At 48.5% G+C, this 70,594-nt stretch overlaps 2 protein-coding genes across 3 annotated transcripts; both read left to right on the top strand.

Moving 5' to 3' along the window:
- The first annotated feature begins 871 nt into the window (after nucleotides 1-871).
- Nucleotides 872-26,629, top strand: LEMD1 (LEM domain containing 1). Of its 2 annotated transcripts, XM_047840873.1 has the most exons (6): nucleotides 872-935; nucleotides 2,337-2,452; nucleotides 3,068-3,187; nucleotides 5,454-5,524; nucleotides 24,856-24,932; nucleotides 26,069-26,629. In XM_047840873.1, exons 2-6 carry the CDS (start codon nucleotides 2,371-2,373, stop codon nucleotides 26,265-26,267), a joined length of 549 nt encoding a protein of 182 aa, XP_047696829.1. In that variant the 5' UTR covers nucleotides 872-935; nucleotides 2,337-2,370; the 3' UTR covers nucleotides 26,268-26,629. The 2 variants fall into 2 exon arrangements, with proteins under 2 accessions (XP_047696829.1, XP_047696830.1); XM_047840874.1 differs by lacking the exon at nucleotides 3,068-3,187.
- A 32,628-nt stretch (nucleotides 26,630-59,257) lies between these two features.
- KLHDC8A (kelch domain containing 8A) lies at nucleotides 59,258-65,174 on the top strand. The gene is made up of 5 exons (XM_047840880.1): nucleotides 59,258-59,633; nucleotides 62,401-62,565; nucleotides 62,817-63,032; nucleotides 63,634-63,735; nucleotides 64,190-65,174. The coding sequence occupies exons 1-5, from the start codon at nucleotides 59,258-59,260 to the stop codon at nucleotides 64,381-64,383; spliced, it is 1,053 nt and encodes a 350-aa protein (XP_047696836.1). The 3' UTR covers nucleotides 64,384-65,174.
- Nucleotides 65,175-70,594: the final 5,420 nt, after the last annotated feature.

The following is a 70,594-nucleotide window of genomic DNA, read 5'->3' as shown; positions in this document are numbered from 1 at the left end:
ATGGGATGGGGCCTCCTGAGCAAGGGACTCGGTGTGGAAACTTTGCGGACATGGCTCACGAATAATTAGAACAATGAGAAACATTTAGACAGGGCTTACTATGTGCTAAGCATTTCTTGTGTATTGTACACTCCTTGACGTCCAGTAACAACCTTGTAAGGTGGGTCTGTTGTCATCCCCATTACAGAGGCGGCAAAGGAGATATAATGAGGTTAGTAACTTATCTCACTTGATGTCACCCCGCTGGTAAGAGGCAAAGCCGGGATTTGACTCCGGACAGGCTGGTTCGCTGTCCGTGTAACCCTTTCAGGTGACTCCCTCCCATCCCTGGGATTTAATTAAGACAGTGTGTTTTCCCGTACTTACATTTCATCTTACATAATTGTTTTTAAAGTCTCCGAGGTCTTTTTAAAAAGACTCAAGCTAATGGTCTGAAGGATCTCCTCATTCTTAAATGAGGGATTCTTTGACAAGTTAATATAGCTTCTCCCACTTTCTCAGTTTCCCTAGAGTACATGACCAAATCACCCATCTACTACTGTCGATCTTTTGATGATGACCTTGGCACCTGAGTTTATCTGATATTTCCTTTATCTTCCCAGTTTCCTGGCACTGTTTGGTGCCGTAGTATCTCTTTCCCTTCACTTCCTGTACATAATGATAACTTCTCTGCATCTCTTGACATTTCATCGTGGCAGGCTGCCCATAAAATCAACCAGTGCCTCCTTCTGTCTGAACTTAGGTTAAATTAATCATCTGACTTCCACATCAGTCTGTTGCTATGGGGTTGACTGATGTCACACTGTCTGTATTATGATCACCATGATATCTAACAGGCAAAAAGGGGTTGGTTGCTAGTAGAAACCCTTGGGTGAAACTCACCCGGCTTTAGTAACCAACCCAACTGCATAGACTTTAGACAACCATGTAAAGGGGTAAGTGAATTAATCATCCAGTGGATTCCATTTGAATATTTTTCTTCCATATGTGTGTTCCCTCTAGGCAATTGTCTAGTGTCACTTGAAATTGATGAGGGTTCTTTTGGAGGTTATTTTGGGGAAGTTGGTGAAACAACAGACAGCTGTTCTTGGGAACAAGTGTCACAGGATCTGCCTAAGCTAGCTTCTAGTAAAAAAAAAAAAAGTCTGGGGCACATTGTTGTTTTCCTTTCTATATTAGGTTGTTTACTGGTAGCCAAAATTTTTAATTCAGCTTCCCCAACACATAGAAAAGAAAACTCCCTTTTACGAAGCACCTACTGTGGTGCCAGAATGTGACTCTGGTCAAAAGTATAGTTTTAAAGTGGAAAACTGGAAAGCTAGGCATTCTCAGACAACCCTGATGTACATGACAATTCACAGCTTCTTCTAGCTTGTATACAATGTTCTTCCTAATTGGACATTGATTGATCACCAATAAAGGCAAAGTCATTACTTAAAATTGGTCCAGATCCTCTTGTGCTGAGTAATTGTCTTGAGTCATTTTCACTGCAATATTAAAAAGCATGGAAACATGATAGAAGTGAGGTACAATAAACAAGCTCCTAAATTATAAATCTCTGTTAAAAGGTTTGACAGACGTATCTTTTTCAGGATTTTGTTAAGTAGGTGGAGGGGTCCTTCGGGGCGGGGGGGGGGGGGATGAAGGGATCAAGTGAATAAACGTGATTGAACTTGAGGCTAGCGTAGGTCTGGAAAGCCAATCGAGACTTGGGTAAACCTATATAAATCAATTTATGTGCCAGAGAATGAATAGCTGACTTTTTCCAAATGCCAATTCAGCAATTACCAAGTCTGTTGACGGTTAATTAAAAACTACCATCTCGTTACGTTCAGAGTTAAATTACAAGTGTGAAAACTACTACTGTTAGCAGGAACTGAATGCTCTGGACTCTCTGTACTCTCATCAAAAGGAGGGCAGGGATAAATAACTTTTATTTAACTCACTAAAAAAATCTCTCTCAGCTCTTTCGTATTTAATTAACTTCTTATCTTCTCAGAGCGTGAGTCTTACTCAGAGTTCCTAAGTAGGAATGGAAACATTTGTTCGTCTGCTCATTTTGTGCAGAAGACTTCTCTCACATGAGTTGAGTAGCAAAGTTAGAAATAATTGAACCCCAAAGGCATTGGGGAAAGTGACACCTACCCAAAGCTTAGCATTGAGGCAATTGAACCCAAGAGAGATTTATGGCGGAAAACAGTGATTTTTTTGCTTTCTTGCCTCTGTGCCTCCAAGCCTGGAGACATCGGGTTGAAGCACTTTTGTGGACTTTTGGTAAAGTTTTCGTGCTTATTTGGAAGTTGTCTTCATGAATTTAATGTTTTCCTCTTTCAAAGATTCCACTGTCTGAGAGACCAAACATCTATCACCATGGTGGATGTGAAGTGTCTGAGTGACTATGAATTACAGAACAAACTTAATAAGCTTGGATATTCACCTGGCCCGATATTACGTACGTATGCAGCAAATATTAGAGACTAGTCGTTTATCACTTACACACTACCTCCAGAGATTTAAAATCATTTACAATGGAAGGAACATATGCAATAAAAGCCCTCAGAATGGAAATACAAAACAAATTTTTGTACACAAAAAACTATAAACAGGGAAGAGGTGATACATACGTCCTGATGCTACATATGGATCACTAAATAGGGAGCCAGAGAAAAAGAATTGTTTTTTTCCAACAAGGAAAAACAAGTTACTCTTGATGATATCACCCTGTTGGGTGGGGTTTTGTTTGTTTGTTTGTTTGATTTCTAGTATGTGCGCCATGTTAGCTATTTATTTATTGTTCATATTCCCCATAGATAGGATGTACGGTTTTGTCAGTCTTACTGTCGGATGTGTCCAATGCCTGCCTCTGTGGCTAATCCACAGAGGCCCCACCTTAAGTGTTTGTGGAAGGAAAGGAGAGCAGCTGTGGGGTCGACCCGATTGTAAAAGCCATGATTCACCAACAACGTAAGGGACAAGAATACGCGCCTTCTCTGTGAAAGACCTTGAACGCAGTGAGATCGTATACACAAACAGAACAACTGACTGTGTTCTCTGCATTCTTCTTCAGCTTCCACCAGAAAAGCGTATGAAAAAAAGTTGGTGCAACTCTTGGTCTCACCTCCCAGTGTATCACCTGTGATGAATGGACCCAGAGAGCTGGACAGAGCTCAGGATGATGACGCTAAAGGTACCATCGGAAGCTGCGCTGTTAGAGAGCAACTGTGTACTTATTCGAACCTTGTCTGGTATGATCTATGCAGCAGGGTGGCCTGTGAAATATCCATATGGCCCGTTTTCACACGGAGCCTGGAGACTAGGCCCCTGGGCTGCCAAAGGAACCCAATACTCCATTGTCCATGCCAGTGACCCCACAGGTGGAAAGCCGGAGGGGAGGCACTGTCCTCTTATTAACTAGAACCAAATCTGGGTTTGATTTTTTTTTTTAATTTTTTTTTAACGTTTATTTATTTTTGAGACAGAGAGAGACAGAGCATGAACAGGGGAGGGGCAGAGAGAGAGGGAGACACAGAATTGGAAGCAGGCTCCAGGCTCTGAGCCATCAGCCCAGAGCCCGATGCGGGGCTCGAACTCACAGACCGCGAGATCGTGACCTGAGCCGAAGTCGGACGCTTAACCGACTGAGCCACCCAGGCGCCACGTGGGTTTGATTTCTAAAATCAGAAGTTCCTGCAGGTAGTTTTCCCGTCTCCTTTGAGGTCTCAACCTCTGCTTTGCCTCAATCAATACATTTGGCAATGATTTTGTTCGGATTAAATGATTTCAAATGCATTCAGAAAGATGAAGCCAACTGTACCTTCCTGAATTCCTATGCCTACTGCCTTCCTGACTTCGTAGGCGCTGACCACAGCTGGTCTCTTCCGGGCCCCAGGGGAGGTGGAGAGCTGTGGTCTCTGGGATCCCGGGGCTCCCATTCCAGTGGCCCCTGCCCCATGTGCAGCATTCTTCTGTAGGGGCGTCTGGCTTGAAATCGTAGGGGGTGGGCTTGAAGACTCCTACGATCAACTCCAAGGCTGTTTCATTCGATAAAGAGTTATTAGGAGTCCTCTATGAGCCACAGTCAAATAATAGAACTACCATGTACTGAAGGCCACCAATGCATCTCTGTTCTAATGCACAATATCTCATTCAACCCCCATGCTTCTAGCTGAAGTCCAGAGAGGCCAAGTGACCGGCCCAACATCAAATAGCTAGGAGGCAGCCCCAGAGCGGGCCGTGAAGAGCAAGGTGTGGCCTCAGGCCAAGCTCACCTGGTTCCCAGCACGCAGCCCTCTACCGAGGGGCATTTACGCCCAGGCGAGGAGAAAACAGGCCCCTCGGTTTGTAAGCTTTGCCATTGCTTCGTAGACTGTGTCCACCTGCTGTTAGCCGACTGCAGGCGATCTGGTCAGAGGTGGGAGCTCTGGTTCAGTCCTACCCTTGTAATGCAATTCTGTTGTGTCAGTGGATGGTGATTAGGTCAAGTACGAAATGACTGCTTCTCCGGGTCAGGTCTGAATCAGACATTTGAATTCCCTCACTGGAGGAGCCTCGTAGACCCTGGTGCCATTCAAATGAAGGGGATGATGCAGAACTGCTAAGTCCCCGGGGAGATTCCGTCTTGGGCATTTCACAGAAACACCTAATCCCCGGGCAGGGTTGCTGAGGGGAGTGTGCGGCAGGGGGCAGTGATGACCTGAGGCTAAGCATTAGGTTATCCAAACAACCTGGGTCGGTTTGATTTTCCTCGTTGCCCCTCATTGTTTTGGCCCCCAGTGGGCATAGCTTTAACGACTGCACCTCTTTTCAAGCTTCCCAAATATTTTTGAGTTGGAGAGCTCATTTAAAATCCCCTCCAACGGCTCTGCTGAACGTGCAGTGGCCCACGATTGCTCCAGGTTTATCAAAATGCTCCTCCACGGGCTGAAGCCAAGGGTTGATGAACAACCAACCACCTTTCCTTCCCCTGGCAGTTTCCCTGATTTTGAAGCCTTTTAGCAAAGATTTGGCCTTCCCTCCTGGGGAAGGGGGCGGGGGGCTTCTTTGGACACAGAAGGAGAAACTCCTCCTACCCTGTCTTGATATTCAGGGATGTATGAGGCTTGCAGCTGGTTTGAAGGGGCACTGACTAGACTGAAAAGAGCCGCCCAGACGAGCAGCCAGCTTGAACGCAGCAATGTGTTTTTCTCGGAGACATACACGTATGACAGCCTTCCTGTCAAGAGCCCCCGCCATGTCCCCGGGGGGGGGGGGGCGGGGGGGAAGCCTCAGCTCATCGCACAAAGGCCACCGCAGAGATGCTCTTTTCCCTCAGAAGGGCAAAGTGAATTTTCTTCCCCTCCCCAAATTCTTCTGCCCTACAGTTGAGAGAATTCACCCCGACGATTGGTGTTTATTTCCTTTGCTCGCTCGTATGTTCTCATGGCCCTGTTTTCCTTTTGTTTCCCGTGATCCAGAGCTTAAGACCACTATCATGTTGAAAGGAAATATCATTCTCTCATCAGAAAAACACAAGAGACCCAAAAAAGTATGTACAATTCTCATGCATGAATACTTTTACCCATATATTAAATTTAGGAACTAGCACTCTTCCCATGTATTAAGAAAGGAAATAGCAAGTCGCTACATTCTGTGACCGGGGTAGAATCCTCGTTTCAAGAGTCTCCTTTGAATGCAGGTTTCTGTTTTGTGAAACTATTTCCATGTTCTGGCTCAAGACCCTCCCCCCCCCCCCCCCCCCCCGCCCCCGAGCACGGTCCTCCAGCCCCTCCGTGAAATTAATAGCACTGCCTACCTCACAGGGTGGGTGTCAAGTGAAAAGCTGTGCAGGGAAAGCACTAAAACGAGGCACATAATTAGTTCATATAATGAACTCCAAGATGTCAACTCCAGGGACTTCGTTCTCAGTCCTCTGACCACGGTCCCTCTGTATTTAGAGACGCCTGCCTCCTTCAATTGTAACAACACCATGCTCGCCCAGTTCTTGGTTCTGTACCTCTGTGTCCATTCTGACTCGTCTTTTGGCCTCTAAATGAGATCGGTCTGCAGGCCCCCCTCCCCTCCTGCTCCGCATCATTTCCCTTGGCCTCCCATTCCCCTGAGGCGTAGGCCTGCCTAACCAGCCACTTCCTGGAAAGCCCCCTCCTCTTCCTTGTCCTTTCATCCCTCCCCTCTGTCCTGCATTCGAGCAACAAATTTTATAATCATGAACATTTCGTAGATTACATAAGTGTATTTACGCTTCTCCCCCGTGGCTATCTCTACTTCCCAGCTCCTCACGTGGGACATGGGGACCAAACTCATTTCTGTTGACTCCAAACCTGCATTTGTGGCCTCTGTTCACCTTCATGGTTTTACCACCTTCCCATCCAGGCTCAAAGCCTCAAGAGTCATCTTGGAACCCCCACTCCCCATGGCCCTTCATATATAAACACTTGCCAATCCTATGGATTTCAGTTATGAGTTTTAAAGATCCAGCCCCCAGGGGTGCCTGGCTGGCTCAGTAGGTAGAGCGCATGCGCGTGACTCTTGATCTCAGCATCTTGAGTTCAAGCCCCACGTTGGGCGTGGAGCCTACTGGAGGGGGGGAAAAAAAAGGAAAGAAAATCCATCCTTTCTTTCTGCTACAGCCTAACTTGTACCGTATTACTTTTTTTTTTTTTTTTTTTAATTTTATTTCAACAATTGTAATATCCACCTAAGTGTCCTGGGCCTCTGGTCTTTCCTGACTCTAGTTCAGATCTACAAGCAGAGACTGAATCATGCCTGGAAACAAGACGCAAACTTACCACACACGATAAAGGTCCCGTAACTTCATCTGATGCCTTATTAGCCCCCTCCCCACCCCCCACCCCCCGCCACCCCCGCCATTTTTGTTCTGGTTAAAATCCTGTGATGGTTTAAGGACGATCTCAAAGGCCATGCCTGGGCCTCCCCTTAAAATTGCCATTTATCCCCTTCAATAGCTGTCACAGGCTCTTGCACAAACTAGGAGCCCGAAGCTCACCTCATCAAGTCTGCCAGGGCAGCTCTAGTGACAAATAGGTTAGTTTGCAAATATGGTCTAGTAATTCTTCTAAAAAAATTTTTTAATGTTTTTAGTATTTTAATTTTTGAGAGGGGGGCAGAGTACGAGTGGGGGAGGGGCAGAGAGAGAGAGAGAGAGAGAGAGACAGAATCCGCAGCAGACTCCTCGCTCTGAGCTGTCAGCACAGAGCCCGACCCAGGGCTCGAACTCACAAACCATGAGATCGTGACCTGAGCCAAAGTCAGACACTCACCTGACGGAGCTACCCAGGCGCCCCTGGTCTCATATTTAAACTACTTGCTGCATTTCAACAAATGAAAAGGAAACCCCCAAGTAAATATTCTGGTAGTATGCCATAAACTTTAGCTTCTCATTTGAACATAACTCAAATTTGATGAAGTAATTTTGATATCTTATCAGGTTTTCTAAAAGAATTTTTAAAATCTTCCAAATGGTTCATCAAAGGAATCTTTTCCATTCAGAAAACCTCATTTCCACACACACACACACACACACACACACACACACACACAAACCCTTTGTAATAGTTCCGGCAAAGACATGGAGGGGGGAAAAACAACCAGAGTATTTAAAATGCATCGGATGGGACCAATGCCCTTCAGTCCTTGCTCTACAGAAACCTGAAATAAAACCACATCAATACTTTGAATTGGCAATAGAATTAAGCAGAAAGTCTGTGATGGCATGAAACATTTTGACCCTGGAGGATTTATATAAGCCACTTGGAGTCTCAGAAGGGCCTCAAGACATCTGTTCAATTTTAAATTCTAAAGCAAATGTAAATAAGCATTTAAATTTCCACATAAAAGGTGGTAAAAGTGTGTTTATTGAGATACTTGTCTAACACCATAGACTTTAATTACTGAAGAGCAGGGGTCTGTGCCTAACAGTCTTCTAAGTACCTGGAAACGTAGTATTTCCGCATTTCTTTGAAACACAAATGAACGCCTATTTTCGTCTCCCATCCTAGGCTTCCAGTGGCATACAAACCACTTTGAGATTCGGATTGTGTCAACTTCTGGAAGCTTTGTGATACTGTATGTGTGTCTTGTATCAAATCATGTATGCAGCCCACTGCTCTGGTGGTTAAGACCACTCAGAAAGTCAGACCAATGTTTCAAAAAAATTTTTTTAGTAAATAGTTTTGAGACAGAGCGTGCGAGCCGGGGAGGAGCAGAGAGAGACGGAGACCCAGAATCCGAAGCAGGCTCCAGGCTCCGAGCTGTCAGCACAGAGCCCGATGGGGGGCTCGAACTCATGGACTGTGAGGTCATGACATGAGCCCGTCGGACGCTCAACCTACTGAGCCACCCAGGCACCCCAGGCCAATAATTTTTTCCTAATTAAAAAAAAAAAAAATTTAATGTTTGTTTTTGAGAGAGAAAGAGAGAGAGAGAGAGAGAGAGAGAGAGCATTAGTGGGGGAGGGGCAGAGAGAGAGAGGGAGAGACACAGAATCTGAAGCAGGCTCCAGGCTCCAAGCTGTCAGCACAGAGCCCTACATGGGGCTCAAACTCAGGGACTGTGAGATCATGACCTGAGCCCAAGTGGGACGCTCACCTGACTGAGCCACCCAGGCGCCCCAGGGCAATATACATTTTTTTAACTGGGGACTTTTTTTGTCCGATGGATGCCAGGCACACCTTCCAGTGCTTCCAGTGGTAGAGCAGGCAATAGAGCCCGTGTGTGTGACACAGGCTCTAAGTCTCTTCTACCAAAGAGGGGCAAATGGGATTTGCGGTGTTAGGGAGGCAGAATAATCTACAATGTCACGTTGCATGAAGTGGCCTTTGAGTAAGGTGACCATGTCATTTACACCCCCAACAAGATGCTCTTGAGAAGGAAAGGGGACGCTTCCAGAAGGGACTTGGGAATACCAGCAGTCAAGCAGGACTGTCCTGGCGAACCGGGGCATATGGACGCCCTGGCTCAGGCACGGTTCCTTGGGTGAAGGTGTTGGCATGCGCAGACTAACTCGAGGACTGGATACCCAGAGGGCAGCTGACCCCGGGAGGTAGGCTTCCAGAGCTCCTGGCCCCTTTGGGCATCTCCTTGTTCCCTCCCAGACACAGCATGCTCTTTCCTGCTGGAACCCCAGTTCACTCAGTCCTCCCAGCCTGGAAGATTCTCTTCTCTCTTGTCACCTAGCCTACACATTCCACTAGGAGCTTCTAAAAATGTGTTCCCTCGGTCTGCGCCTCGCAAGCGGCCTTTTCAGTCAGCCCCAACTCCCACCCTCCTCCTAAGAGCTTTTGCTTCGCGTGTAAAACACTGAGGGTGAAAACCTATGTCTTTGAATCCTCTGCACTGAATTCAATGGCAGGCATACGGGAGGGAGGGAGAGGGAGTTACTCAGTCTTTGTTGGCTGAAGCGAAGGGAGCCTTTGTTGTGCACGGATGTTGGTGATCTCCCTCTCTCTGACCTCCTATTCTGTACCACCTCCTTTGTATCTTAGACATACCTTAATGTATTCTCCTGAGAGACAACGCTTAGCTCACAGTGAATTGATGACCACCCAGGGAATGGTTGCAAGAGAACTTCCACCCCTGAGTCTCAGCCTGTGAGTTAACAACTATTTATCTATACTGGGCGTTGTGCTAGACCTTTCTGAGGAAGAGAAGAGGTGTAACAGGAGCCACAGTCCCCGTCCCCAAGAAACTTAAAAATGAGCTCGGGAGACGAAAAGTGTGTGTATCCAAAATACGGACGCCAGAGCCAGACGGCCTGGGTTCAAATCCCAGCTCTGCCACCGACTTGGACAAGACACTTGACCTGTCAGTTTCCCCACCTACACATCAGGATCATTCATAATGGACTCAACCTTGCAGAGCATTGCGAGGATTAAGTTACAATATATAAACCAGAGTACTGATGGCACCCGAGAGGAGCTATGTAAGTACAATGAGAACCACTCTCATCAATACTATTTTTGAATATTTATTTATTTTGAGAGAGAGGGTGCAAGGAGGGGAGGAGCAGAGAGAGAGAGGGAGACAGAGACTCCCAAGCAGGCTCCAGGCTCCGGGCTGTCAGCACAGAGCCGCCGCGGGGCTCGAACTCACGAACTGCGAGGTCATGACCTGAGCCGAAGACGGACACTCAACTGACTGAGCCACGCAGGCGCCTCTCTTATCAACACTACTATGTACAAAGCATGATATTTAATTATCCACAAAACAAAGCAAAATACCTAATGAGAAATAATATAATGGCAAGCGAATCCTCAGTATTGAACTCCTAAGTGCTGCAGAATGATATATCGGAGTGCCTGCGGATATGTTCACATAATTAAATATACAGATAGAATTAAAGACTGCTCTCTGTAAATGCAGTGTGTTGAATGAGGCAGACCAACCTTTAAAAAAAAAAAAAGTCATATGTGCCCTCCTAGGCCGCTTCTTCACCTTATGCTAATCCTTCCCCTGCCTTTTGAAACATTGAAAAAGAATTTATTTTGAAATAACTTCAAACGTAGGGACAGTGGCGAGATTAATACAAGGTATAAAGAACTCCCATATTGCTTTCACCCAGATTGTCCAGGGTGTTAGCTTTACCACACTTGCTCCGTGTGTGCGCACGCGCGCTCCCTGCCATCGCGTCCTTGAACCGGTTGAGAGCAAACTGGAGACAGGAAGTCCCTCCACTAGCTCCCGGCCATGTCTCCGCCCACCCCCAAAGGACACTTTCCTACGTAACCACCACGTGATGCTCCATATAAGGACATTCACATTGATTCCATGCTACTGTCTAACCTTCAGACCCCATTCAAATTTCACCAATTGTCCCAAAAAATGCCCGTTTGCTTTCCGATCCATGAGCAATCCAAAAATGCACATGGCTTCTCTGCAGCCTCCTTCGGTCTGGATGAGCCGTGCCTCAATCTTTCCCTGTCATTCATGCCCTTGACTATTTTTAAAAAGTACAGGCCTTTCATTCTGTAGGGTGATTTTTCTGTCTGATTTTTCCTTTTGACTATTCATAGAGGCCTCGCTTTCTGGGCAGAAATTCCTCAGACATGATGCTGTGCTGTTCTCGGAGCATCACTCCGGGGAACATGTCACCCTGTTCCCCAGTGATGAGGGTAACCTTAATCACCTGGAAAAGTTGGTGTTTGTCAGGTTTCTCCAAAAGACCATCATTTTTCCCTTTGTAACGGAACCGTATTTTGTGGGGAAATATTCTGAAATGACGCCAACATAGTGTTCCTCATCAAACCTCATCCGTAGCCCTAGCAGCCATGATGACTGCCTGATTCAACTTCCATTACGACGATGGCCCATTAAAATTTTTTATTTCTAGGGGTGCCTGGCTGGCTCCCTTGGTAGGTCATGGGACTCTTGATCTTGGGGTCATGAGTTCAAGCCCCATATTGGGCAGAGAAATTACTTTAAAAAATTAAAAAGAAAAAGAAAAAGATTTTCTATTCCTTTGTTTTAATGTATATTTATTCTGGAAGAGAAAGAGAGAGAGAGAGAGAGAGAGAGAGAGAATGAATGACCAGGGGGAGAGGCAGAGAGAGAGAGAAGAGAAAGAAATCCCAAGCAGGTTCCCCACTGTCAGCCCAGAGCTCAACGTGGGGCATGATCTCATGAACTGTGACATCATGACCTGAGCCGAAATCAAGAGTCGGATGCTTAACTGATTGAGCCCCCCAGGCGCCCCAAAGATTTTCTATTTCTATCCTTCCTTCTATACTTATTAGTTGACATTCTACTGTAAGGAAGATCTCCCTTTCTCATTTATCCATTCATTCATATATATTAGTATGGACTCATTGATTCCTTTTTATTCAGTAGGTTGTAGTCGTTGATATCATTTTAATGCTCAAATTGTTCCAGATTTGGCTAGTGGGAGCCCCTTCAAAATGGATACTGTGCCCTTTTAACATGTCCTCATTATTCCTTGAGGGTTTTCTTAATCTCTGGCACAAGATGTTTCAGACCCTTCTTGTGCTTTTTCTGCCCAAGGAGCCTTGGTTCCTTTTACTGCAGGATGGTATTTGGAAACCAAAATCTAGGACTTTAGGGAGCTCATTGCTACTGGGGAGTCATTGCTTCCAGGCCCTCTCAGTGAATAGAGCTAAAAAATAAATGTATATATACGTACACATACACATACACATCTAAAACTATTTTCATCTCTCTCTCTCTGTATGTATATATATATGTATATATATGCATATATATACACACACACATACATATATATGTATATACGTATATATACACATATATATACACATATATATGTATATATATACACATATATGCGTATATGTGTGTGTGTGTATATATATATAATAAATTAAAAAGCCATGAGTTCATGTTGATCTCCAGTTCCAATCCAACATTTTAGTGTTCCTTATAACCTTTCCCCTTTCTATGACAGTGAGACGCCTGGCTTTCATTATCCTCAATATATCTACATTGAAAAAATGTATTTTAGAGAGAGAGAGGGAGAACACACCAGTGCAGGAGAGGGGCAGAGAGAGAGAGAGAGAGATAGAGAGAGAGAGAGAGAGAGAGAGAGAGAGAGAGAGAATCTCAAGCAGGCTCCATGCTCAGCATGGAGCTCAACTCAGGACTTGATCCCATGACCCTGGGATAGTGACCTGAGCTGAAATCAAGAGTTGGATGTTCAACCAACTGAGCCACCCAGGAGCCCCTAAATTTTTTTAAGTAGGCTTCCTGCCCAGCACAGAGCCCCATGTGGAGCTTGAACTCATGACCCTGAGATCATGACCTGAGCTGAGATCAAGAGTCAGGCACTTAACTGGCTGTGCCTCCCACGCGCCCCTATATCTACATTTTTGCTCAATTTTTAAATTTTTCTCAGTGTGACCAAATCTCCCGTCATAACAGCCACCACCAGTTCTGCATAACCCCCATCACCACTTCCTTGACCCCTAGACTGGCCAGCCATGTCTCTCTTCCTTGGACACAGGGCACAGGTCACACTAATGCCGCCATGCTCTCCCCTCTCCCGCCCCTCCCATTCTTCAACCACCGAGCACCTCAGTACCTCCCCTCTACATGCACAGCCCCCTGACCTCCATTTCTTTGGCCTCTGGACATGCTGACAGTCTGTGTCTATGTCCCCTCTGCCTTACCACCAGTGCAGAACACAGTGCAGAGGGGAAGAGAGGTTAAGGAAAGCTTCAGTCTCCTTTTGCTTCCTGTTCTGAGGTCTGTTTCCATATCTTTGTGCCAAGACTTCAATAGGATTTTTACTCTCTGTGTCTCCACTGCTATTATTGCTGATAAGATACTTTGTAAGCCTATAATTAGCCTGTGTATTGCCTACCCCAAATGCTGTAATCAGAAGGCCCAGTGTGCCAAGGGAATATGTATTAAAGGGAATATATATTAAGCGTGCAGTTGAGTTGCAGGTAAAGTTTTTAGGAGAGCTGACATTAAACATCGCTATAATAATTTCTTAGTTAATTGAAAAACATCCCTATTCCCATTAGTAGTTGTATATTCTAGCTGGGTCAAAGTGAAGAGTAAATTACACATTCTATAACTACTTAATAAGCCCTTTGTTCTTACCTGTAACGTATGCTAATGGGAACTAAATGCTGTCTTTACAAGGAATGTAATTTAACATTCTCCCTATAAAAATGCTAACCTCCTAGTAGATATGCTTAAATATGCTTAATGATCAATGTGTCTTTATCTTATTGATTCTATGCTGATTCTTTCTGTGTATGAGAACCCAGTTTTTGAGGATAAGAGCCCCAGGAAGAGATAGTGAAACCAAACTCTGGTTACAGGGCTTCTAGTATGATAACAAAGGTAAATTTATTTTCATCAAACTGAATTACGAGCGGTAGTGTTCCCTTTCTATAAGAAAATATGAATTTACTTAGAAAGTTCAGCTTTTCTTTTTCATTTCAGAATATAGCCTTACTGACTTTAGCTAATTTATAATTTGCTTTTGGGTATAGCTGTTTTAGGGAGAGGAGTTTCCTGTTGTACCTCCCGTAAGAGAACCCCAGATTATTTTAATCTCTTGGAACTTGTTAAGGTTTTGTAAGCACCAGGCACTATTTGTCACTGTTCATGAGCCCAGGCGTGATTTATTATAATTATTGATCATGGGATTTCCTATCTTGAAAGGCTTCTTGAAGGAGGCTACATGGCTCATCTTACAGATGAGGAAACAAGGCAGAGAGTGGATATGACTTGCCCAAGACCACAGAGACCACACGGAGAGGTAGCAGAGAAACTGGAAATAGAATTCCAGCCTCCTAATTTCTATTCTGTTGCCCTTTCTGTTGTATCAGGCTGCCAAAGGGGAGGAAAACCAACCGGGCACCTGAGTAGTGAAACAGCTCCCCCCAGTGTCTCTTCTCGCAGTGTCGCAGAAGGACTCCTGGACATCTGTTCACCCGTGGAAACAGAGGCTTACTTTCCGATGATTGCTTTGTAATGAGAGTCCCTATGAGGCATTTTTTGGTGACACTTTCATTCACACGTAAAAGCTGTGGTGCAGAAACCAGCACAGTTCAAATGGGTTGACACGTATGCAGACGGATTTGCCCAAGTGGACAGAAAAAAACCCTCACACCTGAAAATATTTTTGACATTTTATCCTGATATGTCTTATGCATCTAAAAGGGTAAAAAGAATTATGTAATGAGCAGCTAGATTCCCACTCCAGAGATTGAAAAAATAAGTCAATTCTGTTGAAGACTCCAAGACTCCAATATAGCCCTCCTTCCTCCCTCCCCCCCAAGGTAACCACTACCCTGAATTTTCTACTTTTCTTTCTTTTCCTTTTCTTTATAGTATCCACAAACTTTAGTGTCTCCTGATTTTACATTTTATTTACATGACATCATCACGTAAGTGTTTCTGAATAACTTCCCTTTGTCATTCAGCATTATGTCCTGGGCTTCTTGCAATGTGTAGCACTAGTTCATTCATTTTCACTGCTGTGTAGTTATTAAAAATATATATCGATCCACTCCTTATTTATTGGACATTTGGGTTGTTTCCAAGCTTTTCTAATACGAGCTGCTGCAAACATTGTGATACAGGATCCATTGTGTACACCCGCAAGAATTTTTTTCTAGTTGCATGACTACACCTAGGAATGGAATTGCTACAATAGTCCAGCACTCAGACCTCTTTAACTTTGGAGATCCTGTGAAATCACTCTACGAAGGGACTGCACCAGCTTACATTCCTACCAACAATATATTAAGAGATCCATCGTTTTCAGTCTTCTTTAAAATTTAGTATTGCCAGATGTAATGTTTGTCAAAGTAGTGGGTGTAAGATTGTATTTCACTAAAACTACAATTTGCTTATTGTTGTTAATAAGGGTGACCATCTTCCTACACGTTTGTTGCTCATTTGTGTTTTCTGATCTGTGAAATGCCTGTTCGTGTCTTTTGCCCATTTTTCTATTAGGTTATCTTTTTCTTGTTAATTTACAGGATCTCTTTATATATTTTGGATACTAGTCCTTTGGCAGTCATAATTATAGCACACATCTTCTAGTAATCTGGGCTTATCTTTTGTTTTTACAGCAGTTTGGGGTTCACAGCAAAATTGAGAGGAAAGTGCAGAGATTTCTCATCTACTCCCTGACCCTACACATGCATAGCTTCCCCCATTATAAACATCCTCCACCAGTGGGCTTATCTTTTCACTGTCTCCTTGGTGTCTTTTAAAAAAAGTAACAGAAAAGATAGTTTCAAACTTACAGGAAGTACAGAAAGTTTCTTTCTTTTTTTTTTTTAAGGTTTATTTATTTATTTTGAGAGAGAGAGCACACATGCACACTTAAGCAGGGGAGGGGCAGAGAGAGAAGCAGAGAGAATCCCAAGCAGGTTCCATGCTGTCAACGCAGAGCCCAATGGGGGCTTGATCCCACAAACTGTGAGATCATGACTTGAGCTAAGATCAACAGTTGGATGCTCAACTGACTGAGCCACCCAAGGATCCCAAGAAAGTTTTAACAAATAATTCTTCTTAAAAATGAATTAATTTATTTTTATTTTAGAGAGAGAGCACGCTCACAGGGGAGGTGGCAAAGGGAAAGAGAGAGAGAGAGAGAGAGAGAGAGAGAGAGAGAATCCCAAGCAGGGTCCATGCTCAGCACAGAGCCCAACTCGGGGCTCGATTTCACAACCCTGAGATCATGACCTGAGTCAGACACTCAACCCACTAAGCCACTCAGGTGTCTCTTCCTAACAAATAATTTTATATGGCCTTCACCCAGATTTACCAATTTTTAACATTTTACCATTTTTTAAATAATTTTATCTATCTTTTTCTTGGACTAAATTGTAAACATCATGATCTTTTACTCCCTCTCCAAAACTTCATTATGTATTTCCTTAGACTGAAGGATAAGGATATTCATACTACAGTGACAAGAATCATAAATTTTTCTATTAGGATTAAATTCACATAAAATTTACTATTTTAAAGTGCACAATCCACTGGCATTTAGAGCATTCATAATGCTATGAAACCACCACTATCTAGTTTCAAAACATTTCATCACCTCAAAATAAAACTCAGTCCTCATTAAGCAGTAACTCCCCAACTCCTTCCTGGCAACTACTAATCTGCTTTCTGTTTCAATGGATTTACTTCTGCTAGATGTTTCCTATAAATGGCACACTCAGGATATGATATTTTGTGGCTGGCCTCTTTCATTTAGCTTAAGGTTTTCAAGGCCCATCCACATTACAGCATGTATTTGTATTGACACTCGAGTGACTAATGTTCCATTATATGAATACACCACTGCTTATGTATTCATTCTTCTGTTGATGGACATTTGGATTGTTTCCACCCCATGCATATTGGGAGAAGTGATACTATCAAAATTCAAGGACAAGTCTTTGAATACCTGTTTTCGATTCCTTTAGATATACACCTAGGAGTGGAATTGCCGGGTCATAAGGTAGCTCTGTGTTTAACATTTTGAGTAATGGCTAAGCCATTTTCCGCAATAGCTGGGGCATGTTGCATTCCCGCTAATGTCTGAGGGCTTCAGTAGCACCGTATCCTTGCCAACACTTGTCGTTCTTCGCCACGTTGTTTTTAGAAGCCATCCTGGAGGACGTGAAATGGTACCTCAGTGTGGTTTTGATTTGCATCTTCCTAATGACTAACGATGTGGAGCATCTTTTCATGTGCTTATTGGCCATTTTTATATCTTCTTTGGAGAAATGTCTAGTGCGGCCCATTGTCCATTTTTTGACCGGGTTGCTTGTCTTTTTATTGTTGAGTTGTAAGCTTTCTTATATGTTCTGAATGCCAAGCTTTTATCAGATATGAGATTTGCAAATATTTTTTCTCATTCTGTGGGTTGCCTTTTCACTTTCTTTTTTTTTTTTTTTTTTAATTTTTTTTTTCAACGTTTATTTATTTTTGGGACAGAGAGAGACACAGCATGAACGGGGGAGGGGCAGAGAGAGAGGGAGACACAGAATCGGAAACAGGCTCCAGGCTCTGAGCCATCAGCCCAGAGCCTGACGCGGGGCTCGAACTCATGGACCGCGAGATCGTGACCTGGCTGAAGTCGGACGCTTAACCGACTGCGCCACCCAGGCGCCCCTCACTTTCTTGATGATATCTCTTGGTGCACAAAGGTCTTCAGAAGTTTGACTATGATGTGTATTTGGCACGGATTTTTTTTGTGTGTTTGTCCTGTGTGGAATTCACTCAGCTTCTTGAATCTGTCCATTTGTGTCTGTTGCCAAATTTGGGATATTTTCAGCCATTATTTCTTCAAATACCTTTTTCAGCCTGACCTCATGCTCCTCTCCTTTAAGGACTCTGATGACACAAATGTTGGATCTTCTATTGTAACCCCCCAAGATTGTATTTGTTTTTTGTTTTGTTTTGGTTTGGTTTGTTTGCTTGCTCTGTTTTCTCTCTGTGTTTTGTTTTGGGTGATTTATGCAGTTTTATCTTCAAGTAGATTGATTCTTTCCTGTGTCTTCTCAATTTTTCTGTCAAGCCAAGCCTATCTAGTGAGTTTTTTTTTAATTTTAGCTGTTGCATTTTTTTCACTTCTAAATTTACTCTTCTCTATATATTCTACTCTTATATTCTATTCTATATGCTGGCTCTTCTCTATATATTCTTCTTCCTTGTAAGTCGTTGATTTTTTGTTGTTGTTGTTTGCTACAAACCTTCTCATATTGTTCCTTGAAGCATTTTATGAAGGCTGCTTTAAAATCCTGGTCAGATAATTCCAATATTTGTGTCATCTCAGGGTTTTTTTTAATGTTTATTTATTTATTTTGAGAGAAGGAGAGAGAGAGAGGCAAAGAGAGAATCTCAAGCAGGCCCCACACTGTCAGTGCAGAGCCCAATGTGGGGATAGATCCCATGACCCTGGGATCATGACCTGAGCTGACATTGAGTCGGGTGCTTAACTGACTGAGCCACCCAGTCACCCTGAAAGGGGAGGTTATTACCTATTATTCCCAATTCATGCCATGCAGAGTCGCATGGGGAATTATGAAGGTCAAGCGGGGAAAGTATGGGCACCCAACTTTATTGTGGGTTTTGCAGGAAGAAATTGATCAGGCAAGGTAAGCATTTAGGACTGGCTAATTTGAATGATTTCAGTGGGCTCCAGGCTACAAAGGTGGTTCCTAGTTGGCCAGTATCTGGCCCTGGACTGAACCAGGGCAAAGGAAGTATTGGCTTAGTATGTGAAGGAAAAAGGAAGTGGTTGGGATTATGGGTTTTGGGTTGGTTGGCTTGCCCAGGAAAGGCTTGCTCACATGCATTAGCAAGGCTCTGATCACCTGATGACGTTAAAGCATCATAAGCCCCAGAAAACAAAAGCCATGAGAACAACACGGTCTCTATCCTGATCAATTTGTCTAGCCTGTGCTGATAGCAGAATGTTTCAATTACCTTCACAAGCCCCCAACCTCCTTGTTGTTTTATTTCTTTTATTTCTTTTTTTTAAGTTTGCTTTTTGAGAGACAGAGAGCTTTTGACAGAGAGGATGGGGGAGGGGCAGAAAGAGAGGGAGACAGAGAATCCCAAGCAGGCTCCGCACTGTCAGCACGGAGCCCGACGTGGGGCTCGGACCCACAAACCGTGAGACCATGACATGAGCTGAAATCAAGAGTCAGACACGACCAACTGAGCCAGCCAGGCGTCCCTCTTCGTGTTGTTTTGAAACAGGGTCTTTATTTTCCTTGTCCTTTTGTCCTTCCATGTAAATTTCAGAATAAGCTTACCAAGTTCCATGAAAAATTCAGATTGGAATTTTGACTGAAATTTTTACTGACTTTATAAATTTATTTGGAAAGAACTACACTTTACTCTGTTGAGTCTTCCTGTTCACATTCTTTACATTATGCAAACTTTCTTTAATGTTCTTTGGTAAGATTTTATAATTTTCTCACTGTAGGTCATGCTTATCTTTTGTTAGCTTTCGTAGATAGCTATATTGCATAAACGTTTAATTTTTGTTGCTATTGGGAATAGTATCTTTTAAAAAATTATGTTTTAAATGGCCTGTTGCTAGCATATAGAAATAGAATTGACTTTTGCATATTGATCTTTTAATAATGACTCATTACAATTACAATTTTTCTGTAGATTTTTTTTAGTCCAGTTTGTATACCTTTAATTTTTGTGTTTGTTTTACTATGCCGCCTAAGACCCCTTTATTACAGTGTTAAGTAAGAGTGATAATAAGAATTCTTTCTTTGGTTCTGATTTTTTTTTTTAATTTTTTTTTCAACGTTTATTTATTTTTTGGGACAGAGAGAGACAGAGCATGAACGGGGGAGGGGCAAAGAGAGAGGGAGACACAGAATCGGAAACAGGCTCCAGGCTCTGAGCCATCAGCCCAGAGCCCGACGCAGGGCTCGAACTCACGAACCGCGAGATCGTGACCTGGCTGAAGTCGGACGCCTAACCGACTGCGCCACCCAGGCGCCCCTCTTTGGTTCTGATTTTAAAGGAACTGTTTTTAGTATTTTACCTTTGAGTGTAGGTGTTGGAAGTCACTTTTTAAAAATAACTTATTTATTTTTTAATTTGCATCCAAGTTAGTTAGCATATAGTGCAATAATGATTTCAGTAGAATATGGTGATTCATCCCCTACATTTAATACCAGTGCTCATCCCAACAAGTATCCTCCTTAATGACCCTTCCCCATTTAGCCCACCCCCCCACACAACACCTCCAGCGACCCTCAGTTTGTTCTCTATATTTAAGAATCTCTTATGTGTTGCCCCCTCCCTGTTTTTATATTATTTTTCCTTCCCTTCCCTTATGGTCATCTGTTTTGTATCTTAAGTTCCTCATATGAGTGAAGTCATATGATATTTGTCTTTGACTGACTAATTTCGCTTAGCATAATACCCTCTAGTTCCATCCACACTGTTGCAAATGGCAAGATTTCATTCTTTTTGATTGCTGAGTAATACTCCATTGTGTGTGTGTGTGTGTGTGTGTGTGTGTGTGTGTATATATATATATACAACATCTTCTTTATCCACTCATCCACCGACGAACATTTGGGCTCTTTCCATACTTTGGCTATTGTCGATAGTGCTGCTATAAACATGGGGGTGCATGTGTCCCTTCGAAACAGCACACCTGTATCCCGTGGATGAATACCTAGTAGTGCACTTGCTGGGTCGTAGGGTGGAAGACACTTTTTATCAAGTTAAAGAAGTTCCCGTTCTATTTCTGATTTGCTAGAAGATTCCTTTTTTTTAAAATCAGGAATGGAGATGATCACAAGGTTTTTAACCCTTCTTTCATTAATGTGCTACAGATTATTTTAGAAGGCTTTTAATTAACTCAAAATCGTGACTTAGGTTAAAGGAACACAATGTTGAAAATGAGAGCTCTATTAAATCAAGGTTGACGTATAGACAATGAAGTAAGGGTCTAAAATTATTGTAGGATCTTTTATTAACGGAATCATGTTTAGTCAACAAAGGGATTTGAGGTTAACTCAATTTTCAAGAGCTCTATATCAAAAGGATTTTTTCTGCCCGTGAGTAGGGTCACAACTGACAGTTTGCCAAGTTGTTGATACAAATGTCTGGTTCTACAGATAGGCCGTTTTAGAAAAATCGCATCCATGAAAGAGAGCCGTTGGAAAGTGTAATACATTGCAGTTAGAAGATGTCACCTCCCCACCTCCAGGAGCGGCACTGCCGGCAGGAAGAAGTCCTGGAACAGTAAGAGAAAGGAGTGGAAAGGCACCCAGCACTCAGCCCGGCGCCCTCCTCTGCCTGCCTGTCACTGTAGGTGTCAGGCTAGCACATTTCTGGCCAGGTTCGGGTCTACCCTGGAAAATATACATCTCGCGGAAATGCAAACAAGCTTGTGTTTCCTTATGCACAAAAATGAATGGCTTCCGTCAAGGTAGATCATTTTTCAAAAACCAAATACATGTTGTGATGAGTAATGACTTAAAGAGATTGTTGATCATTGTTCTTCCAGTTCTGGATATTAGCCCCGCGTTTTGGAGTCACTATAATACAGTGTGACATAATATCTCATTCACAATCCACTTGCAGATTCAATGGATGTAATAAGTAGGCCAGAATGAGCACAAAATTAGCCTACCAAGAAAAATCTTCCTAAAAAACCAATTTATCTACAATATTTAAGAAGCGATCAGATGGCTACAAGCGTTACTTCCATGGGAAATTAATGAGTGATTTGATCACTTATTAACGAAAACATTTTAGGCATATGTTTTTGCTCTATTTTTAAGGATGAGTTTCCCCAATAGAAATATGACAAAAGAAAAACACAGGGCATCAGAGCCAGACTATCTGGGTTTAAGTATAGTTGTGCCTTTCACAAATTGTGTAACCTGGGCAAATAATTTCGCTCCATAAACCCGTGTTCTCATCTGTAACATGGTCACTACAGAGTTGTTAGGAAGATTACATGGACCGGGGCATGTCGAATGGCCAAGATAACAGACGAACAGAACATGGTATTTCTGATTCTTTTCTAGTAAAACAGCATTATCTACCTCTCTGGAGGACAGCAGGGTGATTCTGAGCAGGGACTCTGAGGCTACGCTTACCTGGGTTGACTCCTGGCTCCACTCTCTCACCAGCTGTGTGACCGAGGATTTAAACCCTCCAGGCCTCAGTTTTGTCACCTGCGAAATGGGCATAATGAAAACACCTTCTTCACAGGGTGGCATTGAGACTGAAATGAGTTTGTTGAGGTAAAATGCTTAGAGCGGTGCCCGGCACACAGAAACACTATGGAAGTGTTCGCTGGGATTATAATAAGACGCTCATCGTCGATTGTATTGGCACATCTCAGAGTTGCTTACCTCCTAATGACAGCTGTGATCGATAATATGCGGATGGGTGTCACTTTCTGAATCGAATGCCAGGACTGTAGCGAAGAGGGCACGCATTGCCTCGTGGCCCTCTTCTGTGAGCGCGCCGAAAGCAGCCAGCTTTGCAGTTTCTTGCTCTGGGCGAAGGGAGAAAGGAACATTACGTCCCCCATGGGGGCCACGCGCCCCCACTCAGCCATTGCTTTAATGAACACCAGTATTTTTCAGTTCCACTGTAAATGCTGTTTATAGTGAAAACCATATTTTAACGACATTAAAGGTTTTTTTTTTTTAATTTTTTTTAACGTTTATTTATTTTTGGGACAGAGAGAGACAGAGCATGAACGGGGGAGGGGCAGAGAGAGAGGGAGACACCGAATCGGAAACAGGCTCCAGGCTCTGAGCCATCAGCCCAGAGCCTGACGCGGGGCTCGAACTCACGGACCGAGAGATCGTGACCTGAGTTGAAGTCGGACGCTTAACCGACTGAGCCACCCAGGCGCCCCGGTTTTTTTTTTTTTTTAATGAAAAATGAATCATGCTACAGACACAAAAACTGATTTCATCGCTTCCATTTCCCTCTAATGTTTGTTTCGGTGTGTGTTTACCCAGTGGCCATTGTATACATACAATTTTATACTCTGTTTATTGGGATCAATAACCTTTTCCCCTGACTTTATAATTATTATTATCGACGGCTGCACAGTCAAGTTGAGAGGCCATAATTATTCCGTTTTTGAAAATCAAAATGCCCACGTGTTACATGCTGTCGGAGAACTCCACATGTGAGTGATAGTAAAGAAATTATAAAAGAAAAGGCAATCAAGACTTAAATGTCGTTATGGCAGGAGGGAAGAGGAGGGGACGAGCATTTGATTGCCTAAGAGCTGTGAAATCCTATAATTTGATTTTGCAAAAGACTTCTGCCCCAAATGTTTTCTTTAACAGATCTATTTTTACATTTAAGAGAATTAAAAAGAAGTCGCATGTGACGGGTACATAGAGGCTCATTATCCCATCGTCTCCTCTTGTATACGCTCAAAACTTTCTGTAATTAAAAAGGTTGAAAAAAAGAATGTGCTTATAAACGATTTTCCCTTCGCCCTTGGAAATAGTTTGAAGAGTCTTTTGGTGAGCAAAACGCCACTAGCCCCCGTGGCAACTTGGTGAGAATTTTCAAAGCCCCTTTTCCTCAACAGCCCCCCTCTTCCAGGCAGTTGTAGGGGTTTGCACACCTGCAGCGTCTACGCTGGGCACAGCGCTTCCTTGGATGTGACATCTCGCGCTACCCACAGCTTCCCACCATCCACAGAGGCCCCGCTTGGGTATCATTAAACCGCTGGTAAGAACATCATCTTCTAGAAGGTGAGGCAGGGAGCAGAGGCATGGGGTGCAGGCTGCGGCTGTTTCATCATCCGTGGCCTGGACTGGGAAGGGAGTGACCAGCCATAGGTGATGGTACGACAGGCCATGCCCTGCCCACCCCACCTTGGGCTGAGACCGTCGGACCTGCCGAAGACACCCCGCCTGGACACCCCGCCTGGAATTTCTGCAGAAATTCGAAGATGCTGAGGTCTGAATCATAATTGGGGAATGGACAGTCAAGGAGAACCAGACATATGAGGAAAACCAGCAACACGCAATTAATAATAATTACCATGATCATAATCATCGTTGCTAACATTTATTGGATGCTTACGCTGTGCCAGGGGAGCTTTGAATCATTTTGTATATATTAAGTCACTTAATCTTTACAAGTTGATTTCACAGGGAGGAAACAAAGGCATAGAGAGCTATAGCTGTTCACTTTGTTTGGAAAAATAACCACATGAAAGAAACTTCGGGGAAAATAAAAGAAAACGTGATTACCCCGACTTCTATCCCTCTCACCGAACATTATCATTTTCCGAGATCACTTTTTGTTCACAGTCAGCTTGCTTTTTATTTGTTTATTTTATTACTATTATTTTTTTAATTATCTCTACGCTTAACGTGGGAACCCATGACCCCGAGATCGAGTCACATGCTCTCCCGGCTGAGCCAGCCAGGTGCTGCCCCACCGACCTGTGTTTTAAAATAACTTTAGTCTTTTTATAAAACTGGTTGCATGCTCGTAAAAAAAGCTCCAAGCAATAAAAAAAAAAAGTCCAGATAAGAACAAAATAGAGAGTTGATATTTAAGATCAGAATGCTGCTTGCATCATGTGACCCTAGTTACTGGTGTGTCTATTGTTAAAGTGTGAGTCACTCGAGCAAAATATTACGCCGTGGAACTTGGATGTTTTTGCTAACTACTGAGGAAAGGCAAACTTAAAAGTTTGTGTTCTGAGGTAATGAATACCCGAGGTACCAAAACTTCTATCAGTTCTCAGATGATACGACTTTTTCTAGAATCAAAAAAGAAAGTCCTTTGTAGAAGACATTGGACACAGTAAATTCTTGTTGATTAGAGAACAACAATAAATTCTTGTTTTCTGTTCATTAGAGACCTGAGGCTTTCACCACGAGACCAAAAGCTCTAGATAGCTGCTGCCTGGCTTATAAGCATTCTGAGGGAATAAGGTAATGTTTTTCTTAGCATATTGTTGTCTTATATATAACTCCTGGAAAAAGTTTTGTTGTTCAGATTTTTGTGAAGGGCTTGAGGCTGAAAAGAATCTGTGGAGAAAGGACCTTGAAGGACCTTTCAAGGCTGAAGGGACCTTGTATACTGTCCAGTTCACTACGTATGTTTGGAGATAAGGAAAGAGGCCAGGGAGGTTGAGGAAGGTGACAAAAGTCAAACTGAACTGAGACCAGAATCCAAGTTTCTCGATCTGTAGTCTTTGGCGACATTTATTCCTCTTTGCGTCTTGAAAAAACGGGGCGAAAAAAAGAGGTAGGCAGTTGAAATAAAAGCCCCAAATGGGCCATTTTATTTGTTGGTCAGAGAGTAAAGTCTTCTGGAAAGTTCCCTAACTTCTAATAAAGTGAGGCAGATTTCCAGGATTAGACAAGTGGCTACATAAGACTCTCGCTGAAAGATTTCAGAGAGCACCATCTTGTCCTTTTAAACATGACATTAGGGGCGCCTGGGTGGTACAGTCGGTTAAGCGTCCGACTTCAGCCAGGTCACGATCTCGCGGTCCGTGAGTTTGAGCCCCGCGTCGGGCTCTGGGCTGATGGCTCAGAGCCTGGAGCCTGTTTCCGATTCTGTGTCTCCCTCTCTCTCGGCCCCTCCCCCGTTCATGCTCTGTCTCTCTCTGTCCCAAAAATAAATAAACGTTGAAAAAAAAAAAATTTAAACATGACATTAGCAGATTTCAAAAGCACATCCCATCTCGACTCTGAGAGGCAGTTCTTATTTATGCCAGAGGAGAGCGAAAGGAGAGGCCTGTGTCCTGAGGTGTCCCCTATCCACCTGTACCCGCTCCCAGTGGGGACCAAAGGATCTGTAAGTCCCTGAGTCAGGCCTTGGGCCAGCCCTGAAAGATGTTATGCAGGTGGGTGATAATAATAACTAATAAACGCCCTTTTGGATTTTAGCGAGCTCACATCCCTGTGATCCCTTGTTGAAATCTGCAGAGGTTTTAAATGAGTAGAGGGCTGCTCCCGAAAGCCCCACCATGGTTCTCCCTTGGGGCCCAAGGGCCAGATACTTTAAGGGGGTGCTCCAGTCCTAGCCATCCACAACCCTAAGCCCACTAATGTTTTCGCAGGCTTACCAGAAGAGCATCAAGCACCAGATTCAAAGAATGGAGAAGCCCCCGAGAGACAGACTACTGCACAGTGGACAACATTATTGAGTTCTGGAACGTAGAAATGTTTCCAGTGGCCTTGAGGCTTGCTGTGTTTGGCATCTTCATCATTGTGTTATTTGTCTACATAACGGTGGAAAGGAAGCCGTTCTTTGGTTAAGTGCTTTAGGAACAGAACAATGAGTGAGCACCTGAGCATCGGAAAGGAAAGACGTCTCCAAAGGGGGATGCCGGGCCCCATGGCCTGCTAGCCTTGCGCTATGGTGCCCTCACAGATCTGTACCCAGGCTCATCATTTCAAAGCTGAAGGGGTCTTATGTACTCTCTAGTTCACCACTTATGTTTCAAGAGAAGGAAACAGGCCAGGGAGGTTGAGGGAAGTGCGAAAAGTCACAATGAACGGAGACCAGAATCCAAGGCGGGAAGGGAGGAGGGAGAGAACCAGGCACTTGTGTGAAAAAGCGTAATGACAGGGACTTCCCCGATGATGGCCATCATTAAATGCTTCCACAGTTGGCACACTTCTAAAGAGGAAACTGTGCCTGGTGTTGTTGTTGTTGTTTAATGTTTTATTTATTTTTAAGACAGAGAGAGACAGAGCATGCGTGGGGAGGGGCAGAGAGAGAGGGAGACACAGAATCGGAAGCAGGCTCCAGGCTCTGAGCTGTCAGCGCAGGGCCCGATGCGGGGCTCGAACTCACGGACCGCGAGATCGTGACCTGAGCTGAAGTCGGACGCTTAACCGACTGAGCCACCCAGGCGCCCCTGGTGCTTTTCTTTTCAACTATGGTGATAAGCCATAGGTCCCACTTGATTCCAAAGGCCACAACAGGTAATTAACAAAAAAGGAAATGTGTCTGGTTTGGCAAACATCAAACGGTTTAGAACAAGATAGCTTTTCCGCCATTGGAACGTAGCAAGATTTGAAAAAAATTAATGCCCGATGAGGGAATGTTATGATCGTGGCCTCTGGGAGAAGGGCAGGGCTGGGTAGGTACCTGGCTCTTCTGTTTATTGGCTCTGTGACCCTGGGTGAGTTAGTTGTTGTCGGAGCTTTAGTTTTCTTTCTTTCTTTCTTTCTTTCTTTCTTTCTTTCTTTCTTTCAAGATTTTCAGACTATTTATTTTTTATTTTTTTTAACGCTCATTCTTTTTCGAGGGACAGAAAGAGACAGAGCACAAGCAGGGGTGGGGCAGAGAGAGAGGGAGACACAGAATCGGAAGCAGGCTCCTGGCTCTGAGCTGTCAGCACAGAACCTGATGCGGGGCTCAAACCCACAAAGCTGTGAGCTTTAGTTTCAACTTCTGAAGATAGGGATAGAATAGACCTCTTAGGGGGATGAAGAATGTGAAGAAATAATGCATATAAAGTACTTAGTGTGGTCCACAACTGATTGGCAGTAAGCCTTCAAGAAATGCTCAAGCAATGTTCACTTTGGGACAATATTTCTACTCCCTGGAGGAGCTAATTCTAGATACAGACAAGTCTTTTCCCTCCCTGTTTAAAAGTTTTTATTTAGGGGAGCCTGGGTGGCTCTGTCAGTTAGGCATCCAGCTTCTGCTCAGGTCATGATCTCATGGTTCATGGGTTCAAGCCCCGCATCGGGCTCTGTGCTGACAGCTCAGAGCCTGGAGCCTGCTTCTGATTCTCTGTTTCCCTGTCTCTCTGCCCCTCCCCCGCTCATGCTCTGTCTTTCTCTCTCTCTCAAAAATAAATAGACATTAAAAATTTTTTTTAAATTTAAATTCCCGTTAATATACAGTGCAATATTAGTTTCAGGAGTACAATACAGTGATTCAATATTTCCGTGCAACACCCAGTGCTCATCCCAAGTGCACTCCTTAATCCCCATCACCTATTTTACCCATCTCCCCACCCATCAGTTTGATTTCTATAGTTAAGAGTGAGAAGTACTTTTTTTTTTTTAAGTGAAGTCTACATGCACTGTGGGGCTCGAACTCATGACCCCGAGATTAAGAGTCACATGCTCTACTGACTGAGCCAGCCAGGTGTCCCTAGAGAAGTCTTAAGTACAAAGAAGTTGACTGTAGCAATTTTTATGGTAACCAAAATGTAGAACCAGCCCATATATCCAACAATAAGGGAATAGTCTGATAAATTGAAGTACATCCTCTTGATAGATAATTATATAATAATTAAAAATACTAACAATGAATTTATCACAACAGAATATGCTTATTTATAAAAATTTAATAACAACTTCATTGAGATATAATTTATATGCCATACAATTCACCTAAAGCGTACAATGATTTTTAATATATTCATATTTAGAATATTTTCACCGCTGCTAATTTACCTCTTTTTTTTTTTTTTTTAAGTAAACTCTATGCCCAACGTGGAGCTCAAACTCCTGATCCCAAGGTCAAGGGTTACATGCTCTACTGACTGAGCCAGTCAGATGTCCCACCTGTAATTTACTTAAAATTAAAGAAAAATTTTTTTAATTTGTTTTTTCTTTTTCTTTTCTTTTTTTTAAAGATTTTATTTATTTTTTTAAAGATTTTATTTATCTTTTATTTTTAAAAGATTGATTTATTTAAAAGATTTTAAAAGATAAGTAATTTTTACACCCTACGTGGGGCTTGAACACACAACCCCAGGATCAAGAGTCACACACTTCACTGACTGAGCCAGCCAGGCACCCCTAAACTTACTTTTTTTTCTGATGGGACACAAAAAAAGACACAGGTTTGTTATTACCGTGTTATCACAACTGTATAAAAAACATCAGAAGAAAATACTTGAAAGTGTTAATAGTACTTCAATGATAGGATTCTCCGACTCTGATTCCCTTTTCCTGATTCCTACTTTTCCACATATCTAAAGATTTCTATAAGCAGGCTAATGAGAGAGAATAAATTTGAATATTTAAAAATGGTACTACCGTCTACATTTCAACTGCAAGCAACATAAAACTCTGGTGAGGGGGCTTAAACAAGTAAGAATTTTATTTTTATCTCATAGAAAGAAATTTGGAGCTTAAGACATGTAGTATTGTTAAAAATAACCAAATGTAATACGATTCTGATTCAAATAAACCGACTGTAGAAAAAATTATGATCCCAAAAATCTGAGGGGTGCCTGGGTGGCTCAGCTTGGGTGGCTCAGTCGTTGAGCATCTGACTTTTGATTTCGGCTCAGGTCATGATCCCAGCGTCATGGGATGGAACCCAGAGTCAGGCTCCTTGCTGAGCAAGGAGTCTGCTTAAGATTCTCTCTCTCTCTCTCTCTCTCTCTCTCTCTCTCTCTGTCCCTCTGCCCCTCTCCCCAGCTCGTGTGCTCTCTCTACAAACAAAACAAACAAAAAAGCTTGAAACTAACTAGATATTCAGTGATACTAAAAGATGTGTGGGGCTGCCTGGCTGGCTCAGAACGTAGAGCATGTAACTCTTGATCTAAGGGTCATGAGTTTGAACCCCACACTGGGTATAGAGATTACTTAACAAGAGAGAGAGAGAAAGATTTGATCTTATTGAGCGGCAGCAGCTATTCTGTGACCATGAGATCAAAAGCATGAGAGGAAGCCTGAGAGAACCACAGGGGCGTTGGCCTGCCATCTTTGAACTTGTGAAAGTAGTCCTGCCGTTCCCGCCATTGCATTGGCATTGGAGGCAGAACGCAAGGGCTAACCACATAGCATCTGTGTTCTGTATTTCATCCAGAACAGTAAGGGAGGCCGGGACAGTGAGGATGTGAAGGTTTAGCGGTCTCTATATGAGACAGACAAGGGAGAAGAGAATTGGCTAGAAGAATAGAAGGGAGCAACCTACAGTGATGGTCACATGCGCTTAAAAAAGGACACTTCTTTTTGAATTTAATTTAATTTATTTATTTTGAGACAAAGAGCAAGAGTGTGCCTGCAGGGGAAGGGCAGAGAGAGAGAGGGAGAGAGGGAATTCCCAGCAGGCTCTGCACTATCAGCACGGAGCCCGACTCGGGGCTCGTTTCCAAGAACCGCAAGGTCATGACCTGGACCCAAATCAAGAATTGGACGCTTAGCTATCTAGGCGACCTAGATGCCCCCCAAAAGACACTTCTGTTCTTAATATAATTAAGCATTATAAAAACCAAATAAACATCTTCTAGAAAGGCTGCTTCAGTACTTTCTGGTTTTGCCAGTGTTTATAGCTCAGAATCCTGGAATCACTCACAGAGACAGCACAGGGCACCTGGTTAGTGCCCTACCGCTCAAGATGTGGGTCCCTGACCAGCAGCATTAGCATCTCAGGACCTACCCTCACCTACCAAGCTGGAACCTGCATTTTCACAGGATCCCAGGATTCCCATGCATATTAAGGTTTAAGAAGCACTCCTGCGGCCCATCCCCATCAGATGCTTATGTAGGAAGAATCCAAATTCAAACCTCAGTCGGGCTGATCCGAAGGGTCAGGCCAGAGGACCTGTGCTGCAGGTCCATTCGGAACCTATGCACTCTCAGGAATCGTTCCCCCTTTGGGAAAAATTCATCTAAAAGGAAGAGACGCAGGCACACAAGTTTAATTCCAGGAAATGTTTCACTACTCATTCATTCAGCAATTTATTCAGCACCTCGTGCATACTCTCAATAGAATGACAAATAACATCAATATAAAGAATTGTCCCTGTTCTCCAGGCATATGCGGTCTGGTAGGGATGCCAATGGCTATTATAGCGTTAAGGACAGGGTGCCTCGAGAGCACGTGAGAGGGCAACGTTCTCAGATGTTGGCAGTGGCCGTGGGTACCTCTCTGGAGAAATATCATCACCTCTCTGGAGAAATATCATCACCGAATCCCAGACGAGCGTAGGAGGCAGTCAAAAGAAGGGAGAGAAAAGTGGCTGAGGCTAAAGGAAAATGCCTTCAGGCCAGGGGGAGATTAGTATGTGAGAGACAGCAGGCAAGTTTGAGGAACCCCAAGGAAAATGAGGGGTGTGGTGAGAAATGGAGCCAGAGGGAATGCAGGATTCAAATCATGGAGGATCTTAGGGACCATACTGAGGAGTCTGCACTTTACTCCTGAGGCTAAAGCCAGACAACAGGAGGGCCTCTAAGAACTAACAATCCCTGCCTCCCTGATTGTCCAACCAGTTGGTTGGACCAACCCAGTTGGTTCCCAAGGCTTCCCTGCCTTCCCTTGAGAGCTAGGGACAGAGCGCTTCTTTAAGAGGCGGCCCAACCAAAGGAGCCGTTCGTCAAAACCCGTATGTTGGGCCCTGGCCCCACCAAGAGCAGGTGGCCCAGTGTTCGTGAGAGGCGGCACACTGTGACATGCGTTTCACCGCGTGTGCTTGAGCCGAGGGAGCAAATGTAGCAATGTTAATGGGAGCAAGGATGGCCGAGCAGACATCGGGAGACAACTGTGTGTGCTCATGGCGAGCTGACGTGGGGCACCTTCATGGGACGCCCAGGGAGAGAAGGAGTGACCATGGTTGCCCAGAGCAAATAGGGTGGGGGATGAAAGGAACCAGTTAAAACCACTGAAAAGGCACTTGGCCTGTTTTGTGAATATTTATGATGTGACCTGAGTAGTTCATGACCCTCTCTGGAAGGCTCACCTCCCCGTGGTAATCTGGGGAAAGTGCGTCTGGGGAGTGGGGCTGACTGTCCTCCCCGGACCAGGGTCCTCACTAGGAAACTGCCACCAAGCCATCAAGCCACCAAGTTGACTTCAGCAGAGGGCTGGAGCGGAGAAGGTCACTTTCCCTGTTGCTTCCCTGTCCCCACATTCTCCACGATGGAGAATTACACAAGCTGTGTGACAGGCTTTTCTGAAATTTCAGACATAACAAGGAAGCTAAGATGTGGGCAGGAGAGAACGGAGCCTCTCTGGGTGCCTTTCCCACCTACCTGCCCCCACCCCACCTCCAGCTCCACACAGATCCAGCAGAAGCCATGACATTGAGATGTTCCTGACCTTGGGCCTGCTCAGATTCCCAGGCAGGACTCCCTCCCCAGCTAGTCTCAGAAATGGGAAGGGGCTCTGTCTAGAGATCTATTCTCCTCTTATCGAGAGCAAACTCCCAGCCATCAGGATGTTGTTGTTTTCCAACCCTCACAGCTCGTCCGCCTTCCCTGCAAATCCTGGGGCCCCTTGGGTTGTATCTTCATCATCTCTGGATCTCTTCTCAAAGTGCCGGCTTCCCTGGATGCAGAATGAGCCCGCTTCCTTTTTAAGCCGTTTCCAACCCAAATAGGCACGTGAAACCACAAAACCCATACCCCAGATTTGGCCTCCTCCTTATCCCTGAGCGAAGCTCCTAAAATGAGCAAGCTGCTGCTAAAAGGCATTCCCAATCAACCTCATTATGCAGTGTTTACCCCCGTAACAGGCTGCCACTCCCAGAGCATCACAGTGCTCCTTCCTGTAAATGTCACGACCTACCTCCCAGGAAGGGGAGGCTCTCCCCGCCCATGGCGAGCTGTTGACGGAGCACTGGCCGGCGAAGCAGAATTCAGCTAATTGTATGTCACACGGGCGCTGGGTTGCAGGGCTGTGTTCTGCATATGGGGCAACAAGGCCCCTTCTATCACATGTGTGCTGTTAAAATCTCTACGCAGCCAACATCCAAGCTGGCAGATGGAAGAAATTCTTAAAGGCTCTATTTCTGGTTTTCGACAAAGAAACACTGTGCTACCACCTCTTAAAAATAATTGGTTAAGTACCAAGTTATTTTCATTGCCACAGTCATAAATAAAGAAGTGCTAGACCACATTATTCACATCCGTAGCGGCTGATGATAATTCCTCATGCAGGGAAAAGGATTATTGACGTTTGGGAGGTTGCCTTTTCTTGCCTTTTTTTTTTTTTTCCTCTCCCCTCTCTCTTTCCTTCTCTCCCCAAGCCACACCCCCACCCCCAGCCAAGAAAAGTCATCGATGAGAGTAATGTGAAGGGGCTGATGTTTTTAAAATTAAACTCTACTCTCTCCTGAAGCAAGAAATGATCTCAAGACTAAAATAAGAGCGTGCCTAGCCAACCTAGCATTTGATCCTGAGGAAGATTCCCCAAAGAAACCTGGATGGCAGAAAATGAAAAAGAAGCCAGTTAGCTTGCGTTAAGCCCCCTGTAACTTTTAACAAGCTTGCTCAAGAAGAAAGGAACCTGTTAAGAGGGCACAGAACGCCAGGGCTCCCAGGCCGCCTGTGTAGGCAGGATGCTCACACTTCCTTCCGGTGCGTTTTGGCAAAGCAGGTGAGTGCAGGGAAAAATACGGGGAGGTGCTGCAGGGGTGGAGCGGGAGAAAATATACGTGCTAATTAGTATGGTTACTGGGAGCTCTCTCTTGACATTACAGGACCACATTCGCTGTGAAATAATGGCTCCCGCGAATGTTCTCGTGTGTGGAGGGCTGCGGGGGGGGGGGGGGGAGGTAACCTAATGAATCAATCTCCAGAGAGCCAGAAGGGGGTTATTCTAGAAACACTCAGACACGAAAGAGGGCGGCTCTTCTCATTTCCTGGCAACGAGAACGATGTGACAGCTACAGTTTCCTAGAGAGCCATTGTTAAAATCCTCTTTGGAGTTCAAGGATTCGCTAAAAGTACGTGGAGGGGACAGAGTGAGTTTGTCTTTTTTTTTTTTTTCTTTTCTGGTTGTGACTGTGTTAAGGCCCTTAGGAGGGGGCTGGGCTATTAACGTCCATCACCGTCCTGATTAGAGGGCTTTCCCCTTCCACAAGACTGATGATACGGAGCAACCCCTCCGAGAGGCAAGCCAGGAGAAGGGCAAGTTCACGCCCGTGTGAATAAGGTTCACCCTGCTGCTATGAAGACCACGTCTTTCCCACTTATACTACTGGGGAGTGGAAATCTGGTCTAAGAAGATCAACGTGGAGGAAAGTGCCCTGAGCAGGGACTGAGAGGGTCCGGGTTCCAATCCCGGCTCTGCCCCCAGCCACTTGTAGGAATGGAGGGCTTTCCCGGGGCTTCAGTTTCAACCATAAACTGAGCACCAGAATTTTGAACCAGAAACCAAGCAATGGCGAGCCTTGAAGACATTGTGCGAGGTGAAATGGGCCTATCACCAAAGGACAGACACTGTAGGACTTCCTTCCGGGAAGAAGAGTCAAATTCACAGAGACCAAAAGTAGATTGGTGGTTGCCAAGGGGGAGTGGAGAGTTGTGTCATGGGTACAGAGTTTCTGTTCGGGAGGATGAAAGGCATTCTGGGGGATGGATGGGGATGATGGTCGAGTAGTGGTGTGGGTGTGCTTAGTCACTGAACTGCACACTGAAAAATGGTGCAAATGGTAAATTTGATGTATACTTTACTACATTTTTTAAAAAAGGAAAAGGAGGGGTGCCTGGGTAGCTCAGTCGGTTAAGTGTCTGACTCTTGATTTCTGCTCAGATCATGATCTCAGGGTTCCTGAGTTCAAGCCCCGCATCAGGCTCTGTGCTGACAGCTCAGGGCCTGCTTGGGATTCTCTCTCTTTCTCTTTCTCTCTGCCCCTCCCTTCCCTCAAAATAAATAAATAAACTTAAAAAAAAAAAGTAAAAAGAGAAAAGAAACAAAGCAATTATCCACAGCATTTGCTCACAGTCTTGGGGGTCTCAAACTCGCACACCCACCAGGGCCACGCAAGGTGTATAAAGGGAGGTGTGGGCCCAGCAAAGTGCAGAGCTCACATCACGCCAGAGGGGACAAGTGCTCGCCAGCCTAGCCAAGATTTGCCATGTTAGATTTTTCAAGAAAAACAAACATTTAGGATATTTAGGTGAAACCTCTGAATTCTTCAAATTGGCAACACATTCAAAATTTGTAAAAAAAAAAAAAAAAAAAAAAAAGGCAACAAAATGAAATACATGTATCGTTTACATTCTCCTTATGGACCTCCAGCCTTTTCCCTCTGTGTAAGTGCCAGTTTGTATCAGCTGGTGTCCTTTTCTTCTTTCTTTGCCAGCATCCCACCCCTTCTCTCTCAACGACAGGTTGTGGCCCAGACAAGCTGTACCTGGATAAGCCCCTCGACTTTCCCCCTTGTGCCCATCAGACCCCAACCAGAACGTGCCAGAACGGGAAGAGCATGCTTAGGCACGCTTAACAGGCAGGTGTGCTCGCATCAACATCGTGGTGATTCTAGCAGAGCCCATCTGAAATCTATGGTCCTCGTGCATTTTCTAGCCCCAAAGTCACTTTCATCCCCCAAATTCCACTAATGGTCACCCTTATTTTGCTTTGTTTTAATGGAGACCTGGTGAAATAGTCCTTAACAGTTCCCTTCTCAATGCTTCTATCTCTTGATTTTTGTTTCGAAACCAACCAGCTTGCCCACGGTCTCCGCCATCCATTCTCGTAGCCGTGTTTAGGAGTCAGACAGTATCATGCATCTTGCTTGACTTTTGACAAGTGTGTAAAGTGACAGAGCATCCCAGGATGTGAGATCCCAGGGTCAAGGGGTTTCTCTTTATCGGAGTAATGGCGGCCATGCAGATTCTAGAGATTTCCTGTACTGTATTTCACTTATAACTCCAGTACTGCAACTTGGCAAAAGAACACAGGCAGCTTTCTGCATTTGCCAGCAGCTTTATTTAAAGGTGGGACGTTGCTTGCAAAAGTAGGCCATTTGGAGAGGTGTAGGAAACACATCGCTAATCATCTGCCAGTCTACTTCTTGCTTATACCAAATTCGGTAGCAAAAAGGAGAAATGTGGGCATTTCCTTAGGCTAGGATTTCTACAATTAATTCTCAGTGACAGCACATATGTCTCCTGCTTCTGAGAAGCCATCAAAAGGTTCTTTTTGATGTGATATGCCCTCCCAAAGTGGGGGAGCAGTACTGCTCAGATGAATAGATCTGCATCCTCAGCAAACCTGGCTCACGATGGAAGTTTGCCTCCCTGCATTCAACGAGTCTTCTGTCCGTCTTCCCTTGTGGTCCAGCGTGACCTTAAGCCCAGTGATACCTCACTTAGCTGGCCATTTTTTTTTTTTCAGATAAACTATCGTCTGCCTCTTTGAAAGCAGGGGCAATTTGCCTCCAGTGAATCATTCTGCTGAAATTTACAGAGAGCCTATTAGTTGCCAAGCCCTGTGCTACAAACTGGGCTATAATGACACAGAAGCCCATGACCCAGTGGGGAAACCAAAGACACAGACAGAGGAGTATACCTTGTCCAGAGTGTGTCCATGGATGCTGTTTTGGTGCTCAGCCCAGATTTCCTTCCATGGCCCAGTGTGCCCCCCGCGACCCTCCCTGCCCCCTCCTCTGCTGGGTGGGCTGGCTGCTGAAATCTCATGACCCCTCTTCCTGAGAGTTGCCCTCAGCTGCTTAGGGCCACTTCTCCTGCTCAGTTTATACCCACCCTGGGCAGCCCGCAGCCAAAGACTAACTGACATGGAAAAACGAAAGGCCGGCCCCTTGGCGTCAAGGTGGGGAGAGGACAACTCTACAATTTTATTTATGACCCAGAGGACCCCACCCGCCCACACATCCACCGGGAATCAGGCCGAGGCTGGATTTTGCCTGGCTTTTCCCCTTCATCCTGCTTTAGAACCTTACAGACCTTTCTGAAGAATGCTTCTTAAAAAGTCATAGGCCCCAAGTGCCTATCTCAGGCTCGGCTCCTAGGGAACCCGGCCCATGGCAGTGTTATGGGGACCCATATTCGGTAGAATCTTCCTGAAATGTTATATAATTCTTTGCCTTTTTTTTTAAAAAGTTTTAATGTTTATTTATTTTGGGGAGACAGAGAGACAGAGCACAAGCAGGGGAGGGGCAGAGAGAGAGGGAGACACAGAATCTGAAGCAGGCTCCAGGCTCTGAGCTGTCAGCACAGAGCTTGAGGCGGGGCTCAAACTCACAAACCACAAGATCATGTTCTGAGTGAAAGTCCAAAGCTTAACCTACTGAGCCTCTCAGGCGCCCCATACCTCTTTGGCTTTTTAAGCAAAGAATCTTAAATATAATTTTGCATATATGGAAAGGTTTCCCCTTTTGTCTCCTCCTCGGGAAAACAAGGGCCTCCCTGCCGACTCTTATGTGTCTCTGACCTCATAACCATGAGCGTCACCTTGGGGATGAGTGGAAAGAGACTCTGTAGCTGCTGATTGCCCTCCTGTTGCTCTCCTTGGATGTCTCTCTCCTCTGTTTCCCAAAGTGACACAGATTCTCCCAGCTTGTTTGGGGTCGAATCATCCCAAGCCATCCGATGCTCCAAGAACAAGCAGTCAGATTCGAGAGCTAGGATGCTTAATCGGCCGTGTTTACGGTCCAGGCCGCCAGGCGGGGGCGGGAGGAGGGCTGGTTTTCCTGGGATCAAATTCCACAAACTGCTCGCAGTGGTACGTTTTGTTCACACAACTATTGAACTGGTTAAACAACTGCCTGACCCCGGGATTCCTGGCTGAGAGCCCGGGTTTGGTCTTCTTATCTACCTAACAGGAGCCTCCCATGCAAGAGTCTTGGCTGGGCTGCCTTGAGTCCTAGTAAGGGAGCAGTTTTCTTCTTTATCTTAAAGGCCCAGCAGCTTCTGGGCAGATCTGATCTGGCCACGCTAGTGGAGACGGAGCATGTCCTCGGAGGCCTGCACGACGCAAGTTTGGACTGAAGGTTCAGAATCATTCCCACACAGGTTCCCCTGATCCAGTGGTCCTCAACCTGGCTCCCCATTAGAATCACGTGAAGACACAAAAATAATAAATAAGAGCCAGGGACGAATCCATGCTTCAAAGAACAAGGCATCCACGTTTGAGACATAGAAAGACTATGCGTGGGAAAGTTGTCATTCTCTCTAAAAAATAATCTAGGGATCTTCCTGTCCATAAAGAAGCTGGGGGCAAAAGCAAAAAACAAACAAAACAATTGCTTAAAGAGCTTTTGTTTTCTTTTATTTTTAAAGTTTAGAGAGAAAGAGAGAGAGAGAGAGAGAGAATGCCAGTGGGGGTGGGGCGGAGAGACAGGGAGACACAGGATCCGAAGCAGGCTCCAGGCTCTGCGCTGTCAGCCCAGAGCCCGACGCGGGGCTCAAACTCACGAGCCTCGAGATCATGACCTGAGCTGAAGTCGGCTGCTTAACCGACTGAGCCATCCAAGTGCTCCCCCCATTTTCTCACCTTTAAAATGGGAGTTCAGGGGCCCCTGGGTGGCACAGTCGGTTGGGCGTCCGACTTCAGCCAGCTCACGATCTCGCGGTCGGTGAGTTCGAGCCCCGCGTCAGGCTCTGGGCTGATGGCTCGGAGCCTGGAGCCTGTTTCCGATTCTGTGTCTCCCTCTCTCTCTGCCCCTCCCCCGTTCATGCTCTGTCTCTCTCTGTCCCCAAAAAATAAATAAACGTTGGAGATTGCTCCTTCCTTAAAAAAAAAAAAATAAAATAAAATAAATAAATAAATAAAATGGGAGTTCAAATAAGTCCCCCTCCCCTGCGTGGGCTCTGTGCGGTAGATAATATATGAGAAATACTTTGTACATGGCACGTATTCAAAAAGTAGTGCGTCTTATTAATGCAGGCAGTGTTTCTTTTGCCCAAATTGTGAGCCCTTTAGTTGGTTGTCTTCTCGGCACCGGTAAGCCTTTCTCCATTTAAGTCAGACAAGAGGATGAGAAGAAATTTCAGCTGTTAAAGTTGCTACTCTGAATGATTTCTTTTTTGCTCTATGCTTTTTTTTTTTTACAGTGTTTTCCAATCCTCGCATATGTGCATAAGCGATTGTGTTCTCACAGCATCACTTGCACGTGTAAATATAAGCGCTTAATGTTCAGGGGTTCGCATTTAAATGATGGAAAAAAAAAACCCTATGTGGAAGCTAAAGAAATTTTTCTTGCCGTTCTGTCCCGGTTACCCCTTTATACCCTCTTTTCCTCGGTCCCAGACCTACCAACGATGTCTTCATAGCATTCCACCCAAAGGGTACGACGTTAATATAAATACCCCATGCTGAGTTTGCCATGAGACCTTTAACCAAAGTTGAACCACGGGTGTTTTCTGGTTTTGTTTTTAATTTCGAGGATTGCATTTCGACAACTAAGAGATATACTTACTGATTTTGAAATGCTGTATGGAATGATACAGCTGTTAACTCCCTTAAAGGTACGCACAGTCCCATGAAGCTTCCGAAGCATGCTTTTGTACAAGTTAAGGTGCTAGAATGAAGCGTGGTCCATGGTCACACAACAAGTTGGTACTGACCCAAACTTAGCAGCCTAAGTTAACGCTAATTAAAAGCTTATCGTATGCCCAGAACTGTGCTAAGTGTTTCACATGCATTATTTCATGTACTTCTCTCAGCAACGCTGTGAAATAGGTACTATAATAATCCTGAGTGTACAGATGAAGAAAAATTGAGACCCAGAAAGTTGATTTACTCAAGATCAAATGAAGAACTGGGATACAAAAACCCATATCTACATGATGCTACTGGCTTTGCTTTTTTTTTTTTTTTTTTTTTTTTTTTTAGGTTTGTTTGTTTAGAGAGAGCGGGAGAGGGGCAGAGAGGGAAAGAAAGAATTCCAAAGAGAGAGCTGTCAGCACAGAGCCCCATATGGGGCTCGGTCCCACAAACCGTGAGACCGTGAGACCTGAGCCAAAATCAAGAGTCGGATGCCCAACCTGCTGAGCCACCCAGGCGCGCCACAGCTTTGCTCTTAAAAAACAAGAAAAATAAAAAACAAAAACAAAAACAAAAACTTTAGAGAGACAATTAACATGCCATCCAATTCAACTATTTACAGCGTACAATTCAGTGGCTTTTACCAAACAGAGCTGTGCACTCCTGACTACAGTCCGTTTGGGAACATTCTCATCACCCCCAAAGAAACCCTGTCTGTCAATCGATGAAGAGATAAAAATATGTGTCAGTGGAAGGGAATATTATTCCAATACAATGGAATATTATAAGGCAAAAAAAAAAAAGAAAGAAAGAAAAAAGAAAAAGAAAAGAAAAGAAAAGGAAAAAGAAATAAAGTACGGAACAAATGATTTTTTTTCTTTTGTTGCTTCTGTTTCTGGTGTCATAGCCACGAAACCGCTGCCTGACTATAGTTAGCGGTGCCTCATGACATACTTAAAAGTTGCTAAGATGAGGCGCCTGGCGGGCTCAGTCAGTGGAGCCTGCAACTCTCAGTCTCAGGGTTGTGAGTTCAAGTCCCACATTGAGTGTAGAGAGTACTTTAAAAAAAAAAAAGTAAAATCTCTAGGAGCGGGGCCTGGGTGGCTCAGTCTATTGGGCGTCCGACTTCAGCTCAGGTCATGATCTCACAGTTTGTGAGTTCGAGCCCCGCTTTGGGCTCTGTGCTGACAGCTCGGAGCCTGGAGCCTGCTTCCGATTCTGTGTCTCCCTCTCTGTCTGCCCCTGCCCTGCTCATGCTCTCTCTCTCTCCTTCAAAAATAAATAAACATTAAAAAATTTTTTAAGTAAATAAAGTCTTTAAAAAACGTTGCTAACGGAATAGATCTTAAATGTTATCACCACCAAAACAAATGGTAATTATGTGAGGCGATGGAGGTGTTCACTAATCTTCCTGTGGTAATCAGTTGGCAATATATACATATCATCACTTATACATGTGACACTTACATATGTTGTATGTCAATTGTATCTCAATAAATCTGAAAAAAATTGCTTATTCCAAGGTCACGAAGATTTATCCCTCTGTTTTCGTCTAAGAGTTTTATAATTGCAGCTCTTACATTTAAGTCTTTGGAGATTTTACTCTTAGCCACTATGCTTTACTGTTTGGTGTCTGAATAGACACAAATACGTCCACAGCCCACGGAGGAGGGGGGAGCATGTAATTAGAACTTGGAGGGAATCACTGGATTTTAATGATCTATGTTTCTCCTTTTTAAAAAAAAATTTATTTAAGCTGTCTCTACACCCAACGTGGGGCTTGAACTCACAGCCCTGTGATCAAGAGTTGCACACCCTTCCGACTGAGCCAGCCAGGCACTCCCCTCCAACTATCCTTATAATTAAGAATTAAATCACTTGGTCATGTCCTAAATATATTGGTTTACAAAAGCAATGTACATGCCCGTTTCCATGACTCTAATTCAACCCTCCTGTCCCCTCAAGTATGCTACTTGGACAATCTTCAAAGTAGGCCAACTTCCTCGTTCATAGAACCCCTCACCCTTGGGGTGCCTGGGTGGCTCAGTTGGTTAAGCCTCCAACCCTTGGTTTCACCTCGGGTCATGATCTCGAGGTTCGTGGGTTCAAGCCCCACATCAGCCTCTGCATCAAGCTCTGTGCAAACAGTACAGAGCCTGCTTGGGATTCTCTCTCTCTCCCTCTCTCCCTGCACCCCACCCCATGTCCTCTCTCGCTCTCAAAATAAATAAACTTAAAAAAAAAAAAAGAACCCATCACCCTTTGTCGAAATCAGTTGCTTGTCAATCTGTTAGGCTAGAAGGCAAAGACTTTGCTGTTCCTTTTCATCAACACGCCCTTGGTGCCTAGCAGGTGCTCCGCAAAGCACCGTAGAAAGGAAAACTGCATGGCGTCCTTCTCTCCCGTCCCCACCACCTGGCCCAAACCCATTTTGCAGTCTGCTGCCAGACCGGTATTCCAAGCGCTGCTCTGATCATTTCACTCCCTTGCTCAGAGGAGAGCTCTGCCTCCCCCCGCCTCCCTTCCCCTCCCCTGGCCTTTCGGTACTCGAAAGGCATCTTGGGAGCTGGTCCAGCTGAGGGTGAAATCATCTCTGCCACTGGCTAACCGTTTGAGCAGAGTCACAAGTTGCTGAAGCCCTGTAAACCTTCCTTTCCCCACCTGTAAAAGGGCACTACCTTCGTAGAGATAGTTGCAGTGGGTAACAAATAACACATTTAAGCACCTGGAATATTGCAGGGACTTGACCTGGGAGAGTGGTCGTTTGCTCCTGTCACAGGATTACCAGATTTAGTAAATAAAAAATACAGGATGCCCTTAGGTAAATCAGAACTTCTGATTAATGACACATAAATTTTTAGTATATGTGTGTAAATATTCAAATTTAACCAGGTGTCCTGTATTTCATCTGAAAATCTATGGTCAGTCTGCAAACGTGGATCTACTTTGTCTCTGCCTGAATGCCCTCCACTCTTCTTCGCCCAAATCTGACACCCCTTTGAGGACCTGGGTCAAAGACCACCTCTCTTACTAGGTGTTCTCTGGCATTCTCAGATAACTATGATTTCTTCTTCCGTTCCACTCCCGAAGAGCAGACCAATCATGTGTCGCCTAACACATGCCTCCTTCCACTCTGGAGATGTATGTCCTATGTTGTTTGCTGGTTTGTTGTTTTTTAAAATGTTTGTTTATTTACTTTTGAGACAGAGAGAGCGGCAGAGAGAGAGGGAGACAGAGAATCTGAAGCAGGCTCCGCACTGTCAGCACGGAGCCCAACGCGGGGCTCAAACTCATGAACCATGAGATCGTGACGTGAGTCCACATCAGACGCCTGACTGACTGAGCCACCCAGGTGCCCCTAAGTCCTGTGTTTTATACCCTCGGGAGCCTAGAAGCTTCCTAAGCACACAGACCATACCGGACCTCTGGTAAACCATTCTTGCTTTGTGCTTGTGAGGTGCCCGTTAGCTATTTGTTAAATGACAAATATGCGACTCGATTATCCTAAATCAGAGCTACTTTCTCTTTTCATTTTCACAGTGGGTTTCCTCCCACTTCAATCCTGGAAATCAGTGGCACATGGGCATATGTGGCTTTTAAGAGACTTAATCTGAAATCTTCCAATTTAGGAGAAAAGGGAGAGATGTTCATCTTTTCCTCCCCTGGACAAAGGAACAGAGCTTACGCAAAAGAAAAAAAAAAAAGACTTAACTTTGGCAAACACGTTACAAAAGAATTATTACAGCATTAAACGAAAACGCCTCCATGCGAACAAAGTTCCCGTTTCTCGCGTGTGCAGCAGACAGCTGTATTTCTGAATCTCTTTGAGTAGGTTTGGATTGAAAAGTGGAAAAATGAAATCTCCCGGGCACTATTTGCCAAGGGATTTGCTCCCTTCCTTTGTCTGTTGTGCGAACCCTGGAGTGGCTGAAAGCTACCCATTTTGTCTCTGGGCTCAGGCGGAAGGGAGAAATCTTTTCCAAAAGAGGCCGTGAGATGGCGGGGCTCCCTGAGACAGGATTTGGGGGAGGACAAAGGAATCGTGTGGGCATCTTATGAAGGGTGTCTGGATGGGGGCTCTGTCGTTTGGGAGGCATCTGCTCCCGCCATTTGCACATCTTACGCTAATCCTCTTCCGACTGCTGCCTTGCCTCGTGCTCCCTCCTGCCCACTTCGCCCGGCCCTCCCCGCCGTGCCCTCTGATGTCAGGCCCCCTCTTTTACTGCTCTAATTCAATGCCTTCTAATTGGATGCTCTGCCTGGCTAATGGCTTCTACCCAACTACAGGGCTGACATTTACTTACTTGATTTCCACCCCTCCCTGTGCTCTCTGGCCTTCTTTGTGAGCAGAGCTTAAATTAGGCAGGATTTCAGATCCCGCACCTTTTTTATATTTCAGCTTGGGCCTCTTTCTTTTGGGAGGGGAGGTGGCTGAGTAGAGAAGAGCCTTGGAAATAGACCCTGGGCTGATCAATCCTGACACCTGCGGATAAAGCCAGCTTTGTGACTTATCTGTATCCCGGCACCCCAGCTGACTCCGGGCTGCCTTCCTTTGTTTGCTGTTTAACCCGGACCCCAGCCTGCTAATTTCAACCGGAGCACGCTTCCTTAATTTCATCACCTAATATCAGACCACTGCCAAAAGAGTCGTTTTCATCATCGGAAAGGTTCTGGGCTGAGCACCAGGCCTCCTCGTCCCCAGGATTTCACACGGGGAACTGTCATTTAGGGCTACCGTCCTCTTAATGGCCACCTGTGCTCCACGGTCCCGCCTCTTCCCCTTCTCTTCCCTGCCCCCGGAGGTGAACATCATGCCAGAGCCTCCAAATATTTGCTTAGAACGGATCATCACAAATTGAGTCTCACATTATTCTCAGATTATGGATTGTGGAAGTCATTTATTGATAGGCATCGCCCCACAGGACAAACAGGGATCGGCAAGCTTCCCTTTGGTTTGGGGCCGTTCGGCAGCATGGCACCAATCTCCAGCCTCACCCAAGCAGCTCTCCTTTAGGCAAGCGGTTTGCCTGTGGTCTGTAATCTGTCTCCAGGGATCAGTTTCACTTGATTCTTAATTACATTCTACTTTCCACCCCCTTCAGTCACCTTACACACACACACACACACACACACGCACACATGCACACCCCTTCTCTTTAATTGGGCCGTAGCGATCTCTCAGGCGTTTCTAATGTGGCACACAGTTCTGATGGACAGCTGTCACCCCGGGCCAATGCTTCATTAGGTGTGACAGCCTGCAGCCAATGGTCACCATGCCACTCTGTTCAGGGGCCAAAGAGCAGCTCAGAGGGGAGTCTGGGAGACAAAGGGGTAGTTATTGCAGAGGGGCCGTGGTGATGACGTGGCTCCTGGGACAGATGTTTAAAGCAAACCAGAGTGCCATTCGCTCTCTCATACGAGGTTATGAAATGAGGAGCCGCGTCACTAACGGCAACTCAGCTACCCAGATGTTGCCTCGGCAGCTGAGAAATTGATGTTCAAGCCACAGGAAACATCCAGAATATTTTGAGTCTCCACAGGCGGCCCGTCACCTACATCATCAATATGGCCTGTGCACAAGCACCCCCTCCCTAGGCAACCCTTCTCTTCAACTTCTATCATTCACTCTCCTTCCTCTCTTTATGGGGAGAGGGCCAGTGCCTAAGAAGGGAGTGAGTATGGGGGTGCCTGGGCGGCTCAGTCGGTCAGGCGTCTGCGTCTTGATCTCAGCTCAGGTCCTGATCTTACAGTTCGTGAGTTCCAGCCCCGTGCCTGGCTCTGCACTGACTGAGCGGTGTCTGCTTGGGATTCTCTCTCTCCCTCTCTCTTTACCCCTCCCCTGCTCTCTCTCTCTCTCTCAAAATACATAAATAAACTTAAAAATAAAAATAAAATGAGGGAGTGAGTATTGCCTGCATTGAAATGTTCATGACTGACAAACCTAGTTAGCTAAACTCACGTAAAAATCCGGGTGTCATTTATATACAGTCAAATCCACAGTTGGATGGTTTTTGACAAATGTTTATACCCTTAGAGCCACCCCATCAAGTATGATCTCATAATTAATCCTCACATTTAACTCCCATGAGACAGACTGGTGTTACTATCTCAGTGTTATTGCTGAGGAAACAGAGGACCAGGAAGACTGAAAACAGCAATAACAGTGGCCGTCACTATATGCCGGGCGCTGTTCTAAGGGCATCAGACACATACCCCCTTTAACCCTCTCCGAAACCTCACTGGTCCCATGTTACAGACGAAGAAACTTGCCCCTGGTTTCACAGCTCAAGAGTTGGGGGAGTGGATATCTGGTGTTCGGTTTACATTCTTACCCCAACAGTACCTGCTCAGAGAATACAAAAATGTTCCCCTCGTTAGATCCTCTTTTCCTCCAGAGAGACGATCGCCCTCCCATCCCCCCAGCCTCCCCATCTCCCCAGACCCCCCCCCGCAACTCAAAGTCCTAGAAAGGAGAAGCACATGTAGTGTCAGTCCTGCTCGCCTGCTTTCTCTCTAGGCTAGACGCTCTGCTTAACTTCATGGACAGGGGAAGCCAGGCTTAAAAGGCAGCCTTGTTTTTTTTAATCCCTTGAAATACTGGACTTTTCATCTAAGAAACTTCTGTGAGCCATCCCTCCGAGCAAAGTGATCCAAACTGCCCTGAAGGGTTCAGCCTGACCTGGTAGAACGCCTCTGGCCTTGCCAACGATGCTGAGTGTTTCTGAGGGAGGTGCTTACCCTCTCTGAACGCTGATGCCCCATCCAAGCATGGAAAGGCAAAGGTATGCATGGGTGGCTATTTGGGGCACAAAAAGGTCACCCCACCACCGGTGCCTTTTGCCCACAGCCCCCCACCCCCACCCCAGTGGGAGGAAACCTGCCATCAATGGATTAGGGCCAAGGTGGGCCTTGGCCCGGTGCAGAAACGCCCTCCCCACTCTCTCTTGCTTCCATTCTCTCCCATCTGGCAGAGGAGTCCGGCTCCCTAAATCTTCTTTTTGTTGGTTAGTTTCCATGGCAGTTATTGTCTGTGTGTGAGAGCGTGTCCGCCCCCTCACCCTCTCCCCTTCCAGAGCGGGCCCTGGCGGCTCAGGCGCGGCCGCTGGGGAGGCAGGCAAAGACGCCAGGGCTCTGGCCAGTGTGCTGGGGTTCTCTCGGTGGGGGGTCAGGCCTCCTGGAGCTCAGGGGTCCCCGAGCCTCCCTCCGTGCGTTTGGGGTGGGGCCCTCTGCCGCCGGGCCCGGCTGTATCCCAGCTCCTGGGCCAGAGGCAGCAGCCGTGGACTTGTGAATTGTGGAAGAAGCCCTCAGGACCCTGGGGATCCTAGGAGGAGCCTCGGAGCCAACCCCTGAGGGACCTTCTGCAGCCCCTTCCCCTCCTTTGTCTTTGGCAGATGATCACCTGATATCCTTTTTTCCCCGGGGTCAGGTAAGTTTCATTTCTATCTGTCTGTGCCGAGTGGTGCCTGCCGCTGGGGAGACAGGCAGTGGGCTAACGGGGTGGGGAGGGGGGTGGGGGTGGGGGTGGGGGGACGGCTCGGCCCAGACAGGCTGGCAGGAGATGGGGAGAGTGGGGAGAGGAGAGGGTCTCAAAGCGCCTTTCTTCCTCAGCTGTGCCTCTCCGGCTTTGAAGTTCAGGGCTCCTTTCCAGCCAGTTTTAACCCAGATAGTAAAATGCAAAGATCCGTGTCTAGGGCACAGAATGACTGACATACAGCCAATAGCCAGGACTTCTGGCTTCTGGTCCGAATTCAGTTCCCGGTATTCAATATTGACTACCTACAAGTCGTCGTGCTTGGCTCTGGAAGAGCAACACGAATGACCCGTGACACGGTTTCTGCTTTTAAATGCTTTCCATCTGGTGGGAGTGATAGGACGTCTACACAGATGGGTATGAAGACTCCTGGGTTCGGGACCCTACTCTGGATGCATGACCTTGGCCAGGTCGCTTAGCCCCTCCAGTCTCCGTTTCCTCACCTGTAAGATGAGGAAATTCCACTTGCACACACCCATAAAATTTAGGTCAGTTCATGACAGTGACAACCGCCATACACTTATTAACTATTATTACTGCTATAGAAATTATAGGGGCGCCGGGTGGCTCAGTCGGTTGAGTGTCCGACTCTTGGTTTCAGCTCAGGTCATGATCTCCGGGCGTCAGTTTCCAGCCCCGTCTCAGGCTCCTCGCTGGCTGTAGGGAGCCTGCTTGGGACTCTCCCTCTCTCTCTCTGCCCCTCCCTCCCTTGATCGCACTTGCTCTGTCTCTCTCAAAATAAATAAATAAACTTAAAAAAAATGTTTTCGATCCTATAAAATGTGTAAAGAATATCGGGGATGGTTATTACCGTGCAAGGCAGTCATTGAGTACTAACACAGTGGCTCTTACAGAAAGTTCTATGGGAACACGGGAGAGCTTACTGTCACCTGCAGGGATAGCGTGAGGCTCCTGGAGAAGGTGGCATTGAGGCCGAGCCCTGAAGAATGAGTAGGATTTTGACACGCAGGAAGGAAGGTATGCAGCAGAGAAGCACTAAGCCAAGGTGCGGAGGCAGGAAAAGAGAGGCCTCCTGGCCGCCAGCTCAGTGAGCACCTTGCCTGGGGCCCAAGCACGGAGCCTGGTCAGAAGCTGGGCAGCACTTTGGACTCCCCAGCAACTTGGGGCCAAGGGCAAGTTAGAGACCCAGGCTGGGTGCCTGAGACCAGGGTTCCGGTCCTGGCTGAGCTCCCACCCTGGGTGCTCTGAGGCTCTTCACCTGCTCCAGGTTTGTTTCCTCACCTATGAAAGGGGAATATTGAAACTTGACTTCCCTCCCGATCTTACTATCGTGACTGACCATCGCATGGGAATATGACATTTTAAATCAGTAGGTAAAATGCAAAGTCCTGTTCTTCAAGATGAGAGAGAATTCGTGGACCATCTACACGGCTCTGGGGGAAATGCAAAGGACTAAATCATTTAACGAGGAGGCTTGTGAAAATCATCTAGTACAATGCCTGACTCATAATAGTAGCTGAATGATCTCTTTCATAATTGATTGGTTGGTGGACTCACTCATTCAGTCATTCATTCAGGGTTCTTGGAGTACCCACCGCAGGCTCGGTGTTGGGAAAGAGGTGTGCCCAAGACAGGCATGGGTCCTGCCCTGCAATGCTTACAAGCAATTCACGAAACCGGCAACCTGAGGGTGTCCCTGTGCCCCACACTAGCAGCTTCCATCCCGCTGGCCGTCTTCTGGCTTCTTTCAAGGATTATTGCTGTGAGACAATTGCTGTGGATTATTGCTGGGTTTTTTTGGGGTTGATTTTAGGCTCCCAAGACACTATCCCCATGGGTCTGCAGAACACCTCCTCTCTGCCCTCTGCTGGCAGGGAGTTGTAAGTGCTTCGCAGTAAACAGCTCAACGTCCATTACCCCTCCACACCAAGCGTTCCGTCTGCCTTCCATCACCCCTGAGATGAACTGAAGTGCCTTAATATTTAAAAAGGAATGAATCTGTAATTAGCACCTTAACATTATATCAGGGCCATTCCGGAGGCTTTCTATTTAAATGCAAATTGAACCTTCCTGAAGAAAAGCTAATAAGTGATGAAAATAGATAGTAAGAGAGGAGGAAGCAGGCAGGAGGAGGGAGGAGGGGCTGATGTGGAGTCGCCACTGGGGCCACTTTGTTGCTGCCTGTGGACCACACTCCCCTCACCCAGAGACCAGGCGCGGGGCGCCTGAGGAGTCCGGGCACCTAAAGCCTGAGTCTCAATTCCCCTCTTTGTTCAGGGGGCGGATCTCCAAACCAGCAGCCACTTGGGTGGGCCCTTCCGGGGCTGCTGGAGGTCATCTCAGAGTCATGGTGGCCTGGAGAGAATACGGGGGTTCGGCTACAGCCAGACTGGGGTTTGAATCCAGGATCCTCTTCTGAGTAGCTATAAGATCTTGGCCAATTTCCTAATCCCTCGGAGCCTCCGCGCCTTCACAACGTAAGCGGCTGTTAGTGCTCCTTCGTCTCAAGATTGCTGTAAAGATTATGCGATAAACAGAAAAAACGTGCCTGGTATACAGTAGGTGCCTAACAAATGTTAGTTCCCTACCCTTGTCTCGAGATCTGGCTGGACCAATTTAACCGGTCAAGGCGAGAAGCAGGTTCTCAAGAGAAAGGTGGCATCCACGCTTTCCCTTCAAATAACCTAGGCGAGGGGTCGGGGAACACCAACACTTTCTGGAAAGGGCCAGATAGTAAATATTTCGTGCCTGGCGGGCCATATGCTGTCTGTTGCAACCACTCCACTGCACCGTTGTAGTGGGAAAGCAGCCACAGACACCACACAAGTGAATGAGTGTGGCTGTGTTCCAATATAACTTTATTTATAGACACTGAAATGTGAATTTCATACAACTTTCATGCATCACAAAATATTTGTCTTTGGATTTTGGTCCCCCCCAAACATCTAAAAATGTAAAAACCATTCTTAGATCACTAGCTGTACAAAGACAGGCGGCGGGCTGGGTTTGGTCTGTAAGTGATCGCTCCCCGAAGGTTTGACAAGAGACCCTCACCTGTAATTTTGTGGAGTCTGCACCAGGGGACGTCTCAGAACATAACTCCTAAGGCTGGGACTAATGGAGAGGGACGGCATCCAAGGAAGCAACGAGCCCTTTCTGGGCCAGGACCACCAAGGACAAAAGGACACATAGGGTCCCTGGTGCTGGTCTCTGTTGGGGTGCCAGCCATTAGGTCAGGGCACGAGTACAGGTGTCATTCTACTTTTTCCCAGTGACGTCCAGGAAGGAACCAGTAGCTCCTTGTGCACCGAGCCGGCCGACACATTCTCCTGGTGACAGGCCCGAGCCCAGCCCTGGGAGGAGGGGGAATGTCACACCGGAAAGAGATCCAGCCTGGGAGCCTGAGACCAGGGTTCTAGAAGGGGGTTCAAGGGCTCAGACCCTGCTGCTCTCTCCCCAACCAGGAGAGCGGTGAGGGTTCCCCGGGCATCTCAGCCCACCCCAGGAGTGCCTGCTGGTAAGGACGGGCAGGCCCTCTGATTCACCCGAGACTTGGCCCGTCTCCCCCCTTTCCTGGGCTCTCTGACATCTGTCCTTAGAGACACACACAGAGCGCTCTTGCAACTAGTCCGCCATGCCTCCCCACCTCCTCTCTGTCTTTAGCACAGAGAACACAGGTCACCACACCAGATGGCAACCTCACTGTTGTGGCAGATTGCCGGGCTCCCGGGAGAGGTGGGGGTTAAAGCAGAGCACTGGAGGCTGTCTGTTCCACAGTCCCCACCCCTCTTCTTTAACATGCCTCCGCCCGGCCCCTTCTCCAGAACCTCTGGGGAGGAGGGCCTGTGTGCGTGCACGTGCTTGTGCACATGCATGTACGTGTGTGTGCGCGTGTGCGTTTGTGATGTGAAGCAACAGGGAAGAAGGGGAAGGGGTGAGGAGAGACCGTGCCAGAGTGAAAGCCACTCTGTACCTCTGTAGAGGACCGGCCCCTCTTCCCAGCTGGAGGGTGAACTGGACCCTGCCTCTCTGGCACCCATCAAGGGGCTCTTGGAGGTGAGCAGAGGCGTGGTGTGGAGAATGAGGCCTCTCTGTTTTATTTATTTATTTTTATTTAAAAAAAATTTTTTTTTAATTTATTTATTTTTGAGAGACAGAGCATGCGGCGGAGGGGCTGAGAGAGAGGGAGACACAGAATCCAAAGCAGGCTCCCGGCTCCGAGCTGTCAGCACAGAGCCTGACGCGGGCCTCGAACTCACAAACCGCGAGTTCATGACCTGAGCTGAAGTCGGACACTTAACCGACTGAGCCACCCAGGCGCCCCCGCTCTGTTTTAGAAGCTGCCCCTGGGCCTGGCCAGAAGGGAGAGGCCGAAGAGGGGCAGGGCCTCTGAGGGTGACTGTTCTCACCTCCTGGCTCTCTAGTGTCATCTCACAGCAATCCAGCCTGTGGGGCCCCCACCGCCCCTTCCCAGCCCCATGAAGGGGCCAGAGCCTTGGATCCCATCAGGCTCGGACAAAATGGTGCTAACAGGCAGAGAAAGAAGGAGAGGCGGGCCCTGAGAAACCCTCCTCCCAAAGTAAGTGCTAATAACCAAATAGAAGCCAGTAATGTTCCTTAGCAGGTGAGCAGCCTCCATCTGGAAATAAGGGGAGCCTCTAAGGAGTGGCCCTTTTCTCTCCTGGGTGGAAATGGGACAACCACCTCACAGCCCAAGCTTTTGTCCTCCAGATAAGATAGTTTTGCCCCTGGGAGGCCTGGGGGGACTCAGTCGGTTAAGCTTCTGACTCTTGATTCAGGCTTTGGTCATGATCCCCAACGTGCTTCGAGAGAGACCGAGCCCCCCCTCAGGCTCTGTGCTGATAGTTTGGAGCCTGCTTGGGATTCTCCCTCTCCCTCTCTCTCTGTCTCTCTCTCTGCTCCTCCCCTGCCCACTCCCCTCCTCGCTCTCAAAATAAATAAATGAAGGTTTTTTTTAAAAAAAAAAGATAGTTTGGCCAGGATGAGGGACCCCAGCAGGAAGTAAGCAGGAGAGCTTACTTCTGGTTACTTCTGCCCCTTACTTCTGCCCCTGTGTTGGCAGAAGGCTGCGATCTATGGGACTGGGGGGAGTGGCTGGCCTTGCTCACTCGGAGCCTGTCAGCAGGACAGCCAGCCCCCCTTACCGCACCCCTCCCGCGCACACACGCGCGCCCTTCATGACAGGCAGGCTGGCCCATCTGCCAATCAATTTTCCTTGCTGATTTCCTAGCCGAAGCAGCGGGGCTGGTGTGTAAATCATTCAGAGCCCTCTCTCAGCTCTGCCAGGACATGGAGCTCTTTTTAATTAAGAAGAATGGAGGATGTTGCTGGCTCTGGAAATGGCGATATTAACTTACTAATGGGCATTTAAGGAGCCGTGTTTGAGTGGCTGCTGCCTTCCCAGCCTGCACCCTCTTCCCCTCTGCAGAGCCGCCCAGGCCCCCACAAAGGCTGTGCTGTCCTCTGCATTAGAAGGGTCAGGGTATAAGCACCGTCCTCCTGCCACCTACGTTGGCCCCAGGGATCAGCCAGGCTCCCGCCTGGTGACCTGGGACAAAAAGGCACATTTTCACATTTATTTAAAAAACATTTTTTTATGTTCATTTATTTATTTTTGAGAGAGAGACAGCATGAGCAGGGGAGGGACAGAGAGAGGGAGACACGGAATCTGAAGCAGGCTCCGGGCTCCGATTCAGAGCCCAACGAGGGGCTCGAACCCATGAACCAGGAGATCATGACCTGAGCCGAAGTCAGACGTTTAACCGACTGAGCCACCCAGGTGCCCCCATCTATCTATCTATCTATCTATTTTTAAGATATCTTTTTAAAAAAATTTTTTTTAACGTTTATTTATTTTTGAGACAGAGAGAGACAGAGCATGAACGGGGGAGGGTCAGAGAGAGGGAGACACAGAATCTGAAACAGGCTCCAGGCTCTGAGCTGCCAGCACAGAGCCTGATGCGGGGCTCGAACTCACGGACTGCGAGATCATGACCTGAGTCGAAGTCGGCCGCTTAACTGACTGAGCCACCCAGGTGCCCCATCTATCTATCTATTTTTAAAGTTCATTTATTTTGAGAGAGAGAAAGAGGGAGAGTGTGTGAGTGCGCATGAGTGGGGGAGGGGCAGAGAGCGAGGGGCAGAGAGAATCCCAAGCAGGCCCCGTACTCCCAGCCCCAACGTGGGGCTTGACCTCATGAACCATGAGATCATGACCTGAGCCAAAAGCAGGAGCGGAAGGCTTAACCGACTGAGCCACCCAGGCACCCCTCAGTTTTGCATTTAGAGGAAAGGCCAGAAGCAGGACCACTTGAACCCTTGAGTCCTCTGCCTCTTGTCCTGGCAGCCTGTGGGAAGGCCACAGGCTCCCCAGAACTGTCAGGACCCAGCAGGAAACATGGGTAGGCCTCCAGTGGGTGCCCAGTGCCCACAAGGAGCCAGCCCGTCAGCAAAAGCTGCAGCTGTTGCAAATGAGCAGCCGAGCCAAGCAAGGGCCCTCGCTAAGTCCCGTCTGATGACTGAACCTGGGGTAGCTGGCGGTGCCCGTGAGCGCCGATGGAGCCAGACCCCTGCGTGTGTGCCACTCAGAAGAATGTGAGGATGTCCATTCTGGGGCCTGCTGCTTTGTCACCATGGCTAAGTGACGCTTCCTGTAGGACTTCACACCCCGGATACCCCTCAGAGTAAAGAACACCCAGCTGGGAGACACCTCAAGCCCGCTGTGCTCTTCCTCTCTCTCCCTCCTAATTTTACAGACTGGTCCGGAGGTGCACGGCCCAGTTGGGGCAAAATGTGGCTGGAACAGATGTCTCCTGGCTCTTGGTCCCGTGTCTTCCCTATTTCCAGTATCTCCCAGGGCAGGTGACGCCACGGCCTCTCCTCCCACCTCATGCTGCTCTTTTCATTTTCTGAGGCTCTGGGGCCTCTGAAGTTCTTCCCTCTTTATAACCCAGATCCTCAGGCTTTATTCCAAGTCCCATTTCCTCTTACGACCTCCTCAGTCAGCACAGGGCAGGGGCCGAGGTCTTTCAGAGAAGGTCTCGCTTGCTCCTGTCCTTCTCATCTCTATGCATGAAACAGCAGAGGAGGGGGCAGCTTCCTGACTCTTCTAAATCATGCAGCTCCTGAGTCTGAAAACCAAGATGATCCCTTCCCCCCATCCCACCATCACATACCTGAGCCGCACTTTCCATCAGATGCACCCCTTAACTGATACCCACTGAGTCCCTCTGGGCCCCACGCCCCGCCCCCCACTCTGCCCGGGGGGAGGAGGGAGAAGGGCCGGTGGCTGAAGGAAGGTGGCCGATTCCGCCGCCCATCTAGTCAGGGCTGCAGGGTCAGGAGGAGGCCATTCCTCGGGACCCCAGACTGCCAACCCCACGGGTGGCAGTGCCACGTGAACAGAGGCCGATTATGGTTCCGACTGCCGGCACCTGTGTCACATCATCTCCAGTCGAGCCCTCTGGAGCCCTAAATCCTTCTTCTGGGCTGCTGTTGGGATGGGGCGGGAGGACGCCCCAGGGAGGCTTTTCGGTGTGGGGGAGGAATTTACCCCTCCCTCGGTCTACAGGCAGCCTCAGTTCTGATTGGATGAGCCATCGTCACTTCCACCCCCTAAACACAGCCAGGCTTCTGGTGAGGGATGAGAAGGTGATTCTCTGCAGGAAGGGCGACAGCTGTTCTCCAGATCAGAATGCAATTTAGTTAGTGGGAGAGATTTCGGTGCGCTCAGAGGGTAGAAATCCTGTCCGAGACGCAGGCCCCGACACGGTGGGGCACAGGAGCGTGGGCCCCGGTGAGATGCCTGCTGTGTGACATGGGCACCTGCTGTCTGGGCTCACCGGTCTGGATACGCAGAAAGTCAGGGTGCAGGAATTTGTCGTCACACAGGGGGGAAAGAAGTCTACTCGTTATAGACTACCTCCTACATGCCCAGCATCTACACCAGGCATCTCTTTCCGCCCGTAACTCTAGAAAGTAGATTTTCTTATTCCCCTTTTCCCAGATGAGGAACTGAGAGTCAGGGGTATAAGTGACTTCTTCACGGTCACACAGCTAGAGGGGTCCGAGCCAGGATTCAGACCCAGTCTGCCTAATGCCAGAGTCCACACACTTTCCCCTACCCCATGCCCTGTGAGGCACTGCAGACAAAGAACTAAGGAGAGAAGGTGATCCCGGCCTCCAGGAACTCAAGATGCATCTTTCCAGCCCTCACGGTACCCTGCAGAGGGCGTCCAGGTGGCCCCCCCCTCCCACCGACAGGAAGGTAAACTGTATTTCCGAGGAGGGAGAAGGAGCTGTTCTAGCTTCTAATAACTAAACAGCTCCCCTCTCCTGTCTCCCCAAAATGTACCCTGCACCTGGGATTCCCCCAGTCCCTTGTGGCCCTATCTACCTCCTCCACCCACGGTCTGCCACGCGGGGACTCTGCTAGTTAACGGGGACGAAGCTGTCCCTACCCACCCTCAGCTTCCCCACGAGCTACCCCAAGGTGGTGACCGCGGGCCCCTGCTGAATACGTAGTAAACCCAGTCGCTACCGAGTCAAACTGTGCATTGTATTCTGTCTAAAAGAGACTGTACTAGATCCTAGGTGCAACTTTAGAAAAAAAAAAATACCGAGTGACTCTTTCTGGAGCTGAGCACCCCTTCAACAAGTCTGACGCAGCAATATCACATAAGAAAGAAAGACTCCACAGTACCAAAGGCTTTATCATTAGAGGCTTTCATCAACTTTCCTTCCCCCGCTTCTCTCCCCTCCCCGTGCCACCTTGTGACCAAGGCAAAGAGTCAAAGCCTTTTTAAGAGAGAAGAGAAACCCAGGCCTGATGTGATTGCAAGGTCTCAGAGCAAGAGGGATTTGGGTTTGACGTGAGGAAGAACTCCCCGACAGGGAAATGGCCACCCTGTGGAACGGGGTGCTGAGGAATCAAAGGGGTCACTGGACTCCCCGCCTCTGCTCGGTGCCCCTTCAGGCCCCAGCTGGGTGCACTCTGCCCAGGCATGGAAACCGCCCGTGACTCAGGGAATCTTAAGTGGCGGTTGCTAGGTTACAAGTTTCCTCAATGTGCACTCAATGTAAGGATTAAAGGATGTCACCTGGCTGAGAGGAAGAGCCATGGGGGAAGGAGTTGGGGAGATGGAGAGAAGCCAGGACTTCCAGAACAAGCAATCAGGCCACGACCTGAAAGGCATCCTATTCTCAGTACTTTTCCAAGGGTCTGAGTCCCTAGATCCCGCGGTCCTCATGGAGGGCGGTGCTTGCAGAACATGAGCGTTAGGCTGGAAGGGGGCCTATTCTGGGATTGGATTCCAGTCCTTCCCCAATTATGCTGCCCAGCACACAATATGGCAATGGGCAGAGCCGTTGCCGGAACCCTTTGGGGGCCTGGGCTCCTTCCTTCGGTGTAATTGGACAAGAAGCCGGAAGCCAGGTGACAGTTGAAAAGCTTGGTGTCCTTAGGAATACACAATTCTTTCATTTGTGATTTAACGGTGTTAAAGTGGAAGAGGGTTAGATTCGGAATTCACAAACTAGACCCTGGTGTCGGCCCTCGGACGGTCGTAAGTCCGTTACTTCACCTCACTAAGTCCCAGCTGCCTCACCTGTAAAAAGTGGAAACCGATACCTGCCCCCGTCATCTTTCCCAGGGTTGTTTTAAGATGATGAGAAAATGGATGTGTGAGGACTTAGGTCAGTTCGATGAGTTCTGCAAACACAACATCATATGGAACTGTGTATAACTGCTTAGTAAGCTGCCCCAGCTGGGGTGGGTGGGGACTCCAGGAGCCTTGCCCCATTGCTTTGGTAAAAGGCTCAGTAGACAAAAGAAGCTGAAGACGGGTCCCCCAGGAGACCCTTTGAGGAAGAACTATGGCTTTCAGTCTTCCCACTCACCCTGTGCTGGTCTTCTGAACACAGTTCAAGTTGGGGGTCAAGGATCTGTTCCCTATTCCTCTGGGCAGATTGGGATCCTTGGGAAGAAAGAGAAACGGTTGGCGTTTCCTGTAAAACTTCATTAATTCAGACCACATTCTTTTGGAATTTATGAGTTCTTACCGAATAGAGAAAACAGAACACAAGCTTCCTCTGAAGGTTCTAGAGGTGCTTACTTTGTAAGCACAGAGAATTCAAACAAAAAAATGCAGTTCAATTTCTAAGCCAAGAACACAAGATATTAAGATGAGTTGTGACTTCTGTTTCTCACAGGAAGTCATTTCTAAACAAGGGGCGAAAGTTTGTATTTGTTCCGTTTCCATTTTTCTGCATTTTGTTGATAATAGTTGCTGGCCATGGTCTTAAGAGCGATTTACCGAGCCCTTGCTATGTGTCAGAAACTGAACTGTTTTACAAACAGTATCTCATTTAATCCTCACAAAAATCTACCAGGAGCCATCCATAGCATGAAACACTACTCAGAAATTAAAAGGAATGACCTACTGGCGCATGCAACAACCTGGATGAAACTCCACAGAATTATGTTGGGGGCGGAGGTAGGGTTCCTAGTCAATCCCAAAAGGTTACATACTTTATGATTCTATTTATCTAACTAATCTATTCTTGAAAAGACCAAATGAGGGAAACGGAGAACAGAGTAGTAGTTGCCAGGGGTTGGAGAACAAAAGGTGGGAGGGAAGCAGGTGTGGGTATAAAAAGGCAACACAAAGAACCCTTGTCTTGTGGTGAAAATGTTCTGTACCTTCACTGATCAATTTCCATATCCTGGTTGTGATATTACTGTACTGTAAGTTTTGCAAAATGTTACCTTCGAGGGAGACCGGGTAAATGGTGCTATTTCTTCCCCCTGCATGTAAATCTACAATTTATCTCCAAATAAAAAGAGACAAATTCAAATAATATAAGGAAATTGGGGCTCAGGGTGGTAAAACAATTTCAGAGCCAGAATTCAAACTCAGGTGTCAGACTGCCAAACCCGAGCGTTTGGAGACTTGACTCTATTCAAGGGAACCAAGAAGAAGGAGGACCCCATCGGCCTAGAAGTCCATTAGACCAGGGGACCCACGGGTGTCATGGGCTGATGTGTTACCGGGGGTCTACTGTCCTGAAAAGGCTGAGAATGTGGCTTGGAGAAACTATTTGGTAAGCCCTGTGGGTTGGTGCTGAGTGCCAACATCGAACCACCGGGTTTCCCCTTCCCAAGGTGTGTGAGAAAGGGATGAGAGTGTGTGTGTGGGGGGGGGGGTCCCCCTATGTGTTTGTCTATGTGGGTGTCTCCAGTTAGGTATCCCCTTTGTCAGTTACTCCGTGAATATGTCAGTTTCCGGGTGAGAGAGGGTAGGGTGATGTGCAAGTTCTGCCTACGTGTGTGTGCAGGTCGGTGTATACGTTATGTTTGGGTGCACCCGGGGCAGGTCTCCCCGGGTCACACCCACATAACTTGTTTCTATGAGGTTAAACCATTTGATAATACCTCCCCCAAAGCAAAGCTGACTATTGAGCCAGCCTGTCACGAACTGGGTCTGTGTACTGTAGATAAACTGGGTAATTGGACTCTCCGCCTCTTCATCCAAAACAAACACTCACAGACCGCCCACCCCCACGCTGGAAGGAGTCTGGTTCCTGTCATCTGGGTACTTGGCTCCAGTGCCCCGCCTCTCTGACCCTGTAGACAAGGTGAGCGTCTCCCCGAGGGGCCCTTCCCCTCCCCCGCGGGCGGACGCTGCCAGCGCTTATGTAAAGAGGTCACGGCCTGCTCCGCCGCCGCCGCCGGGCGCACGGGGCTTCCTGCACAGGTGTGGCGGCTGCGGGCGGGGATGTGCGTGGAGCAGCCTGGCGGGCCTCCTCCTCCCGGGCGGCTCCGCTTCTCCTTCGCGCTGCTCGGTCCTTCTCCTCGTCTGCATGTGTGACAGCGGTGTGCGGGCTGGGGAAGGACAGCGCGCCCTGTCCCCAGCTCCCCGCAGCCCTGGGGGGGCTCCCCGCTCCCGGGTGATGCGCTGTCTGCGCCTCGCCGCCGCGCTCCTCGGGCCTGGCTGTGTAAGTGGCGCGGGGGCGTGGGCGGGAGGGCGCGGGCAGGGGAGCGGGGGCGGGGGTGGGGGGAGAGAGGCGGCGGCGCCCGGAGGTGTTAACTCCTTGTTCCGCCGGGAGGCTGCCGGGCGCCGCGAGCCCCGGAAAGCCCCCGCCCGCCGTGCGCCCCGCGGGTGTCCGAGCCGCCGACCGGGAGGGGCGGGGGACACCGCGCTGCGGGGCGCGATGCCGCCGCGGGGTGGCGCCCTCGGCCGCCTTCCCTTTGAAGTTGGCCAGGACCTGGGAGCCGGGAGCCAGCCCGCCCCGCCGGCGGTGCGAGGAGGCGAGGGCGCGGGGCCCCGACCGCCCTTGATTCGCCCCATCCCTCCCGCAGGGCCAGGCGCGGACGCCGCCGGACCGCGCAGTCTGGAGGGACTGTGAAGCGCTGGCCGGCGTCGGGGCCCTTGCCCCGGGGTCGGGCGGGAGCCGGCGGACGGGAGCCAGATGGAGGCGGCGAGAGGGGGCGCGGAGTAGCGGGCGGCCCCCCGGGCTCGCACCTCCCGCGGCGCCGTGGCGCTCCGCGGGCCCTGGGGCGCGGCGGGCGGGGCCCCCGGGGCTGCCATGGAGGTGCCTAACGTCAAGGACTTCCAGTGGAAGCGCCTGGCGCCGCTGCCCAGCCGCCGGGTCTACTGCTCCCTGCTGGAGACCGGGGGGCAGGTCTATGCCATCGGGGGATGTGACGACAACGGCATCCCCATGGACTGCTTTGAGGTCTACTCCCCCGAGGCCGACCAGTGGACCGCCCTGCCCCCCCTGCCCACGGCCCGGGCCGGGGTGGCCGTCACCGCCCTGGGGAAGCGGATCATGGTGATCGGGGGTGTGGGCACCAATCAGCTGCCCCTGAAGGTCGTGGAGATGTACAACATCGATGAGGGCAAGTGGAAGAAGAGGAGCGTGCTGCGTGAGGCCGCCATGGGCATTTCCGTCACGGCCAAAGGCGAGTGGGGCCAGGGCTGAGGGAGGGAAGACAGAAGGGCGTGGGGGACCACGGGGAGAGGGATGGGAACTAACACTGAGTTGGGGGCCCACTGTCACAATCCCGATCCCATTTGATCCCTACAATAGACACGGAAACTAGAGACCCACAGGTCTTATTTTACAGATGGGAAAACAGACTCAGTAGGTGAAGTGTCTAGTAATTTCATGTGATGCCAGAACTCCACTCCACCAGCCTCCTGCCAACAAGCTGGGCAGGCCTGGCCAGAGAGGAGAGCTGGAGACTTAGTGCAGGGTCTCCACAGACCCCTTCATTCAGCAGAATGAGGAGCCTCCCACCCGTAGCACCTCATCCCCTGAAATCTGCCTTAGAGGGACACCACCTCCAGACACATATTTGGGGTCCTGGGGGTGTTCACTGCATCCCTGTACCATCACTAGGCCCCTCTGGTGGGGCTTTGAGGCCTGATTGTGGGGCCTTTCCCACTACCCTCAACCTCCCCTTCTGCCTCCGAGTCTCAGAGATACTAGTGAATGGAGACTAGAATGTTCCTGAGGGTTGTGCTCCTACAGCACCTCGCCCAGGTTCACAGTTCTCAAGGGGTGCATGCAGGGACCACGAGGTTACTGGATCTTCATTTCACTTTCTCAAAACCCCTCATTCTTTCTCCTTGGGCCTGGTACAGCCCAGAGCATAGAGCGGGCTCCAAACGTTCTTTGGCTGAAACACAAAGGGTTTTATGGGAAATGGTCCAACAGGGATTAGAAGACCCCAAGTGCAGCTCAGACAGACAGCCTTGGTGGGATGCAACCTTCCCTCCCTCTCTTGCAAAACCATCCCATTTGCCTGTGGGGTCTACTGTAGATCAGGAGCCAGGATTTCTGGAGGGCCTGCTGTGTCCCTGGCACATTTCCAGGTCCCAGGGAGGAAGGAAAGAGGCGGAAGGTCTGGCCCCTACTTTCAGAAGTCGGAGTCTGATCAATGAAGGTGACCAGTGAGAAACTCGAAGCCTGAATCCCTCAGGGTAGTGGCCAGTGAGGCCTCCACAGGCCATCAGTGACGATAAGAGCCGGAGGGCCCCTGGGGGAAAAAGAGGGGAAGGGTATTCCTTTGTTCCCAGGCTTCAGTAAATGGTGCTGAAAGACAGAACTAACGTTTATTGAATCCTTACCACGGGTGCTTTATATATTTTCGCCCCTTTGATCTTCAAAAACCTATCTGATGAGATAAGTGCTATTATTATCCTCATTTTAAAGAGAAGCAACGTGGGGCCCAAAGAGGTTAAATAATTTGCCCAAGGTCACACAGCTGGTGAGTAATGATGGCGTCTGGGCTCTTAACTGTGGCATTGAATGGGTTCAGGAGTTAGTTTAATAAGCTTTCACATGCCTGTGTGGCAGACGCGGAAGCAGAGGCTGGGGTCACAGATGACCAAATTCTCTATTTGGAAGAAACCGACAAGGATTATTTCCATAACGCACGGTGAACAGGGTGAGCAGCTACCTTGGGCGGTACTGAGCCGGGGCTCTCAGCCCCGCTTTGCAGTTCAGGGACACCCAGGCGAACCCGAAGGGATGATTAAGAGCTGACACCGGAGCGGTGGTGTGGCGGGAATGAGGGCTGTCGGCTGGGCGTGTGTTTCAGGTGACACGGGGATGGGAGAGGCGGAGCTTGTGTAAGGGAAGTCCTGATATTGGCAGGCCAGTCTCCTGGCCGCAGGCTAAGGTTAGGATTTTCTTTTTTTTCTTTGTTCAGTAAGATTGGAAATAGTACTCAGTAGAAGGAAATAGTGGTCTCCCTGCAATTCCCTTGCAGAATAAAGGTCTCCTAGAGCTGGAAGCAGTGAGGACCAGCTACTGGGAGATAGAATCCCGGGCAGGGGTGGGTCCCCGGGAAGAAGAGTGGCTTGTGGGCTGGGGGAGGAGGGGAAGCTGTGTCTCTGATAGGCTGCAGGAGGCACTGGGGTGAGGCCCAGGGAAACGCGGGTGCCTCGCTCATCCTCTCTGATGCCCTGTGTCAGGGGTGTGCCTTGAAAGGCTACCTGCAACCAAGAGCAATAGAAAAAGGGAGAGAACTCACTTCTCCTCTCAGAGTGCCCAGCTTACTGCCCTGGCAGGGTTCCTTAAAGGGGCCGCTTTTCTCTCCTCCAAAGCCTCACCCTCATTCACCCCTAACCCTATCCCATCTGGCTCAGGATGTCTTCTGGAGCCCACAAGCCTCCTCATGTGTGAAGGAGGATGGCATTCCCCCATGGGGATGGCAGACAGAGAAAGAATCAGCAGCAGTCCAGGGTCCCACAGGGCCGGCGACAGCAGGGCTGACCTCATTTCCAAAGGCTCCTGCTGGGTCTGGAGAGTTCCAAGCAGGGAGTGCCTAAGGAACAGGCCACTATTGGAGGACATCAGAGGATTACCCCTCCTCTTCGGCATCCCCTCTGGCTGCCCAGGAGGGAGGAGTGTAGAGGGGACAAAACCTGCAAAGGGTTGTCCAGGCCTCGACTCCACCGCAGTCTACCCTGTGAGAGGCTCCGCCACGGGCTGGACATCGAGGCGTTCAGGCCTGACATGGCTTCAGGCTCAACCACGGCAGAGACTCTCCATGGTTCCGTCAACCTCACCCCGGCACAGCAGCGGTTGGGAACCTGGCCTGGCCTCCGTGCTGGTGTGCGAGGGGTTGATGGGGCCTGGTCTGGTAGGTCATTACTGATGGGCCTGTCTCATAGTGTGCGTGAGCTGAGCCAGGGGTTGTGTGTGGCCTTTCTCCTTAGATTACCGAGTGTATGCGGCAGGCGGGATGGGCCTGGACCTCCGTCCGCACAACCACCTCCAACACTACGACATGCTCAAGGACATGTGGGTGTCACTAGCACCCATGCCCACCCCGAGATATGCTGCCACCTCCTTCCTCCGAGGCTCCAAGATCTATGTGCTTGGTAAGGACAGGTTATCTGTCCCACATCTATCCCTCCTTCTCTCCCTTGGGTCAGTTTCCACAGGAAGCGGTCAGTGTCTGTGTGCTGAGCATCTCCTTGGGGGCAATCACCAATGCCTTACCCCGCAGGGAGCTCCCTGTGTGGTTGGGTAAACGTGGAAAGGGGAAACCCAGCCCCCCGCCCTCAGGGACTTACTCTGGTCCAACCCCCCTGCCCTCCCCCCACCCTCCCAACCCTGGTCTGGCCTCCAGGGGGACGACAGTCCAAGTATGCAGTCAACGCCTTTGAGGTTTTTGACATCGAGACTCGCTCCTGGACCAAGTTCCCCAACATTCCCTGCAAGCGGGCCTTCTCCAGCTTTGTGACCCTGGATGACCGCTTGTACAGCCTGGGAGGCCTGAGGCAGGGTCGGCTCTACCGGCAGCCCAAGTTCCTCCGGACGATGGACGTGTTCGACATGGAACAAGGTGAGCAGGGCACCAGCCTCTAGCCGCCCACCCCCCTCTGGCTGAGTCCCCATCCCATGCGCCCGCCCAGGCCGCTGATCCAGGGGGGCGAGCCTTTCAGGGGTCCGAACAGCCCTCTCCACTCAGGCCTCCTCTTGGGATCGCATTCTCTCCTCTGGACAGGGCTCCTCTGGGTTGGCTGGTTATTTTTATCAAAGCCTTTCCCATTTTCTCTTCTTACGACATTCAGGCAGGGCCCGGTGAGGGAGGGCTTTTCCAGCTTTTTACCGATGCAGACACAGAAGGATCCCGACTCCCACGCTCACTGCCTCTAGTTAACCTCCTCTCCAGCTCAGAGACCTTGAGAACAGAGGTTAGAACAAGGTGATTGGTTGTAGGGTATTATGGTTCCTTGGACTGTAGCAAGCCTGGGAGAGGTGTAGAGGCCCCGGAGTGCATCACTTCAAACAGCAGGAGGCGTAGTTTATGCCCTGAGCACAAAGCCTAGATGGGGTGGACGCCCACCCAGGATGTGAGCTCTGGGGACTCCGTGTGTACTTGGCGGGGGAGGTCAGCGTCTCACTCTCTCTAAATTTATCCTGCCGTGATCCACGGCCCGCAGGGGGATGGCTGAAGATGGAACGCTCGTTCTTCCTCAGGAAGCGGCGGGCAGACTTTGTGGCCGGCGCTCTGAGTGGACGGGTCATAGTGGCCGGAGGACTTGGTAAGGATGAGGCTTCCAGGCTGTTACCTGACACCGTGCCCGAGCAGGAGAAGGCACCGGCTGCCTGCGCACTGCCTGCCTACCGCGTTCTCCCAGATCATTCAAAAACCCCTCTTCCCAGCTGGGCTTCACAAACCCATGGGGGTGGATTTTTAGTAAAAGGCAAAAGAGAGGCAGCAGTGACTAGAAACTTCTGGTAAAAGCAGAGGGTGGGGAAAGAAAGCCTTCCTCTGGAGGAGACGGAAGGACGGAGAGAAGGCAGGAGGGGCAAAGTGGCTGTCGGACAAGAGCGAGGGCTCAGGGTAGGGAAGGAGCGTTTCTGCAGCCCAGGAACTAAAGTCCCTTGGCTTCTGCTTGTGGATTCCAGAGGGAGGGAGGGGGGGTGGGGGCGCTGCGGGGCATGGATTGGGGGGCTGGACTTCTTCGTAAGGTCCGGTTCCCTTGGCGCTTTCAGGGAACCAGCCCACTGTCCTGGAGACAGCAGAGGCGCTCCACCCCGGGAGGAACAAGTGGGAGGCCCTCCCCACCATGCCCACGCCCCGCTGCGCCTGCTCCAGCATTGTCGTCAAGAACTGCCTCCTGGCTGTGGGGGGCGTCAACCAGGGTCTGAGCGACGCAGTGGAAGCCCTGTGTGTCTCTGACTCCTAGCTCTCAGCACAGCGCCTGTGCCCCGGACCGGATCAGCCCACTCTCCACAAGAGGAATGGTCTCGTCAAAGCAGTGTGGGCGACTTCCCAGGATGCCAGCTCCTGTCAGCAGCTAGTGGGGTCAGGCCCCGGGGTTCTGAGGGACCTCCCTCCGCCTCCAAACCCTACCCATCCCAGGAAACCATGCGAAGTCCCAGGGACTCAGCCAGCCTCCAGCTGGAGGCCAGCTGAACTCTGAGGAGAGTCCCCCCTTCCTGCTCAGGCAGAGAAAGACACAGGAGTACTGGCTACCTCCCCTTCCTGTGAGTTCCACCTCCCCCCGTGTCCAGGGTAGGGGGTGGGCAGGGCCGAAGACAGCTGCTATCACTGTCCTCTCCCCAGCTCTGAACTAGTTTGAGGGTCTCTCGGGATGGAAAACGGAGAAGGTTCGTAAGGAGTCCCAAACCCCTCGCTTCTCCCTTGGTCTACGTCCCTTCCCCATTTGGTGGTCAGCCGTGGGCCTGCCCTAGCCCTCGTCCCCTCAGCAAGAATTGGCCTTGGAGTCAGGCTCACGGGGACTGGTCCAGGTCAGTAGCCTCGGCCAGGAAGGACCCGTGCCTCTCGGGTCCTCGACGGGAACGTGCCGATGGGGAAGCAGCAGACGCCCAGCCCAGGCTCTGCTTCCCGCTCCTCCCCTCGCTCACTTTCTCCTCCCGCCACCCTCCCCTCGCCCTTTTGTCACCCGCGGCCCCAGCGCATTTCTGGGCAAAACCTTCTCATGTACACTGTGGCATCCAAATCCACGAAGGATGGATTAACTGCACTCTGGTTAACAGCAGCAGCACAAACAATTAAAATCTATATTCCTATTCTCCCGGGTACCTGGTGCAGGGGTGGGGTGGGTGGGTGTCTTGATGGGTAGAGGGGACCCCATGAAATAGTCCCTCTGACTGTCTCAGACTAAATAGGGCCCCAGGCGACCAGCTATTGTGGGTTCCGCCTCCAAAGCACCTCCTGCCCGGTCACCTCACTCCCAGTACAGGGCAGCCCTCCTCAGTGCCTAGTCTCCTCTGTGTTAGGAAGGGCTGACCTCTTCGTGCCTGGCCTCAATTCACTCAGCTGAAGTTCACTTCTGTCTTGCCTGAAGTTGGACGGCGATCGCTCACTGACTTGCCGTGAAGGACGTGCCCCCTCCTGGCTCGTAGAGCGCCTCTTTCTGATTTCCAGTTATTTTGAAAAGCTGTGCCAGCACGGGGACTACAAAGGAAAACCTGCCCCCCCCCCACCAAGGGCTGTGGGGGAGTCAGCACTTCCTGTGTGATGGTGTCATTCATTCTAATGAGGCAGGAACAGAGGGAGCCTCCTGGAGGAAGTGACTCTGCCCCTGGGTCTTCGAGGGACAGGGGTGTTTGTCCCTACCTCAGGCACCAAGGGTGCTGCCCCCTGCTGGCCCAGCCTTGCCTTCCCACCCTGGCTAGAGGCATCCTGTGGCGGGGGGGGGGGGGGTTCTTGGTGAGCGGACTGGGAGGAGGGGTGCCTTCTTAATGCTTCTGGAACCCCGTACTTCAGTTCTGTTAGCTGCTGAAGTAACTGTTAGAAGATCCTGGAGGAACCACAGATCCTGTGAGGGATGGAACAGCATGTTAGGGAAGCCACTCCAAAGTCCAGCCCTGGTCTGGTCTTCCCCTTCCACGTTACTTCTGCACCGTCCCCTTCCATTCTCCCTGAGAAGAGGGGTCCCTCCCCACTTTCCAAGAGGAAACCAAAGCCCCGTGTGTGTGTGTGTGTGTGTGTGTGTGTGTGTTGGGGGAGGGGACTTTCCAAGCACACAAAATGGTACCCGATCTGTGCATGGGACTGAAGTATTTTTAAATGGTCGGAACCTCAGAGGGTACAGCCAGTCTGAAAAAGGTTCTTCCCATTATGAGAATGGGGGACTAGCCACTAGAATCTATGAGGGCCGCTAAGAGCTGGAGCTGGTACCTGCTGAGGACTTACGTCTTGGAGGTCCATTTTGGGGTGCTTCACCGAGCTGGGGAAATAGGGAATGTCAGCGGTAAACCCCTTGGTCTGCACCTCATGGTGCCATGGAGACAGCTCAGGATCTGGGGTGAGATGGCCTGACTCCAGGCCTCCCTCCCCCTCTCCCCCCATAGGCTTTCCTATCACCATCCCTCCCTGGAAAGATCCCTCCCCTCCTCTCATCTTCATTTCCCAATCTGTATGACAAGAGCGATGATGATGCCATCTCACAAGTACTCCAATCCTTAGATCAACTTTACGAGGTAAGCAGTTTCCCATTTTGCAGATGAGAAAACTAAGGCTCGAAGAGGTTATGTAACTTGTCAAAGGTCACAAGCTAGGAAGTGACTGAGCCATGTCTGATTTCAAAACTTGTGACCACAGCACCGCTTTGCCTCAAATGAACTAGCATACAGGGAAGGCGGGGAAATCAGCCGCGCCGCACCGTGTAAGGGGTTCCACATGCCAAACCTGGAAAGATGGAGACTCTTTTCCCAAGGAAGGAGTCTGAGGATTAACAAGGAAAGAGTAGAAAGGGCTCCCTAATAAGAAATAAACATAGGGGTGCCTGAGTGGCTCAGTGGGTTAAGCAGTGGACTCTTAAAAAAAAATTTTTAATGTTTATTTTTGAGAGAGAGAACACATATGTGCGCACATGGAGGAGGGGCAGAGAGAGAGGGAGACCCAGAATCTGAAGCAGGTTCCAGGCTCTGAGCTGTCAGCACAGAACCTGACGCGGGGCTCGAACTCACGAACCGCCAGATCACGACCCGAGCCAGAGTCGACCGCCTAACCCGCTGAGCCACCCAGGCGCCCCTCAGTGGCGGACTCTTGATTTTGGCTCGCTGTGCAGAGCTTGCTTCGGATCCTCTGCCGCCCTGTTTCTGGCCCTCTCCTGTGCTCGCTGTCTCAGAAATAAACGTTAAAAATCGAAAAAAAAAAAAAAAAGAAGAAGAAGAAATGAGCATATTTCTACATTTATATCCCAGGAAAGCTCCCTTCCAGCTTTTTCGTTCCATTGGCTGTTCCATTGACATTCAACACCCATTACGTGCCTGGCACAAGACGTGGGTTCCCGCCCTCTGGGCAGTTGCAATCTTAGAAGGGAGACAAGGGACTAAATCTGCATTTCCACTTGATAAGTGTCGGGCCTTTGCTAGCGCAATCCAGAGGTACCCTACCAGTGGTGACCAGGCAGCAGAGAAGGACTGGGGGTGTCAGGACAGGTTTCCAGAAAATCCCAAACTGCACTTTGAAAGAAGAGAGAGACCAGCCAGGCAGAGGAGGATGACCCCAGGCTTTGAAGCAAGAGAGATGGGCTCAAACCATGACTGTCGTGTGCTGATTGACTATGGATATGTTGTTAACCTCCCCGAGTCTGTTTCCTTATTCGTAAGATGGGCAAAATAATTTCTCGCTAGGAGAAAAAGAGCCCCCCCGCCCCCCGCCCCGTAAGTAAAATGATTCGTATATATTAGGTGAGTTGTTGTTGTTGTTGAAGGAGGGGTAGGGGCATTCTCAAGCCAGCTGGGAGAAAGGGTCTGGCTTATTTGGGGTACAGCTTGCACATCGTGGAGATTCTAGGGGCCGGAAGTGCAGGCAGGGTAGATCAAGAAAAGCCTCGCGTACCTTGCTAAGGAATTTATCCATATGAGAAATTGGGAGCAGATTAAGGATTTTAAGCAGATGAGCACCACGATCAGATTTGTGGGATATCCCAAGGTCCTCTTCCGAGGAAAATGAAGGAAGTGAAATCACCAAGACACCATCTAAAACGAGAATCCCAGTTGGGGTTGGAGTCCTTGGAAAACATGGCGGCCAAGCTCCCCAGGCCTTCTCTGGAGGAAGGTCCATTTGTTGGGCAACCAAGCTCCGGGGGAGGGGGGGTGGTCGGGACCACAAGGAGTAGTCTCTCCCCTCCATTGCTTCATTTTCTCCAGATTTTTTTTTCTAATAATCTCTTACACTTACGTTGGGCTTTCTGGCTGGCCGAGATCTTACACGGGAGGTGGGGTAGGGTTAGCCATTTCCAACCCCCATATTAAAGAAGAAACGGAGACCCAGAGAGCCCCTGTGGCTGACCCATGTGGCACAACTTGTAAGTGAGGGGAGGGAAATTCTAGCCCAGCTCAGAGGTGTGCAAGACGCCTCCGAGCTCTGCAGTAAGGGGAGTGGCTACAAAGGTCAGTCATCTATCCATGTCCCCAGGTGGCTACAGGCTGGACCAAAGCCTTGAGCCAAAGGCCTCCAGCTCCAGAGAACTGGGGTTATCCAATGGATGAGATCAAAGAGGCGGGCACATAAAAGGACCCAGGCAGGTTGGGCAAAATAAAAGCTGCCTTTCGAATTGGCTTCCTAAGCCTGCCCAAACAAAATGCCATAAACTGGTGGCTGAAAGCAACAGAAATGGATTCTCACAATTCTTAGAAATCTGAAGTCAAGGAAGGGGGCTTCCTCGCCTCTTCCTAGCTCCTCGTGGCTCCAGAAATCCTTGGTGTTCCTTGGCTCGTGGTCACACGACTCCAAGCTCTGCCTCTGTCTCCACGGCCTTCTCTCCTGGGTGTCTGTGTCCACGTTTCTCTCATCTTGTAAGGACACCAGTCACTGGATTAGGGCTGTCCTAATCCAGTATGACCTCGCCTTAACTTGATTACATCTGCAAAGACCCTCTTTCCTAAAAAAGTCACATTCACAGATATCAGGGGTTAGGAGGTCAACATACCGTTTGGGGGGTCCCAGCTCAGCTCAGTGGATGCTGTGGATGGACGAGTGAGGCAACAAGAGTCCCCTGAAGACTGAGCTAATCTAGGAAGGCTTCCTGGAGGATCCTGCTGTTATAACTGGCTCTCAAGGGGAGGGAGACTTGGGGTGCCAAGTGCACCCAGGAGTGGGGAGTGGTGTGAAAAGAGGTCAGGAGGCAAAGAGGTGTCTGTGCAGACCTCGAATAGCAGACTGATGCCTCAAGAAGGGTTTGGGGGAGGTCAGCTTAAAAAGTGTGATGTATCGCTCCACCCACAGTGCAAGGAGTGACAGGGCGGAAGAGATGGTCTCTGGAGAGAGGATGACAGGCCAGCTGGCTGCATGGGCAAAACATCTCCAGTGTCCTGTGTTAACTCATGCCCAGTTGGCATTCTCCATCGTGATATGGCCCTTTGTTTTAATGCTTTACATGATGGGCTGTTTTTCCAAATATCCCAGTTTGGTTGAGCTCCCAGAGAGCTGTGGGCCTGGCTCAAAGGACCCCCAGCACCCATGTTCCCGATGGTGCAAAGCAGAGCACCAAGAAGCCATTGTCTGCAGCCCAGAGGCCCAAGTGCGCCTCTTCCCAAGAGCGAGCTCTTTGTAGGTCACGTGCAGTTGGCATTTCTTGAGACTTCACCCAGCATGCTCTGGGGCAGCCAGCCCCCCAACACACACGCGCTTCGTGCTCACAGACCCCTCCCACATGCCCGCTCATGTTTATCTCACACACTCACAAACCCCTCACTCTTGCACAGACACCTTTTCCATGCACATTTGTGTATTCACACTCACTTGATCGTCACCCGTGCTCACACAGCTCACTTTTACGCCTCGTGCTGGCCGCATCTCGTACGGCGTACCTCCCATTTCCACGCGTGGAACACACGTAGACACACTTACCCAGTCACCTCTCACACCTATACTCATACCTGTTCACACACATGTGCGTGCTCTCATGCCTCGCACACACTCGCACACTTGGCCCCGGTGCCCAGGCTCAGAATCCTTTTATTTCTTTATTTTTAATTTGTATTTTTTTAATGTTTATTTATTTATTTTGAGAGAGAGAGAGTGCACGAGCTGGGGAGGGGCAGAGAGAGAAGGAGACAGAGGATCCGAAGCAGATTCTGTGCTGTCCGCGCAGGGCCCGATGCAGGGCCCGGACTCACAAACCGGGAGATCGTGACCTGAGCTGCAGTCGGACGCCCAACCCAGGCAGGCGTCCCCTCTCCGAAGCCTTGGACGGTGGAAGGTGAGTTGCTGAAATGTCAGGCCCTCTTCTCCAGGGCCGGGTCCCCTGGGGCTACGGACTGTTCAAGACCTTCCTGAACCTGCCGCGGGTTTGGCATAAAGGCTGGAGGGCCTCTTGCGCCCTCATATCCCTGTGAGTTTGGGAAAGACTGGGGTCAGTCTGTTCTACAGATGGGGAAACCGTGACTTCCACAAGTTGTCGTGAGCTCCGGAAATGG

This window comes from Prionailurus viverrinus, chromosome F1, assembly GCF_022837055.1.
Source record: "Prionailurus viverrinus isolate Anna chromosome F1, UM_Priviv_1.0, whole genome shotgun sequence".
Taxonomy (NCBI): Eukaryota; Metazoa; Chordata; class Mammalia; order Carnivora; family Felidae; genus Prionailurus; species Prionailurus viverrinus.
Note: the sequence above shows the minus strand (reverse complement) of the source record. Positions and strands in the feature narration are given on the sequence as shown.

Excerpts from the sequence above, each read along its gene's own strand:
- LEMD1 (XM_047840873.1), top strand. The coding sequence starts at position 2,371 with ATGGTGGATGTGAAGTGTCTGAGTGACTATGAATTACAGAACAAACTT. Across the intron at positions 2,453-3,067 it reads TTCACCTGGCCCGATATTAC|CTTCCACCAGAAAAGCGTAT; the intron begins GTACGTATGCAG and ends ATTCTTCTTCAG. Across the intron at positions 3,188-5,453 it reads TCAGGATGATGACGCTAAAG|AGCTTAAGACCACTATCATG; the intron begins GTACCATCGGAA and ends CCCGTGATCCAG.
- KLHDC8A (XM_047840880.1), top strand. The coding sequence starts at position 59,258 with ATGGAGGTGCCTAACGTCAAGGACTTCCAGTGGAAGCGCCTGGCGCCG. Across the intron at positions 59,634-62,400 it reads CATTTCCGTCACGGCCAAAG|ATTACCGAGTGTATGCGGCA; the intron begins GCGAGTGGGGCC and ends CTTTCTCCTTAG. Across the intron at positions 63,033-63,633 it reads CGTGTTCGACATGGAACAAG|GGGGATGGCTGAAGATGGAA; the intron begins GTGAGCAGGGCA and ends CACGGCCCGCAG.